This window comes from Pseudophryne corroboree, chromosome 10, assembly GCF_028390025.1.
Source record: "Pseudophryne corroboree isolate aPseCor3 chromosome 10, aPseCor3.hap2, whole genome shotgun sequence".
NCBI lineage: Eukaryota > Metazoa > Chordata > Amphibia > Anura > Myobatrachidae > Pseudophryne > Pseudophryne corroboree.
Window position 1 is genome coordinate 93,304,180 of NC_086453.1, and position 72,089 is coordinate 93,376,268.

Consider the following 72,089-nt stretch of genomic DNA (forward strand, 5'->3'; position numbering starts at 1 on the left):
TACTGCGCATGCATCTGCATTTTCTGCGGGGGGCCGCAGAAAATGCGGTATCCTCTGCCTGTCAATCAGGCAGAGGCGGTCGCGGGTCGGGAGGGGGCGGCAACGCTCCATTTTCAGGGAGGAAATGGAGTGTTGCGGGGGCAGGGCAACCCGAATGGTGGGCTGTTCGGTGCGAACAGGGGCATGTCGGGGGCGCGGTCGCGGCGGCTGCGTGACATCACAGGCAGCCGCCGTGACAAGTAAGATGGTGATGGGACTCCTGCGGCCGCAGCTAAACTGCGCCGGCAGGAGTCAACCTTAGTTTTTGCTGATAAGCAGAAATTGCGAGGCGATCACAATTTCTGCTTGTAGCAGGGGGGAGGCGTCGGTCAGCATGCTGGGCAGCCCCCAGCATGCGTGCAAAAGGATAGCAAATTCTGCTGATTAGCAGAATTTGCTATCCTTACAGAATTGGCCCCATAATCGGCTGTACTGAGTGTACTCTCAATAACTTCTACCCTACAAATGTACAACATTCCATCATTTCTATAAGTTCATCACAAATAACAAGCATAGGAACATTGTCACAGCAAAAATTATTTCATTTTATTTATTTTTTAACTTTTATATGATTAAACCAGCAGGTGTTTTTGCAGGAATATGTAAATGCTAGAAACATAAAGAGTTGGAATAATTGGGTTGTAATCCTGTCCTGTTGTCCCTACCCCAGTCTTCTGCAGTGAGCGGAAAGTGACAGAAGGGAAAGGGGAGATAAGGAGAGGCGTGTTTGGGGTCATGTGGAAAGAACCTGGTCTCCCAGGATTGTGTAGAGGAGACAAGGTTCTGGCTGCTCCTCATGTGAATAGCCCTGGTTGTAATATTCAAAAATGTATTCTGTGTGATGAGTACAACTTCCATGTAGTACTGCAGTTCTGCGGGGTCTCAGTTTCCATGCCACCAGTGGTACAATTGGTCATTCAGAACGTTGGTGTAGGTCTTCACACTATTTGTAATTGTTTCGTAATACTCCCTGTGAATAGAATTTCATAGCGTTACCTTAGTTGTATATAAGGTGATGGGGTTTATGTTTGGCTGTACTTACAAACAGCTGATCACAAAGCATATATTTTATAGTACATATAGGGGAAGATTTATCAAAGCTTGGATAAAGATAATGTAGAAAGAGTCATATCTCTTTCACACCGCTGCAAAAACCTAGGTTGTTGCTGGGTTAACCCGCATCATGGGTCAGTGTGAAATGGTTAACCCGAGTCCAGTGACGTGAGAATCTAACTTGGGTAGTTACTAGAGATGAGCGGGTTCGGTTTCTCTGAATCCGAACCCGCACGAACTTCATGTTTTTTTTCACGGGTCCGAGCGACTCGGATCTTCCCGCCTTGCTCGGTTAACCCGAGCGCGCCCGAACGTCATCATGACGCTGTCGGATTCTCGCGAGACTCGGATTCTATATAAGGAGCCGCGCGTCGCCGCCATTTTCACACGTGCATTGAGATTGATAGGGAGAGGACGTGGCTGGCGTCCTCTCCATTTAGATTAGAAGAGAGAGAGAGAGAGAGATTGACCTGATTTACTGGAGCTTAGGAGTACTGTAGAAGTGTAGAGAGTGCAGAGTTTACTAGTGACTGACCACAGTGACCACCAGACAGTGCAGTTTTATTTAATATATCCGTTCTCTGCCTGAAAAAAACGATACACACAGTGACTCAGTCACATACCATATCTGTGTGCACTGCTCAGCCCAGTGTGCTGCATCATCTATGTATATATATCTGACTGTGCTCAGCTCACACAGCTTATAATTGTGGGGGAGACTGGGGAGCACTGCAGTGCCAGTTATAGGTTATAGCAGGAGCCAGGAGTACATATTATATTAAAATTAAACAGTGCACACTTTTGCTGCAGGAGTGCCACTGCCAGTGTGACTGACCAGTGACCTGACCACACTGACCACCAGTATAGTTAGTAGTATACTATATTGTGTGATTGCCTGAAAAAGTTAAACACTCGTCGTGTGACTTCACTTGTGTGGTGTTTTTTTTTTTTATTCTATAAAAAACTCATTCTGCTGACAGACAGTGTCCAGCAGGTCCGTCATTATATAATATATATACCTGTCCGGCTGCAGTAGTGATATATATATATTTTTTATATCATTATTTATCATCCAGTCGCAGCAGGCACAGTACGGTAGTTCACGGCTGTAGCTACCTCTGTGTCGGCACTCGGCAGTCCGTCCATAATTGTATACCACCTACCCGAGGTTTTTTTTTCTTTCTTCTTTATACATACATACTACTACATCTCTTTATCAACCAGTCTATATTAGCAGCAGACACAGTACGGTAGTTCACGGCTGTAGCTACCTCTGTGTCGGCACTCGGCAGTCCGTCCATAATTGTATACCACCTACCCGTGGTTTTTTTTTCTTTCTTCTTTATACATACATACTACTACATCTCTTTATCAACCAGTCTATATTAGCAGCAGACACAGTACAGTACGGTAGTTCACGGCTGTAGCTACCTCTGTGTCGGCACTCGGCAGTCCGTCCATAATTGTATACCACCTACCCGTGTTTTTTTTTTCTTTCTTCTTTATACATACATACTACTACATCTCTTTATCAACCAGTCTATATTAGCAGCAGACACAGTACGGTAGTTCACGGCTGTAGCTACCTCTGTGTCGGCACTCGGCAGTCCGTCCATAATTGTATACCACCTACCCGTGGTTTTTTTTTCTTTCTTCTTTATACATACATACTACTACATCTCTTTATCAACCAGTCTATATTAGCAGCAGACACAGTACAGTACGGTAGTTCACGGCTGTAGCTACCTCTGTGTCGGCACTCGGCAGTCCGTCCATAATTGTATACCACCTACCCGTGGTTTTTTTTTCTTTCTTCTTTATACATACATACTACTACATCTCTTTATCAACCAGTCTATATTAGCAGCAGACACAGTACAGTACGGTAGTTCACGGCTGTAGCTACCTCTGTGTCGGCACTCGGCAGTCCGTCCATAATTGTATACCACCTACCCGTGGTTTTTTTTTCTTTCTTCTTTATACATACATACTACTACATCTCTTTATCAACCAGTCTATATTAGCAGCAGACACAGTACAGTACGGTAGTTCACGGCTGTAGCTACCTCTGTGTCGGCACTCGGCAGTCCGTCCATAATTGTATACCACCTACCCGTGGTTTTTTTTTCTTTCTTCTTTATACATACATACTACTACATCTCTTTATCAACCAGTCTATATTAGCAGCAGACACAGTACAATACGGTAGTTCACGGCTGTAGCTACCTCTGTGTCGGCACTCGGCAGTCCGTCCATAATTGTATACCACCTACCCGTGGTTTTTTTTCTTTCTTCTTTATACATACATACTACTACATCTCTTTATCAACCAGTCTATATTAGCAGCAGACACAGTACAGTACGGTAGTTCACGGCTGTAGCTACCTCTGTGTCGGCACTCGGCAGTCCGTCCATAATTGTATACCACCTACCCGTGGTTTTTTTTTCTTTCTTCTTTATACATACATACTACTACATCTCTTTATCAACCAGTCTATATTAGCAGCAGACACAGTACAGTACGGTAGTTCACGGCTGTAGCTACCTCTGTGTCGGCACTCGGCAGTCCGTCCATAATTGTATACCACCTACCCGTGGTTTTTTTTTTCTTTCTTCTTTATACATACATACTACTACATCTCTTTATCAACCAGTCTATATTAGCAGCAGACACAGTACAGTACGGTAGTTCACGGCTGTAGCTACCTCTGTGTCGGCACTCGGCAGTCCGTCCATAATTGTATACCACCTACCCGTGGTTTTTTTTTCTTTCTTCTTTATACATACATACTACTACATCTCTTTATCAACCAGTCTATATTAGCAGCAGACACAGTACAGTACGGTAGTTCACGGCTGTAGCTACCTCTGTGTCGGCACTCGGCAGTCCGTCCATAATTGTATACCACCTACCCGTGGTTTTTTTTTCTTTCTTCTTTATACATACATACTACTACATCTCTTTATCAACCAGTCTATATTAGCAGCAGACACAGTACAGTACGGTAGTTCACGGCTGTAGCTACCTCTGTGTCGGCACTCGGCAGTCCGTCCATAATTGTATACCACCTACCCGTGGTTTTTTTTTTCTTTCTTCTTTATACATACATACTACTACATCTCTTTATCAACCAGTCTATATTAGCAGCAGACACAGTACAGTACGGTAGTTCACGGCTGTAGCTACCTCTGTGTCGGCACTCGGCAGTCCGTCCATAATTGTATACTAGTATCCATCCATCTCCATTGTTTACTTGAGGTGCCTTTTAGTTGTGCCTATTAAAATATGGAGAACAAAAATGTTGAGGTTCCAAAATTAGGGAAAGATCAAGATCCACTTCCACCTCGTGCTGAAGCTGCTGCCACTAGTCATGGCCGAGACGATGAAATGCCAGCAACGTCGTCTGCCAAGGCCGATGCCCAATGTCATAGTACAGAGCATGTCAAATCCAAAACACCAAATATCAGTAAAAAAAGGACTCCAAAACCTAAAATAAAATTGTCGGAGGAGAAGCGTAAACTTGCCAATATGCCATTTACCACACGGAGTGGCAAGGAACGGCTGAGGCCCTGGCCTATGTTCATGGCTAGTGGTTCAGCTTCACATGAGGATGGAGGCACTCAGCCTCTCGCTAGAAAAATGAAAAGACTCAAGCTGGCAAAAGCAGTAGCACCGCAAAGAACTGTGCGTTCTTCGAAATCCCAAATCCACAAGGAGAGTCCAATTGTGTCGGTTGCGATGCCTGACCTTCCCAACACTGGACGTGAAGAGCATGCGCCTTCCACCATTTGCACGCCCCCTGCATGTGCTGGAAGGAGCACCCGCAGTCCAGTTCCTGATAGTCAGATTGAAGATGTCAGTGTTGAAGTACACCAGGATGAGGAGGATATGGGTGTTGCTGGCGCTGGGGAGGAAATTGACCAGGAGGATTCTGATGGTGAGGTGGTTTGTTTAAGTCAGGCACCCGGGGAGACACCTGTTGTCCGTGGGAGGAATATGGCCGTTGACATGCCTGGTGAAAATACCAAAAAAATCAGCTCTTCGGTGTGGAACTATTTCAATAGAAATGCGGACAACAGGTGTCAAGCCGTGTGTTCCCTTTGTCAAGCTGTAATAAGTAGGGGTAAGGACGTTAACCACCTCGGAACATCCTCCCTTATACGTCACCTGCAGCGCATTCATAATAAGTCAGTGACAAGTTCAAAAACTTTGGGTGACAGCGGAAGCAGTCCACTGACCAGTAAATCCCTTCCTCTTGTAACCAAGCTCACGCAAACCACCCCACCAACTCCCTCAGTGTCAATTTCCTCCTTCCCCAGGAATGCCAATAGTCCTGCAGGCCATGTCACTGGCAATTCTGACGAGTCCTCTCCTGCCTGGGATTCCTCCGATGCATCCTTGCGTGTAACGCCTACTGCTGCTGGCGCTGCTGTTGTTGCTGCTGGGAGTCGATGGTCATCCCAGAGGGGAAGTCGTAAGACCACTTTTACTACTTCCACCAAGCAATTGACTGTCCAACAGTCCTTTGCGAGGAAGATGAAATATCACAGCAGTCATCCTACTGCAAAGCGGATAACTGAGGCCTTGGCATCCTGGGTGGTGAGAACCGTGGTTCCGGTATCCATCATTACTGCAGAGCCAACTAGAGACTTGTTGGAGGTACTGTGTCCCCGGTACCAAATACCATCTAGGTTCCATTTCTCTAGGCAGGCGATACCGAAAATTTACACAGACCTCAGAAAAAGAGTCACCAGTGTCCTAAAAAATGCAGCTGTACCCAATGTCCACTTAACCACGGACATGTGGACAAGTGGAGCAGGGCAGGGTCAGGACTATATGACTGTGACAGCCCACTGGGTAGATGTATGGACTCCCGCCGCAAGAACAGCAGCGGCGGCACCAGTAGCAGCATCTCGCAAACGCCAACTCTTTCCTAGGCAGGCTACGCTTTGTATCACCGGTTTCCAGAATACGCACACAGCTGAAAACCTCTTACGGCAACTGAGGAAGATTATCGCGGAATGGCTTACCCCAATTGGACTCTCCTGTGGATTTGTGGCATCGGACAACGCCAGCAATATTGTGTGTGCATTAAATATGGGCAAATTCCAGCACGTCCCATGTTTTGCACATACCTTGAATTTGGTGGTGCAGAATTATTTAAAAAACGACAGGGGCGTGCAAGAGATGCTGTCGGTGGCCAGAAGAATTGCGGGACACTTTCGGCGTACAGGCACCACGTACAGAAGACTGGAGCACCACCAAAAACTACTGAACCTGCCCTGCCATCATCTGAAGCAAGAAGTGGTAACGAGGTGGAATTCAACCCTCTATATGCTTCAGAGGTTGGAGGAGCAGCAAAAGGCCATTCAAGCCTATACAATTGAGCACGATATAGGAGGTGGAATGCACCTGTCTCAAGCGCAGTGGAGAATGATTTCAACGTTGTGCAAGGTTCTGCTGCCCTTTGAACTTGCCACACGTGAAGTCAGTTCAGACACTGCCAGCCTGAGTCAGGTCATTCCCCTCATCAGGCTTTTGCAGAAGAAGCTGGAGACATTGAAGGAGGAGCTAACACAGAGCGATTCCGCTAGGCATGTGGGACTTGTGGATGGAGCCCTTAATTCGCTTAACAAGGATTCACGGGTGGTCAATCTGTTGAAATCAGAGCACTACATTTTGGCCACCGTGCTCGATCCTAGATTTAAAGCCTACCTTGGATCTCTCTTTCCGGCAGACACAAGTCTGCTGGGGTTGAAAGACCTGCTGGTGAGAAAATTGTCAAGTCAAGCGGAACGCGACCTGTCAACATCTCCTCCTTCACATTCTCCCGCAACTGGGGGTGCGAGGAAAAGGCTCAGAATTCCAAGCCCACCCGCTGGCGGTGATGCAGGGCAGTCTGGAGCGACTGCTGATGCTGACATCTGGTCCGGACGGAAGGACCTGACAACGATTACGGACATGTCGTCTACTGTCACTGCATATGATTCTCTCACCATTGAAAGAATGGTGGAGGATTATATGAGTGACCGCATCCAAGTAGGCACGTCACACAGTCCATACTTATACTGGCAGGAAAAAGAGGCAATTTGGAGGCCATTGCACAAACTGGCTTTATTCTACCTAAGTTGCCCTCCCACAAGTGTGTACTCCGAAAGAGTGTTTAGTGCCGCCGCTCACCTTGTCAGCAATCGGCGTACGAGGTTACATCCAGAAAATGTGGAGAAGATGATGTTCATTAAAATGAATTATAATCAATTCCTCCGCGGAGACATTGACCAGCAGCAATTGCCTCCACAAAGTACACAGGGAGCTGAGATGGTGGATTCCAGTGGGGACGAATTGATAATCTGTGAGGAGGGGGATGTACACGGTGATATATCGGAGGATGATGATGAGGTGGACATCTTGCCTCTGTAGAGCCAGTTTGTGCAAGGAGAGATTAATTGCTTCTTTTTTGGGGGGGGGTCCAAACCAACCCGTCATATCAGTCACAGTCGTGTGGCAGACCCTGTCACTGAAATGATGGGTTGGTTAAAGTGTGCATGTCCTGTTTTGTTTATACAACATAAGGGTGGGTGGGAGGGCCCAAGGACAATTCCATCTTGCACCTCTTTTTTCTTTTATTTTTCTTTGCGTCATGTGCTGTTTGGGGAGGGTTTTTTGGAAGGGACATCCTGCGTGACACTGCAGTGCCACTCCTAAATGGGCCCGGTGTTTGTGTCGGCCACTAGGGTCGCTTATCTTACTCACACAGTCAGCTACCTCATTGCGCCTCTTTTTTTCTTTGCGTCATGTGCTGTTTGGGGAGTGTTTTTTGGAAGGGCCATCCTGCGTGACACTGCAGTGCCACTCCTAGATGGGCCCGGTGTTTGTGTCGGCCACTAGGGTCGCTAATCTTACTCACACAGCTACCTCATTGCGCCTCTTATTTTCTTTGCGTCATGTGCTGTTTGGGGAGGGTTTTTTGGAAGGGACATCCTGCGTGACACTGCAGTGACACTCCTAATTGGGCCCGGTGTTTGTGTCGGCCACTAGGGTCGCTAATCTTACTCACACAGTCAGCTACCTCATTGCGCCTCTTTTTTTCTTTGCGTCATGTGCTGTTTGGGGAGTGTTTTTTGGAAGGGCCATCCTGCGTGACACTGCAGTGCCACTCCTAGATGGGCCCGGTGTTTGTGTCGGCCACTAGGGTCGCTAATCTTACTCACGCAGCTACCTCATTGCGCCTCTTATTTTCTTTGCGTCATGTGCTGTTTGGGGAGGGTTTTTTGGAAGGGACATCCTGCGTGACACTGCAGTGACACTCCTAAATGGGCCCGGTGTTTGTGTCGGCCACTAGGGTCGCTAATCTTACTCACACAGTCAGCTACCTCATTGCGCCTCTTTTTTTCTTTGCGTCATGTGCTGTTTGGGGAGTGTTTTTTGGAAGGGCCATCCTGCGTGACACTGCAGTGACACTCCTAGATGGGCCCGGTGTTTGTGTCGGCCACTAGGGTCGCTAATCTTACTCACACAGCTACCTCATTGCGCCTCTTATTTTCTTTGCGTCATGTGCTGTTTGGGGAGGGTTTTTTGGAAGGGACATCCTGCGTGACACTGCAGTGACACTCCTAAATGGGCCCGGTGTTTGTGTCGGCCACTAGGGTCGCTAATCTTACTCACACAGTCAGCTACCTCATTGCGCCTCTTTTTTTCTTTGCGTCATGTGCTGTTTGGGGAGTGTTTTTTGGAAGGGCCATCCTGCGTGACACTGCAGTGCCACTCCTAGATGGGCCCGGTGTTTGTGTCGGCCACTAGGGTCGCTAATCTTACTCACACAGCTACCTCATTGCGCCTCTTATTTTCTTTGCGTCATGTGCTGTTTGGGGAGTGTTTTTTGGAAGGGCCATCCTGCGTGACACTGCAGTGACACTCCTAGATGGGCCCGGTGTTTGTGTCGGCCACTAGGGTCGCTAATCTTACTCACACAGCTACCTCATTGCGCCTCTTATTTTCTTTGCGTCATGTGCTGTTTGGGGAGGGTTTTTTGGAAGGGACATCCTGCGTGACACTGCAGTGACACTCCTAAATGGGCCCGGTGTTTGTGTCGGCCACTAGGGTCGCTTATCTTACTCACACAGTCAGCTACCTCATTGCGCCTCTTATTTTCTTTGCGTCATGTGCTGTTTGGGGAGGGTTTTTTGGAAGGGACATCCTGCGTGACACTGCAGTGACACTCCTAAATGGGCCCGGTGTTTGTGTCGGCCACTAGGGTCGCTAATCTTACTCACACAGCTACCTCATTGCGCCTCTTATTTTCTTTGCGTCATGTGCTGTTTGGGGAGGGTTTTTTGGAAGGGACATCCTGCGTGACACTGCAGTGACACTCCTAGATGGGCCCGGTGTTTGTGTCGGCCACTAGGGTCGCTAATCTTACTCACACAGCTACCTCATTGCGCCTCTTATTTTCTTTGCGTCATGTGCTGTTTGGGGAGGGTTTTTTGGAAGGGACATCCTGCGTGACACTGCAGTGACACTCCTAAATGGGCCCGGTGTTTGTGTCGGCCACTAGGGTCGCTTATCTTACTCACACAGTCAGCTACCTCATTGCGCCTCTTTTTTTCTTTGCGTCATGTGCTGTTTGGGGAGGGTTTTTTGGAAGGGACATCCTGCGTGACACTGCAGTGCCACTCCTAGATGGGCCAGGTGTTTGTGTCGGCCACTAGGGTCGCTTAGCTTAGTCATCCAGCGACCTCGGTGCAAATTTTAGGACTAAAAATAATATTGTGAGGTGTGAGGTATTCAGAATAGACTGAAAATGAGTGGAAATTATGGTTTTTGAGGTTAATAATAATATGGGATCAAAATGACCCCCAAATTCTATGATTTAAGCTGTTTTTTAGGGTTTTTTGAAAAAAACACCCGAATCCAAAACACACCCGAATCCGACAAAAAAAATTCGGTGAGGTTTTGCCAAAACGCGGTCGAACCCAAAACACGGCCGCGGAACCGAACCCAAAACCAAAACACAAAACCCGAAAAATTTCAGGCGCTCATCTCTAGTAGTTACCCAGGTTGGTCCAGGAAGGACCCAAATTACAGGGCAGTGTGAACGGGTAACCCAGGTCCCATTCAAACCTGATGGAGACCCGGCTCACCGATGTTTGGAGATGATGGGGGTCATTCCGACCCAATTGCTCGCAGCAGTTTGTCGCAGCGCAGCGATTGGGTCAGAACTGCGCATGCGCCGGCGCCACAGTGCGCCGGCGCATGGCAGTCGTCAGTGCCCAGCGAACGCCTCTGAGACAGAGACGGTCACTGGGCGGGAGGGGGCTAAACGGCGCTAAGCCGCCGTTTAGAGGGAGCGGTCCGGCCAACGCAGGCGTGGCCTGGCCATTGGGGGAGCGGGCCGCGGCAGCTGCGTGAAGTCTCACGCAGCCGCTGCGGCCAGCAGGTGCGACGAACAACTTCCAGCCAGCAGCAGGAGCTGCGCTGGCCGGGAGTAACTCCACAGATACAAAGGGCAATGCTTTTGTATTTGTGCAAGGGGGGGGGGGGGCGGCACTGACATGCGGGGCGGACTAGCCCTGTGTTGGGCATCCCCCCGCATGTGTGAGTTTACGATCGTAGCTGTGCTAAATTTAGCACAGCTACAATCAACTCGGAATGACCCCAGATGTCATCTACAAACACAAGCAGAGGAGAAACCCTGACAATATCCCGGGTTGTCCTGTGGGGTGTAGTACGGCTGACCGGCGGTCTCCTGACCGCTGGTCAGCTTACCGACGCCGGGATCCCGGCGGGGAGGGGCGAGTGCAGCAAGCCCCTTGCGGGCTTTCTGCGCTCGCCACGCTGTGGGCTCGGTGGCGACCTGCGGTCGCCTGCCGTCGCCACGGGTTCTATTCCCACTCTATGGGTGTCGTGGACACCCACGAGTGGAAATAGTCCCTGTTGGTCGGCATGCCGACCATCAGGACAGTGACCCGTCGGGCTGGTGGAGGAGGTCATGTGACTGTCGGTCAGCTGACCGGCGGTCACATGAATACCACCCGTCCTGTGGTGTGAACGGGGTTCAAGCCACTGTGGCACGGCTTTAAACCCGTGTTCAGTGACCTGGACTGGACCCAGGGTTTTGGTCTGGAAGGGGAATTAATTAACAACCTATCAACTCCTAACTCTCATTTTTTCCAAGCACAGCTTGTAAAACAACGGTTAGGATCTGATTGGTTAGTACTTTATCTCTCCCTCTACTTTATCTCTTTCCAAGCTTTGATAAATTCTCTCTTACAGTATGTGAGAGAAAGAAAGACTGAAAGTGATGTATAATGTGGAATAATGTAACAGTTTATGGATGTGAAGTCATGTGCAGGGGTGCTGAGATGGGGGGCGGGTACTAATTACTGGCCCGGACTTGTTGGAGGGATCCAGCAGGGGCTGCACCAGCTGCTATGGGGGACAATGTAAAATACTATGACTAACAGAGTGGCACTGTGCATAGTATTTTACATTGTTTTGGGGTTTTTTAGAGTGGGAGTGACCACACCTCCCAGGTTTAGCCACACCCCTAGTACCTGGAGGCCATGTCCATGTGCAACTACTTTGTGCATGCTTATATGCTCTGCTTCAAATACTGTGTAATATGATACATGAGATAAACGATCAACTTGTGGCTGCCCACCAAGCATAATAACATGATGGATACCAATGTACTCAGTAAGGGCATGTTCTCTGAAATGCAGGCCTGCAGAGACACCCATATAACCTTGTTATACACCAGCTGTACTGTATACACTGATAATGATGATGGCTATTCTAAAACTACACAACATGCTGCCGGGAAGAAATATGCTATTTTTGAGTGCATTTTTTTCTTTTTAAGCAACCTATGCATATTTTTGGTACCAACTCTGCATTATCCCCAGACATACTAATCTACTCTCCTGGAAGGTGCTCGAGACTCCTGAAATTTCCGGTAGACCCCCGAAAGAGTTGGTTGATCTCCTGTATCCTGTCCACTTCCTAGTAAAGTGGGCAGTATGGAGAGATAATACCATGAATTGTGGGTTTGTATGGAGGGGGCAGAGGTTAAATGACATGAATCATGTCATTTTATGCCCGCCCCTTTCTCACGAATCCGTGATTCACAGCATTTTGTCACAATGGTCCAGTGGGTTCAGTATGTTTGACCAGCAGACGGGATGCCAGAGGTCACAATACCGATGCCAGCATCCCGTTTTTTGAAATCCAAATCCCGAGAGGGGAGAAGTATCTACGCTACTCGTTCTCCCCTACCCCCCTAAACCTAACCCCCCCTTCCCCGCAGCCTAACCCTAACCCTCCCCCCTTAGTGCCTAAACCTAACCTCCCCTCCCACAGGCCCTAACCATAACCCGCCCACTATACTTATGGTCGGGATGCCGGCGTTTGTCTCCTGACCATGTTGGGATTTTGGCGTCGGCATTCAGATGGGTGTCGGGATTCCGGCATCAGTATTCAGACTGCTGAGATCCCGACAGCTGACCTCTTAACTGCATCCCATCCTAATGATGTGTAAATGCAAGGATTTCACCCAAAACAGTATGTTACTGAATATGTATAGCAATATAAAGTACAGTATCTTGGTTATATTTAGCAGATCATTCTTAGTCGCTCATAGTGTTCCCTCTTACTTTGCTGCATCCTCCAGTTTCGGCACCCTTGCCTTCTGAACCAGTTCTTCCGTTTTTGAACTGAAACTTTCCCATGCTGATGTCAACAGATCCTGTGCCTGGGAGATGAATGTGGGAGACTCCCGCTTCTGTATCCTGTAACTCTCAATTCCTGGAGACATAAGAAACTCATGAGAGACCCTGAAATACTATACTGTATGTGGTTTAATGGGTTTTATTACAGTATTAAAGCATTCCTCCCAACTTTGTCCTGGCAGGAGGGGAGACAGCTGCACATGGCAAAGGCGCGTAGGTGAAATTAGGGAAGTGCTTTGATCAAAAGCCACGACCCCATTTTCATCACTGTGGGGGCATGCCCAGAGTTTATTCACCGCTGTTCCGCTAAGCTGAGCAGCAAGTGAAGAGGGAGCTTCCCAATCCCCTTCCCCACTGCAGGACTGGTGGGACAGCAGGAGAGTGTCCGAAAAATGGGACTGTCCCGCAGCGCCGTAACTACCTGTGTGCCAGGTGTGCCTGGCACACAGCGCAGTTACCCTGAGGGCGCACGGCCAGCGGCTTGTAATGAGTCCAATTGACTCATTACAAGCCGCCAGTTTTTTGCCGTGCGCCGCGCTGGAGGAGAGCAGCAGCGCCGGAGGCAGAGAAGGAGGAGGAGGGAGGGGGACTGGAGCCGCAGCAGTGCTATGTCATTGGTAGTAGCGCCGCTGCAGCACTCCCCTCTCCTTCCGCATTGGCTGCCCGGCGCTGCTGTGAATGCTGAGATGCGGTTCCCTCATCCCAGCACTCACAGCGGCGGGCAGCCAATGCGGAAGGAGAGGGGGCTGCTGCAGCAGCGCTACTACCAATGACATAGCGCTGCTGCGGCTCCAGTCCCCCTCCCTCCTACTCCTTCTCCCCTGCGGCTGCCCGGGATCTCTGCCAGCACGAGGAGCCTAACTGCCAGCGGGGAGAGATGGTGAGTCTCTCTCTCTCTCTCTCTCTCTCTCGCTTTCTTTCTCTCTCTCTCTTTCTCTTCTGCCACAATGTGTAAAAAGGGGGACGCTGTCTTCCGTAATGTGTAAAAAGGGGGACGCTGTCTGCCGTAATGTGTAAAAAGGGGGACGCTGTCTTCCGTAATGTGTCAAAAGGGGGACGCTGTCTGCCGTAATGTGTAAAAAGGGGGACGCTGTCTGCCGTAATGTGTAATAAGAGGACGCTGTCTTCCATAATGTGTAAAAAGGGGGACGCTGTCTTCCGTAATGTGTAAAAAGGGGGACGCTGTCTTCCGTAATGTGTAAAAAGGGGGACGCTGTCTGCCGTAATGTGTAAAAAGGGGGACGCTGTCTGCCGTAATGTGTAAAAAAGGGGACGCTGTCTGCCGTAATGTGTAATAAGAGGACGCTGTCTGCCGTAATGTGTAAAAAGGGGATGCTGTCTGCCATAATGTGTAAAAAAGGGGACGCTATCTGCCGTAATGTGTAAAAAAGGGTCCGCTGTCTGCCGTAATGTGTAAAAAGGGGGACACTGTCTTCCGTAATGTGTAAAAAGGAGGACGCTGTCTGCCGTAATGTGTAAAAAGGGGGATGCTGTCTTCCGTAATGTGTAAAAAGGGGGACGCTGTCTGCCGTAATGTGTAAAAAGGGGGACGCTGTCTGCCGTAATGTGTAATAAGGGGGACACTGTCTGCCATAATGTGTAATAAAGGGGACGCTGTCTGCCGTAATGTGTACTAAGAGGACGCTGTCTGCCGTAATGTGTAAAAAGGCGGACGCTGTCTGCCGTAATGTGTAAAAAGGGGGACGCTGTCTGCCGTAATGTGTAATAAGGGGGACGCTGTCTGCCGTAATGTGTAATAAGGGGGACGCTGTCTGCCGTAATGTGTAATAAGAGGATGCTGTCTGCCGTAATGTGAAAAAAGTGAACGCTGTCTGCCGTAATGTGTAAAAAGGTGGACTGTCTGCCGTAAAGTGTAAAAAGGGGGACTGTCTGCCGTAAAGTGTAAAAAGGGGGACTGTCTGCCGTAAAGTGTAAAAAGGGGGACTGTCTGCCGTAATGTGTAAAAAGGGGGACTGTCTGCCGTAAACTGTAAAAAGGGGACGCTGTCTGCCGTAATGTGTAAAAAGGGGGACACTGTCTGCTGTAATGTGTAAAAAGGGGCTCTACCTGGTGTAGTGACGCTACTGTGCAGCGTAATTTGAATAATAAAGACTACTGTGCACCGTAGTATGAATTGGTATTATTTTGTGGCCACCCCCCTTCCCCATGAAGCCACACCCCTATATATTTTTCATGCGCCTGCGGCGCGCACTGCCCCTTTTTTGCATAGGGGGGTGCGCCAATGTCATTTCTTGCACACAGAGCTAAAATGCCTAGTTACGGAACTGCTGTCCCGTCAAAATCGGGGCAGTTGGGAGGTAAGATTAAAGGCATAGTCCACCCTCAGACAAATCTGTCTTACTGTCTTATACAAGATCTCAGTTATCTTGTCTTGGGGGCGATTCATTTGTTTAGTGGGCACTCAATTGCATTTGCCCTGTCACTTTAGATGGGGCTGTATGCAATTCTGTTGGCACTTATTGTATTATTGCATTGATTACTCCCAGAAGTACTAAAATTAGCCATGCAAAATGGCTAAACCCAAGTAAAGTACAGCCCGCAACTTAAAGGACACTTTTTGCAGATTTCTGCTTGCAACCTTGGAAGGTTACGAGAAATATCGGTGCCCGTAGCTATCACGCCCAAATGGCAGAACAATTGAATTGCTGCTATTGGATACCCAAATAACAATTGACTCCCCCTCCCCCATATATCTCTAGCTTAAGTCTATGGTTTCCAAAAGGCATACTTGTCAACTCTGTACAGAGGGGAAAAGATGCACGTGCACTATCTCACACTAGCTCAACCTGTAATAACCAGAGGCATTTAGCATAATCCTGGCCAGGGCTATGAGCTTACCCACCGCACCAAGGTAGCCTCTCATTGGGTAAGTCCCTAACACTTACTGCAGGGGTTCAGGTCCAGGGGGCAGGACACGCCAAAGCCACCCAGCCAGACAACCCCACCGCAAGAGTGATACAAGTAAAGAGTTAAATACGTAGGAGCAGCTAATGCTGCATGTGTGAGTAATGTGAAGAGTGAAAAAGAATGGTGTGAAAGTGTTACACATATATAAAACAAACTATAAGTGCCACAGTGTATTAAAATAAATGTTAGATTGCGATGCCCCGAGGGTGTCCAGCCACGGCAGGTCCAGGAAGCCCCACGCCCCAGAGAATCCCCCAAATATTGACTGCCATAATAAAAAAATTTAGGAGTCTTACCACAGTGTGCTCATTCCACATATGCAAGCCGGAGTGCTGGGCCCTCTATTTAAAATCAGTGAGGGGTGGATGGGGCAGGGTGCTAAACTAGCTGAAGTGTCTCATGCCTTCAGATATATGTATACATAGAATCAGTTGCAAAGGAAGGGGGGGGGGGCTAGTTTGTACACCATAATTAGGTAATGAGGTGCTACTCTGCTTGAGACTTAATACAATGTACAGGGGGAAAAAGATGCAGGTGCACTATCTCAGGATTCACAGTACTGACCTGTGCTGATGAGCAGAAGTACGAGAGAAATGGCTAAAACCTTTGATGGATTCATGGCCTGATGATATCTCTGCCGGAACACCTAGACAAAGGGTTGACCATGTTATATTTGAAATGATGCTGAGATACAGAGTCAAAATTCTAGTATCAAATAACGTTTTCACATAAATGATGATGAGCATTATAACTTATTCACAGATGTTCTGAATATTCATGATATACGTGGCCTGATTCAGAGACAGACGATATGCTGATGTTTGCGCAAATGAATGATGCTTTTTCGCACTGCACATGCTTCGCTATTGTTTGCTGATGGCCAGTGCCGTAACTAGACGTTTTAGCGATGTATGCAATGAACAGCATTTAAAATAGGGCCAGTGCGTGCCGTAGGCGCGCAACAAAAATATAGGGGCATGGCTTCATGGGGAAGGAGCGTGACCACAAATGATACCAATTCATATTATGCTGTACAGTAGTCTCCTTTATTCAAATTACGCTGCACAGTGCCACTTACACATGTTACACCAGCTAGAGCCTTATTTTACACATTACTCCAGGTAGAGCCCCCTTTTACATATTACAGCAGGTAGAGTCCCCTTTTACACATTACAGCAGGTAGAGTCCCCCTTTACACATTACGCCAGGTAGAGATCCCTTTTACTCATTACGGCAGGTAGAGTCCCCTTTTACACACTGCGCCAGGTCGAGTCCCCTTTTACACACTGTGCCAGGTAGAGTCCCCTTTTACACACTGCATCAGGTAGAGTCCCAAAACTGTAACAGGACACATCTGTACAATGGGTTATACTGTACTGCTCCAGCACACACACACACACACACACACACACACACACACACCAGGTTACACTGCACTGTTCTAGTACACACCCACACTGGGTTACACTGCAATGCTCCAGCACACACAGACACGGTTACACTGCACTGCTACACACACATACACACACATACAAGGTTACACTGCACTGTTCTAGTAAACACACACACTGGGTTACAACAAGAACAAATAGTGAAGTGCTACCATCCAGAATAATTTTTACACATTTATTTTCACTATAAAAAACAATTAAAAAAGACAAAAAATAAATAAAATATACATATAACATACACACGGCCGGTGTTTAATCACAATTATATCAACAATTTAGAACACCACATATAATTATATAATGATCTTAGCTGCCAAATATACACTTTCAGTGATTAGTATTTCCACTGGTAATCAATCTGATATCAACAGATGGTAAATTTAGTATGCAGTCATTCCATAGATCATCCACTTAGAATATAATTAATTGTTCCTTTAAAAACACAGTCACGTATAATCAAGTGGAAGGTAGTTGTTTTAATATGTGATTGATGCATTCACCGTTATTATCCACTTTTTGTTTAGCTGTTTATCTCACTCAACTTGTTCCAATGATGGCTCAATCATCAAGATTCCACTTAGTTACTTGTTGCTATAGGCATAATCCAATCAATGCCCCTTTATCTCTGGACTTAACGTGGCATAGGTACATTTGAATAATGGCACAATCCACTGAACCCACTTATGCTGTGTGTGTCATTTATTGATGTAGACACAATCATATAATGTCCCTTTTTATAAAATAGGACTCCACAAGGCATGGGCTCTGCTAATGTCCATTAGCAATATTAAAATGAACTCCCCTTTTGGGAATAGGTTTCTTACCACCAGCGTTCTCTTGCTTGGGATCATGCAGTGAAGCCACAAATCAGTCAGGATCGATGGTCCACAGAGCCATTTTCTCTGCCCAAATGTGGATCAAATCCGTAAGTATGTCTGCACACTGGCTCAATGCGTTTCCCCGCCTTTATTATTAAGCGGCTTCCTCAGGAGTCCTGGGTTACACTGCATTTTCTAGTACACACACACACACACTGGGTTACACTGCTATGCTCCAACACACACACAGGGTTACACTGCACTGCTACACATACACACACACCCACACGATTACACTGCATTGCTCCAGCACACACACACACACAGGGTTACACTGCAGTGTTCTAGTACACACACACACACGGTTACACTGCACTGCTTCAGCACATGCACACACACACACACACACACACACACACACACACAGTTACACTGCAATGTTCTAGTACACACACACACACACACACGGTTACACTGCAATGCTCCAGTACACACACACAGGGTTACACTGCACTGCTACACACACACACACACACACACACACACAGTTACACTGCACTGCTCCAGCACACACACACGGTTACACTGCACTGCATAGGGTTACACACACTGCACAAGGGGGGTGGGGGCGATTAGTCCTTCCATTAGGCCATAATACTTCAGCTCACCTGCCGCTGGCATATCATGCAGGAAGCAGCAGCCCTTCTCAACGGCAGCAACCTCCTCTCTCATTCCACAGCATCTTGTGCTTTGGTGTGCTGGATTTGGTAAGAGGAGCGCAGCCCTCGGCTCACCGCAGCCGCAGCACAGCCCCATGCCCAGCCGGTGCTATGCTGTAAAAACTGTCAGCGGCGCAGTGGAGCGGGGACAGCGCCTCTCCTCACCGGCCATGATGACTGCAGCACTGTGCTGGTGGGATGCCATGGGCTACTGATCACTGTGGCCTGCAGTGATCGGGACAGGCAGGGGAAGGAGCCGCGGGTGCAAAGGGGAGCCAGGGAGGCACACAACCTACAGCGCTGTGCAAGTAGTAGGGATGGCCATCGACCATAGATGATTCAAAATCATCAATGGTTTGTGGCCGATGTGGAATACTTTTGCCATCTATGGGGGAGAACCAGATGGTTTCCCTCCATCAATGAAAAAGTATAACCAAATATATTTTTTAATGAGGTGTGGGGACACAGAGCACAGCTCCACCCATGACACGTGTGAAGCCCCACCCCCATATTCTGATTGGCCCATGGGCTAGTCAGTGCAAAAACAGGGATGACCATCGATAGTGGGAACCATCAATGGTCATCCACTGCATAGTTCCCTGCAATCGATGGTTACTTGTCATATTGCCATCGATGGCAACCACACCGATGGCTATCACTAGCAAGTAGCCGGGTGGTGCTGCGGACCTGCAGGTGTTGCCAGCGGTTCTGTGCCCACAGTGCACACACCTAGTTTCGGCCCTGCTAATGGCAGTTGCAGTGAGATCTTGGAGGCAGAGCAATTGTAAAGAGCAACGGAATTTGCTGCGCTATATAAGAAACTTAATAAAATAATAATAGTGTACGTTTATGGGAGGTAACAGGGTAAAGGGGGATGGCTAGTCAAATGTGGGTGTGACGCAAGCATTTTGTGGGAGTGTCACAGCCAGCGAGTGCATCTTTGAACGCAGTTGTACTTTGTTCTGATGGACATTCCGAAAAGCTATAGGCATTCACAGAGTTTTGATGGTGCGACCAATGTGCGTCCAATGGTGCATCTTTGGGCCTAATTCAGACCTGACCGCTCCTCTGCGAGTTTGCAAAGGTTTGCGATCGGATTGACGCAACCCAGCCAGAGTGACAATCTGCCCCGTGCAAGTCTGCATACACCATGCGAAAAGCTCTGCAAACGCCGGTCAGGTACAAATCCGTTTGCAACTCACTCACCATCTAATGTTTTTTTCAGTCTGTGCGTAGCCCAGGAATTACTACTACAGTGCAATAGAATCAGGCTGATTGGGCCGGAGCTGACGTCACACACCCTCCCTGAAAACGCTTAGGAACACCTGCGCTTTTCTTGACACTCACAGAAAACGGCCAGTTACCACCCCCAAACGTTTGCTTCCTGTCAATCAACAAGCGTAAGTCTAGTGATCAAAAAAGATGCAGTATTCTTTTGCAGTTTGGCCTCGCGCATGCGCACTACGATCCGTACGCATGCGCGGTCAATCGATAATCGTCCGCCTTGTGAATTCGCACAATAGCGATCAGGTCTGAATTAGGCCCTTTGTACGCAAGCATTGGAATAGCGATAGCTGCTAGCCGTTGTCTGTGTACAAATTCCGTGTCCACTGCATTAGCATATACTGTAGTCATAGGCCCTCATTCCGAGTTGTTCGCTCGCTAGCTGCTTTTAGCAGCACTGCACACGCTAGGCCGCCGCCCTCTGGGGGTGTATCTTAGCATAGCAGAATAGCGAACGAAAGAGTAGCAGAATTGCTACTAAATAATTCCCTGCAGTTTCTTAGTAGCTCCAGACCTACTCCTAGATTGCGATCATCTCAGTCCGTTTAGTTCCTGGTTTGACGTCACAAACACGCCCTGCGTTCGGCCAGCCACTCCCCCGTTTCTCCAGACACTCCCACGTTTTTGCCTGTCACGCCTGCTTTTTTTAGCACACTCCCGGAAAACGCTCAGTTATCACCCAGAAACGCCCCTTTCCTGTCAATCACTCACCGATCAGCAGTGCGACTGAAAAGCGCCGCAGGATCCACAGGAAATCTACTAAGTTTTTAGTTAAATAACTAAGCGCATGCGCATTTAGCAACAAATTGCAGCATAACAAAAATCGGCAACGAGCGAACAACTCGGAATGACCACCATAGTACAGCTGTGTATAAACTACTGCGGCAAATGAGATTACGTCCACCTCTGGATTAAGCAGGCAAAGTTAAAATCAACATAAAAATAAGGAGATGTATAAACATTTAAGAAACGAAATACTGTTGGGAGTAAATAATAAAGATATAGCTCACTGTACTGCAGGGTTCAGACCTGGCTTGCATACTGCACATATGTAAAATTGTCTTTTGCATAAAAGTGGGTACACACTAGGCACAGTGGAATTGCCGGTGATGGATGACTATATAGTTGAACGCATTGGTGTTTCTATAATGGGTGCAATGGATGCGGTGCGCATGGGCCCCTGGGTCCAGGGGGAGCACACCACACCCATTGCACCCATTTTAATACTTACCTTTCTGGAGTCCAGCGCCAGGAGCTGTGATCGCTCCAGAAATCGCAGCCAAAATGGCCGCTGCGCATGCGCGGTAGCCAAATTGGTCTCCGGATCATGGCGGCCGCCATGTTTCCAGAGATCTGCGCATGCGCAGTAGACTCCGGCATTGTGCAGAGGAGAGGGCCCACGCTGAGGTGCACATGGGCCCCCTCCTCTGTAGAAACGCCCCTGGTTGAATGATATAACGTTCAATGATCTAGTGCGTACACGCTGAACGTTATTGTTCAACGATAACATTCAGTGACATCACCGCCGGCCAGGGCTGCCATCAGAAATTGTGGGGCCCGGGACTGACAAAATAGACAGGGCCCGCACCACCACAAACAAAAGATTCTGCCACACCGCTCCACCCCTATGTGATGTCACATATCATGACATTACATATAGGTGGAGCATTGCGGACCGGCAGGAACGATTCACAGATCTGATGCGCAGGGAAGTCCTTCCTGCGCATCAGCCCACTGTTGTAGCACTGCCTGTGCAGCTCTCCAGGTATTGGCGGTAGGAGCCAGGGATGACCCCCCTACCCCCCCCTGAAGGCTGCCCTTCTGCCGGCATTTCCGAACATGCAGCTCAGCCCGACATTGACGGGTTGAGCTTAGTGGCAAACGCAGGATTTCTAGAGGGGGGTTTCCAAATGCAGTCCACAATTTTCCACACATTGGAGCAAGTGCTGGAGTCTGGGGGAACAGTAGAAGAACCTAGTAACAACCCTGGACATTAATGTAAATATTGTCTTTTTATATACTGGATACTGTATGGAATGCAGTATTAATATTTAGCACTACAAATGGTCTATGGTATAGGCTATATTAAACATATTTAAATAGCATAAATAAGTGGCGAGGAAAAGATTAAACATACCATTATAAATAAATAAATACAAAAACATAATAGAACCAGTACTGCACTTTCTAAGCACACATTCTTCCACCTCATGGTAAGGCTCCTGTCTCTTCTTCCTGGCAGCTACTCTCTGGTCCAGAGCACTGATTGAGGACTCAGAACCACACACACAGCAACTTGGTAGAAGAATCTGATACCACTGGGCATGTGCAGCAGCTCTGCTAAGTCGCTTAAACTGCATGATGTGGCGGCAGCTCTAGTAATCGTGCTATATACCATTGATATTGTTGTCATAACTTGAGCCACTTGCCAAGAGGAGGGGGGTTTCAGGGCAACCAGAACCCCCCCCTGCATTTGCCTATGGAGCTGCATGTCACCTCAATATTGGTGATTGCTGAACGGCGTGCGGGAGCGCCCATCGTTCATCAGTCACCAATATAGCCCCAATACACACTGGACAATATAAACCTACAAATAAACGATAACGACATTTATGGCTTAAAGTGGATTGTGCTAGCAGAAGATAGTTTAAACCAATGGGGGAAAATGCTTTATAAATAAGACCATTAGAGCTTTACAGGGTATTACAGTTATTTATTTTTCTGATGTTTTCCTTGCATCATTCTGTGGGGGCAGTTGAATTCAGAGCCCGATCCTGCTGTAGTTTCCTATAATTACACTTTGTGGAATGTTAAATAGAATTCCTATGGAATATTCACATGGTAAATCCCAATGTAAACATTCAGGGCTCAACTATTAGATAAAAAAGAGAGAGAGAGAAAAACCCACACACATCTACTGTATCTATCTATCTATCTATCTATCTATCTATCTATCTATCTATCTATCTATCTATAGGATTTGGTCAAAATCCCGCCAGTGGAAATACCGATGCCGGGATCCCGACACTATTCAGAATGCCGACACCAGCATCCCAAATAGGGTCACCGACCACCTGGATCCCGAACGAGCAAGTGCCGGGACTCTGGAGTGGTAAGGTTAGGTTTAGGCTGCGGGAGGGGGCAGGGGTTAGGGTTAGGCACCCCCCCCCCCCCAGGGGTTTAGGGTAAGACTGCGGGGGTGGGGGAAGTTAGGTTTAGGATGCAGGAAGGGGGACTTTGGTTCAGACGCCACCACGGAGGGTTATGGTTAGGTTGCCGGGAGGAGGGTTGGGGGGGGGGGAGGTAGGTGTAGGCTGCAGGAAGGGAGAGTTAGGTTTAGGGGGCCACGTGGGGAAGGTAAGTATACTTACCTTCCCCTTTTGGGATTCTGATCATCTGGATGCTGCAGTCATATTCTGACCGCCAGGATTCCCTGTCGAACCCGTATCTATCTATCTATCTATCTATCTATCTATCTATCTATCTATCTATCTATCTATCTATCTATCTATCTATCTATCTATCTATCTCTCTGTCTGTCTATCTATCTATCTATCTATCTATCTATCTATCTATCTATCTATCTATCTATCTATCTAAGTGTGCACAATAACCAGGCGGCACAACACAAGCTTATATTATATATAATTATATATACTGTATATATATATATATATATATATATATATATATATATCTTAAGGACAAACAGTTACATTTGGAGAACCTGGAACATACGTACGTGATATTGTAAGCTATACAAATTCACAATTTATTTAACAAAATGTAACAAGACGTTTTGTTCAATGTATCTAAAACTTGTTTGTTTACATTTTCAGCAGACTCGGCTGAATGATAGTGATCTCTTAAACCAACAAATCATGAATGTGTTTTATCATGCTCAGTACAAAGTTCTCGCCCAACTCAGCAGTTTATTTTATGGACATGTAATTGGCTTCGATAAATGGCTTTATCACAATTGTTATGTTTACTGTGAAACTCCAGCATAAGCACCTCATGTACAGAAGAACTGCAATTAGCGATCTTTGGGGGAGATGTATCAAAGCTTCTACAGACGACAAGTGGAGACGTTACAGTATGGGTAACTTCTCCACCTGTCCTCTTTAGATGGATTGATACATCTTAGATTGGTGAGTTCTGACATAGTGTATATTCAACACACCCTGCTGGTCTGGTGTTGTATTGTCAGGGCCGCAACTAGGGGGGGGGGGCGCTAAGGGGTCACGTGCCCCGGGCGCTGCGTTTGAGGGGGCGCCGAGAGCTGTGCCCGGCTCCCTTGAGCAGCTGCTCGCCCGCCCGTTGCAATCTTTGCCTGTAGTCAGGCCCAGGCCCGGCCCTACGCATGCACAGACTACACCACTGTGTAGAGTGCTGAACCAGTGAACGCGCTGCTGAAGTCACGCTCACCCGCCGCTGGCCGCTCACCACCACCCGCCGCTGGCTGCTCACCTGGCCGCTCACCACCACCCGCCACTGGCCGCTGACCACAAACCACCGCCGGCTGCTCACCTCAGTCCAAGAGTTCACTTCACACAGCTTCTAAGGGGGGGAGTGCAAAGTATGTACCCACTTCTACATCTGTAATGCCTGCATGTGTGTGCTGTGGGTTATTTGCACTAGAGACTGTACATGCTTATTGCACATACATATAGATAGTACAAACATACATAGCAACATGTGTGCACTTAGACACAAGCCTGAGACAACACATCTGCTACCTATACTAAAACAGACAGGCATGCAGAGCTCCTATGATGATCTTCATCTCAGTGCTTTAGTTGTCTATTCATACTGTAGCAATACATTTATAATCTATTTTTTGAATGGGGCAAGAAGACTAATTACAATATGTTTGTAAAATACAGTGAATAGAGCAGTTTATTAAATGATTAAAATGTGTGTCAGTGGATTTGTGAAGACTTTTCACACTTTTCACACAATATGACAGCATGAAGGGAGCAACATATAAATAATTTGTTTTTAATAAACAGGATTGCTATCAAATTAAATGTATTTCAAGAGTATATAGTTCAACACCTCTACATCATATCACAGAACACATAAAGGATGTTTTATCTGAAAACCCATTATCCAAAACCAGACCCGGCCCTACGCGTATGCGGACTAAGCCGCTGCGTAGAGCACCATACCAGTGAGGGCACTGCTGAACTCATGCACACCCGCCGCTGGCCGCTCACCACCACCTGCCGCGGCTCCTCTGTGGTGTAACGTGTATAAGCGGCTCTACTGTGCTGTCATAGTAACAGCTCCATCACATTCCCGCGCAACTGCATGTCCCCGCCCATCCCTCTGTGCGACCGCCCGCCAACAAACTTCCAACAAAGAAATGGCACTCAGAGACAGGCAAAAATTTTAATAGCTGTATTCAATACCACAAATCACTCAATCAAAAGTTTTTTTTGTCTGTCTCAGAGTGCCATTCCTTTGTTGGAACTGTGTGTGTACAGTAGTATGAATTGAGCACCTGAGCAAGTTGCCTTTTTTATGAAATATATACTGTGTGTGTATTACTGGCGGTCTGAGAGATGTCTGAGCATATTCTCTCTCTCCCCGATCTCTCTCCTCTCTCCCATTTCACTCACTCCTCTCCCTCTCCCCCTCTCTCCCCTGTGGGGTGTACTACTGTGCAGACCAAAGGAAGTACACACGTAGCAGTGTATGCTTAAATTCTAAGCAATCTGACTAGATTGCTTAGAAATTAAGCTCACATCGCTCCGTGTGTATAGCGATACCGATGCGCGGCCCAGCTCGTCTATATCGCTGACTGTAGATTGGCCGATGGGTGAAGTGAGCATCCCCACTCCTCGCTCAGCACACATCGCGCTGTGTGCTGAGAGTCCAGAGATGTGTGCTGTGCGCTCTGTGCTGGATCGCTCAGCACACATCTCTGGCACACATCTGTACGTGTGTACGCCTTTAATGAGAATAAGCTGCAGCGTAATGAGAATAAGCTTGCACCACTGTGTGACGTAGTTTACATTTTTTTTATTTATTATTTTTTATTTATTTTAACTTTTATGTTTTATTTGATTTATTATTATTAATACTTTTTTTTTGGGGGGGTAGGGCGGGGTGGGGGGCACTAAATTACTGCCGTGCCCCGGGTGCTGAAAATCCTAGTATCCTGGTATTGTGCTTGCAGTACCCCGAGTGTACTAAATAACAGTATAGTTGCCAAATACATTGCTGCCCCTCCTCAGCGGTGGGCGATGTAGGGGGCGTGGCTTGTCATAGCAGGTGGGGAGGGGTGTGACGTAGTGGAAGAGGCGGTGGGTGGGGTATGATTGTGTGTTTGCATCATCATAGCCACCTCCCTGCTGTACAATGCTGATATTACCAGCTTTGTATAGTGGGGCATGGCTATCGTTATGCAAATTCAGCTCAATTCGCATCTTCAGCCCCCCTGGACCATCCACTTTCACAGATGGCTGCAGGGAGTAGCAGGAAAGTGCAGTGGGATGTGTGCAGTAGAGGCCGGCTCCAGAAGACTTACCCACTTTCCCGGGGGGGGGGGGGGGGGGGCAGGACACCACCTGATTTTCACAGGAGTCTTGTGATAACCTACTGTAAATGTTGGAGCAAAATATATACATTGAATCAGGATGGTAAAAATAACAAGTGGAGAGTCTGATTAAAAACAGATTGTCACATAAGTAAAGAAACTAAGAAAAGAAGCGCTGTCCATGAAAGTATCAAGCAATCCAAAATGTATTACAATTGCAATAAGTACATTTCACTAGTCACAATAAACACAAATAAAAAAACATATAATCATAAAAAAAAATTAAATCACACTCTCTTTGAGCCAATGAATAGTCTGCAGACCCAGCGCTGAAAGTCAATCAATTTGTATCCACTTAGTAACCAGAGAAGAACAGTGGGGGTCATTCTGACCCGATCGCTCGCAGCAGTCTCTCGCAGAGCAGCGATCAGGTCGGAACTGCGGATGCACCGGTGCCGCAGTGCACCGGCACATGGCAGCCGTCGTTGCCTAGCGATCGCCTCTGAGACAGAGGTGGACGCTGGGCGGGAGGGGGCTGGACGGCGGCGTTAAGCCGCCATTTAGGGGGAGCAGTCCGGCGAATGCTGGTGTGGCCAGACCGTTGGGGGGGTGGTCCGCGGCGGCTGCGTGACATCACACGCAGCCGCTGCGGGCCGGGGAGCAATGAGTAGCTCCCGGCCAGCACGCTAAAGCTGCGCTGGTTGAGAGCTAGTCTTGAAGTGCAAAGGCATCGCCGCTGTGCGATGCCTTTGCACTTCTGTGGGGGGTGGGGGGCGGCACGGACTAGACCTGTGCTGGGCGTCCCCCCCGCATGTCAGTGAATGATCAACTCGGAATGACCCCCACTGTCCAAATGACTGAGTTCTCTTATTAGTTTGTAGCAATACTTAGTGGGACATTCTTTCAGAATACTGTAATACCACACAGCGGTGTATGATTAATTCAAAGTAAATGTACAGTTATTAGTTGGTAGTTTCTTATGCATTACTTATTAGCAAAAGGCATCCCGTTTTGTAGTAGTGTAGCAGTCAGTATAAAACATAATAAGCTCCGCAATGAAGTGACTGATTACTTACAGACCATCGATTTAGGGCAGTATTAAGACAACTTGGTGCAAGACAGGGGTATCCGTTTGGATGGTCGTCAGTCATTAGGTCGACCACTATTGGTTGACATTGACATGGTCGACATGGACACATTGTCGACACATGAAAATGGTCGACAAGTGCAAGGTCGACACATAAAAAGGTCAACGTGAGCTTTTCACATTTTTTTTTTACTTTTGTGGATCTTTTCCATACTTTACGATCCACATGGATTATGATTGGGAACGGTAAACCCGAAGCATGGTGAGCGAAGCGAGTCATGCAAAGGGGCGTGGTGCACTAATTGGGGTTCCCCGTCACTTTACGCAAAAAACGACACCAAAAAAAGTAAAAAAACTCATGTCGACCTTTTCATGTGTTGACCTCTCATGTGTCGACCATTATCATGTGTTGACCATGCCAATGTCGACCAATAGTGGTAGACCTAATGGCTGTCGACCATAACATGGTCGACCATTCATACCGGAACCCAAGATAGGGTCGTAAATGTGCAGCCTTAGTCCTGCTGTAGTCCACTGACAATCATCAGTCTAGTGTGTGGACACGCTTACCCCAGCCTCTATTCAGAATGGTCCGTGAAGTACGTCCTCCTGTTGCTGGCACCGGCTAGGCAAGCACATTCGGAGCAGTAACCGGAGCTAACGGAAGCTGAACTGATGGGAGCTTGTAGCAACTAACGCCATGGATCAGTCTGCAGGCATCAAAGTGTAATGGTACTTGATGCGTTTCTCAGCCACTGGAGTGGGGCTGTTTCTTCAGAAGTCTGTAATTAATCAGTCACTTCATTGCGGAGCTTATGTTTTATACTAATTGCTACACTACTACAAAATGGGATGCCTTTTGCTAATAATAATTAGAGATGAGCGCCTGAAATTTTTCGGGTTTTGTGTTTTGGTTTTGGGTTCGGTTCCGCGGCCGTGTTTTGGGTTCGAACGCGTTTTGGCAAAACCTCACCGAATTTTTTTTGTCGGATTCGGGTGTGTTTTGGATTCGGGTGTTTTTTTCCAAAAACACTAAAAAACAGCTTAAATCATAGAATTTGGGGGTCATTTTGATCCCAAAGTATTATTAACCTCAAAAACCATAATTTACACTCATTTTCAGTCTATTCTGAATACCTCACACCTCACAATATTATTTTTAGTCCTAAAATTTGCACCGAGGTCGCTGTGTGAGTAAGATAAGCGACCCTAGTGGCCGACACAAACACCGGGCCCATCTAGGAGTGGCACTGCAGTGTCACGCAGGATGTCCCTTCCAAAAAACCCTCCCCAAACAGCACATGACGCAAAGAAAAAAAGAGGCGCAATGAGGTAGCTGTGTGAGTAAGATTAGCGACCCTAGTGGCCGACACAAACACCGGGCCCATCTAGGAGTGGCACTGCAGTGTCACGCAGGATGGCCCTTCCAAAAAACCCTCCCCAAACAGCACATGACGCAAAGAAAAAAAGAGGCGCAATGAGGTAGCTGACTGTGTGAGTAAGATTAGCGACCCTAGTGGCCGACACAAACACCGGGCCCATCTAGGAGTGGCACTGCAGTGTCACGCAGGATGTCCCTTCCAAAAAACCCTCCCCAAACAGCACATGACGCAAAGAAAAAAAGAGGCGCAATGAGGTAGCTGACTGTGTGAGTAAGATTAGCGACCCTAGTGGCCGACACAAACACCGGGCCCATCTAGGAGTGGCACTGCAGTGTCACGCAGGATGTCCCTTCCAAAAAACCCTCCCCAAACAGCACATGACGCAAAGAAAAAAAGAGGCGCAATGAGGTAGCTGTGTGAGTAAGATTAGCGACCCTAGTGGCCGACACAAACACCGGGCCCATCTAGGAGTGGCACTGCAGTGTCACGCAGGATGGCCCTTCCAAAAAACCCTCCCCAAACAGCACATGACGCAAAGAAAAAAAGAGGCGCAATGAGGTAGCTGTGTGAGTAAGATTAGCGACCCTAGTGGCCGACACAAACACCGGGCACATCTAGGAGTGGCACTGCAGTGTCACGCAGGATGTCCCTTCCAAAAAACCCTCCCCAAACAGCACATGACGCAAAGAAAAAAAGAGGCGCAATGAGGTAGCTGACTGTGTGAGTAAGATTAGCGACCCTAGTGGCCGACACAAACACCGGGCCCATCTAGGAGTGGCACTGCAGTGTCACGCAGGATGTCCCTTCCAAAAAACCCTCCCCAAACAGCACATGACGCAAAGAAAAAAAGAGGCGCAATGAGGTAGCTGACTGTGTGAGTAAGATTAGCGACCCTAGTGGCCGACACAAACACCGGGCCCATCTAGGAGTGGCACTGCAGTGTCACGCAGGATGTCCCTTCCAAAAAACCCTCCCCAAACAGCACATGACGCAAAGAAAAAAAGAGGCGCAATGAGGTAGCTGACTGTGTGAGTAAGATTAACGACCCTAGTGGCCGACACAAACACCGGGCCCATCTAGGAGTGGCACTGCAGTGTCACGCAGGATGTCCCTTCCAAAAAACCCTCCCCAATCAGCACATGATGCAAAGAAAAAGAAAAGAAAAAAGAGGTGCAAGATGGAATTGTCCTTGGGCCCTCCCACCCACCCTTATGTTGTATAAACAAAACAGGACATGCACACTTTAACCAACCCATCATTTCAGTGACAGGGTCTGCCACACGACTGTGACTGATATGACGGGTTGGTTTGGACCCCCCCCAAAAAAGAAGCAATTAATCTCTCCTTGCACAAACTGGCTCTACAGAGGCAAGATGTCCACCTCATCTTCACCCTCCGATATATCACCGTGTACATCCCCCTCCTCACAGATTATCAATTCGTCCCCACTGGAATCCACCATCTCAGCTCCCTGTGTACTTTGTGGAGGCAATTGCTGCTGGTCAATGTCTCCGCGGAGGAATTGATTATAATTAATTTTAATGAACATCATCTTCTCCACATTTTCTGGATGTAACCTCGTACGCCGATTGCTGACAAGGTGAGCGGCGGCACTAAACACTCTTTCGGAGTACACACTTGTGGGAGGGCAACTTAGGTAGAATAAAGCCAGTTTGTGCAAGGGCCTCCAAATTGCCTCTTTTTCCTGCCAGTATAAGTACGGACTGTGTGACGTGCCTACTTGGATGCGGTCACTCATATAATCCTCCACCATTCTATCAATGTTGAGAGAATCATATGCAGTGACAGTAGACGACATGTCCGTAATCGTTGTCAGGTCCTTCAGTCCGGACCAGATGTCAGCATCAGCAGTCGCTCCAGACTGCCCTGCATCACCGCCAGCGGGTGGGCTCGGAATTCTGAGCCTTTTCCTCGCACCCCCAGTTGCGGGAGAATGTGAAGGAGGAGATGTTGACAGGTCGCGTTCCGCTTGACTTGACAATTTTGTCACCAGCAGGTCTTTCAACCCCAGCAGACCTGTGTCTGCCGGAAAGAGAGATCCAAGGTAGGCTTTAAATCTAGGATCGAGCACGGTGGCCAAAATGTAGTGCTCTGATTTCAACAGATTGACCACCCGTGAATCCTTGTTAAGCGAATTAAGGGCTGCATCCACAAGTCCCACATGCCTAGCGGAATCGCTCCGTGTTAGCTCCTCCTTCAATGCCTCCAGCTTCTTCTGCAAAAGCCTGATGAGGGGAATGACCTGACTCAGGCTGGCAGTGTCTGAACTGACTTCACGTGTGGCAAGTTCAAAGGGCATCAGAACCTTGCACAACGTTGAAATCATTCTCCACTGCACTTGAGACAGGTTCATTCCACCTACTATATCGTGCTCAATTGTATAGGCTTGAATGGCCTTTTGCTGCTCCTCCAACCTCTGAAGCATATAGAGGGTTGAATTCCACCTCGTTACCACTTCTTGCTTCAGATGATGGCAGGGCAGGTTCAGTAGTTTTTGGTGGTGCTCCAGTTTTCTGTACGTGGTGCCTGTACGCCGAAAGTGTCCCGCAATTCTTCTGGCCACCGACAGCATCTCTTGCACGCCCCTGTCGTTTTTTAAAAAATTCTGCACCACCAAATTCAAGGTATGTGCAAAACATGGGACGTGCTGGAATTGGCCCAGATTTAATGCACACACAATATTGCTGGCGTTGTCCGATGCCACAAATCCACAGGAGAGTCCAATTGGGGTAAGCCATTCCGCGATGATCTTCCTCAGTTGCCGTAAGAGGTTTTCAGCTGTGTGCGTATTCTGGAAAGCGGTGATACAAAGCGTAGCCTGCCTAGGAAAGAGTTGGCGTTTGCGAGATGCTGCTACTGGTGCCGCCGCTGCTGTTCTTGCGGCGGGAGTCCATACATCTACCCAGTGGGCTGTCACAGTCATATAGTCCTGACCCTGCCCTGCTCCACTTGTCCACATGTCCGTGGTTAAGTGGACATTGGGTACAGCTGCATTTTTTAGGACACTGGTGACTCTTTTTCTGAGGTCTGTGTACATTTTCGGTATCGCCTGCCTAGAGAAATGGAACCTAGATGGTATTTGGTACCGGGGACACAGTACCTCCAACAAGTCTCTAGTTGGCTCTGCAGTAATGATGGATACCGGAACCACGTTTCTCACCACCCAGGATGCCAAGGCCTCAGTTATCCGCTTTGCAGTAGGATGACTGCTGTGATATTTCATCTTCCTCGCAAAGGACTGTTGAACAGTCAATTGCTTACTGGAAGTAGTACAAGTGGGCTTACGACTTCCCCTCTGGGATGACCATCGACTCCCAGCGGCAACAACAGCAGCGCCAGCAGCAGTAGGCGTTACACGCAAGGATGCATCGGAGGAATCCCAGGCAGGAGAGGACTCGTCAGAATTGCCAGTGACATGGCCTGCAGGACTATTGGCATTCCTGGGGAAGGAGGAAATTGACACTGAGGGAGTTGGTGGGGTGGTTTGCGTGAGCTTGGTTACAAGAGGAAGGGATTTACTGGTCAGTGGACTGCTTCCGCTGTCACCCAAAGTTTTTGAACTTGTCACTGACTTATTATGAATGCGCTGCAGGTGACGTATAAGGGAGGATGTTCCGAGGTGGTTAACGTCCTTACCCCTACTTATTACAGCTTGACAAAGGGAACACACGGCTTGACACCTGTTGTCCGCATTTCTGGTGAAATACCTCCACACCGAAGAGCTGATTTTTTTGGTATTTTCACCTGGCATGTCAACGGCCATATTCCTCCCACGGACAACAGGTGTCTCCCCGGGTGCCTGACTTAAACAAACCACCTCACCATCAGAATCCTCCTGGTCAATTTCCTCCCCAGCGCCAGCAACACCCATATCCTCCTCATCCTGGTGTACTTCAACACTGACATCTTCAATCTGACTATCAGGAACTGGACTGCGGGTGCTCCTTCCAGCACTTGCAGGGGGCGTGCAAATGGTGGAAGGCGCATGCTCTTCACGTCCAGTGTTGGGAAGGTCAGGCATCGCAACCGACACAATTGGACTCTCCTTGTGGATTTGGGATTTCAAAGAACGCACAGTTCTTTGCGGTGCTTTTGCCAGCTTGAGTCTTTTCAGTTTTCTAGCGAGAGGCTGAGTGCTTCCATCCTCATGTGAAGCTGAACCACTAGCCATGAACATAGGCCAGGGCCTCAGCCGTTCCTTGCCACTCCGTGTGGTAAATGGCATATTGGCAAGTTTACGCTTCTCCTCCGACAATTTTATTTTAGGTTTTGGAGTCCTTTTTTTACTGATATTTGGTGTTTTGGTTTTGACATGCTCTGTACTATGCCATTGGGCATCGGCCTTGGCAGACGACGTTGCTGGCATTTCATCGTCTCGGCCATGACTAGTGGCAGCAGCTTCAGCACGAGGTGGAAGTGGATCTTGATCTTTCCCTAATTTTGGAACCTCAACATTTTTGTTCTCCATATTTTAATAGGCACAACTAAAAGGCACCTCAGGTAAACAATGGAGATGGATGGATTGGATACTAGTATACAATTATGGACGGGCTGCCGAGTGCCGACACAGAGGTAGCCACAGCCGTGAACTACCGCACTGTACTGTGTCTGCTGCTAATATATAGACTGGTTGATAAAGAGATAGTATACTCGTAACTAGTATGTATGTATAAAGAAAGAAAAAAAACCACGGTTAGGTGGTATATACAATTATGGACGGGCTGCCGAGTGCCGACACAGAGGTAGCCACAGCCGTGAACTACCGCACTGTACTGTGTCTGCTGCTAATATATAGACTGGTTGATAAAGAGATAGTATACTCGTAACTAGTATGTATGTATAAAGAAAGAAAAAAAAACCACGGTTAGGTGGTATATACAATTATGGACGGGCTGCCGAGTGCCGACACAGAGGTAGCCACAGCCGTGAACTACCGCACTGTACTGTGTCTGCTGCTAATATATAGACTGGTTGATAAAGAGATAGTATACTCGTAACTAGTATGTATGTATAAAGAAAGAAAAAAAAACCACGGTTAGGTCACTGGTATATACAATTATGGACGGGCTGCCGAGTGCCGACACAGAGGTAGCCACAGCCGTGAACTACCGCACTGTACTGTGTCTGCTGCTAATATAGACTGGTTGATAAAGAGATAGTATACTACTAATATTATATACTGGTGGTCAGGTCACTGGTCACTAGTCACACTGGCAGTGGCACTCCTGCAGCAAAAGTGTGCACTGTTTAATTTTAATATAATATTATGTACTCCTGGCTCCTGCTATAACCTATAACTGGCACTGCAGTAGTGCTCCCCAGTCTCCCCCACAATTATAAGCTGTGTGAGCTGAGCAGTCAGACAGATATATAATATATATAGATGATGCAGCACACTGGCCTGAGCCTGAGCAGTGCACACAGATATGGTATGTGACTGAGTCACTGTGTGCTGTGTATCGCTTTTTTCAGGCAGAGAACGGATTATAAATAAAAGTGGTGGTCACTGGTCACTATCAGCAAAACTCTGCACTGTACACTACTGAGTACTCCTAATGCTCCCCAAAATTAGTAAATCAAGTGTCTCTCTAATCTATTCTAATTCTAAACGGAGAGGACGCCAGCCACGTCCTCTCCCTATCAATCTCAATGCACGTGTGAAAATGGCGGCGACGCGCGGCTCCTTATATAGAATCCGAGTCTCGCGATAGAATCCGAGCCTCGCGAGAATCCGACAGCGTCATGATGACGTTCGGGCGCGCTCGGGTTAACCGAGCAAGGCGGGAAGATCCGAGTCGCTCGGACCCGTGAAAAAAAACATGAAGTTCTGGCGGGTTCGGATTCAGAGAAACCGAACCCGCTCATCTCTAATAATAATGCATAAGAAACCACCAACTAATAACTGTGCATTTACTTTGCATTAATCATTCACCGCTGTGTGGAATTACTGTATTCTGAAAGAATGTCCCACTAATTATTGCTCAGTCATTTGGTTACAAATCTGTTCTTCTCTGGTTACTAAGTGGATACAAATTAATTGACTTTCAGCACTAGGTCAGCAGACTGTTCATTGACTCAAAGAGAGTGTGATTTAAAAAATAAATAAATTATTATATGTTTTGTTTTTATTTGTGTTTCTTGTGACTAGTGAAAAGTATGTATTGTAATTGTAATGCTGTGACTAGTGGAATGTATGTACTGTAATTGTAATACTGTGACTAGTGAAAAGTATGTATTGTAATTGTAATGCTGTGACTAGTGGAATGTATGTACTGTAATTGTAATGCTGTGACTAGTGGAATGTATGTATTGTAATTGTAATACTGTGACTAGTGAAAAGTATGTATTGTAATTGTAATGCTGTGACTAGTGGAATGTATGTACTGTAATTGTAATGCTGTGACTAGTGGAATGTATGTATTGTAATTGTAATACTGTGACTAGTGGAATGTATGTACTGTAATTGTAATACTGTGACTAGTGGAATGTATGTACTGTAAAGTAATGTAATTGTAATGCTGTGACTAGTGGAATGTATGTATTGTAATTGTAATACTGTGACTAGTGGAATGTATGTATTGTAATTGTAATGCTGTGACTAGTGGAATGTATGTACTGTAATTGTAATACTGTGACTAGTGGAATGTATGTACTGTAATTGTAATACTGTGACTAGTGGAATGTATGTACTGTAATGTAATGTAATTGTAATGCTGTGACTAGTGGAATGTATGTATTGTAATTGTAATACTGTGACTAGTGGAATGTATGTACTGTAATTGTAAAGCTGTGACTAGTGAAATGTGTGTACTGTAATTGTAATACTGTGACTAGTGAAATGTATGTACTGTAATTGTAATACTGTGACTAGTGGAATGTATGTACTGTAATTGTAATACTGTGACTAGTGGAATGTATGTACTGTAATTGTAATACTGTGACTAGTGAAATGTATGTACTGTAATTGTAATACTGTGACTAGTGGAATGTATGTACTGTAATTGTAATACTGTGACTAGTGAAATGTATGTACTGTAATTGTAATACTGTGACTAGTGAAATGTATGTACTGTAATTGTAATACTGTGACTAGTGAAAAGTATGTACTGTAATTGTAATACTGTGACTAGTGAAAAGTATGTACTGTAATTGTAATACTGTGACTAGTGAAATGTATGTACTGTAATTGTAATACTGTGACTAGTGAAAAGTATGTACTGTAATTGTAATACTGTGACTAGTGAAATGTATGTACTGTAATTGTAATACTGTGACTAGTGGAATGTATGTATTGTAATTGTAATACTGTGACTAGTGGAATGTATGTACATGTACTGTAATTGTAATACTGTGACTAGTGAAATGTATGTACTGTAATTGTAATACTGTGACTAGTGAAATGTATGTACTGTAATTGTAATACTGTGACTAGTGAAATGTATGTACTGTAATTGTAATACTGTGACTAGTGAAATGTATGTACTGTAATTGTAATACTGTGACTAGTGAAATGTATGTACTGTAATTGTAATACTGTGACTAGTGGAATGTATGTACTGTAATTGTAATACTGTGACTAGTGAAATGTATGTACTGTAATTGTAATACTGTGACTAGTGGAATGTATGTACTGTAATTGTAATACTGTGACTAGTGAAATGTATGTACTGTAATTGTAATACTGTGACTAGTGAAAAGTATGTACTGTAATTGTAATACTGTGACTAGTGAAAAGTATGTACTGTAATTGTAATACTGTGACTAGTGAAATGTATGTACTGTAATTGTAATACTGTGACTAGTGAAAAGTATGTACTGTAATTGTAATACTGTGACTAGTGAAATGTATGTACTGTAATTGTAATACTGTGACTAGTGGAATGTATGTATTGTAATTGTAATACTGTGACTAGTGGAATGTATGTACATGTACTGTAATTGTAATACTGTGACTAGTGAAATGTATGTACTGTAATTGTAATACTGTGACTAGTGAAATGTATGTACTGTAATTGTAATACTGTGACTAGTGAAATGTATGTACTGTAATTGTAATACTGTGACTAGTGAAATGTATGTACTGTAATTGTAATACTGTGACTAGTGAAATGTATGTACTGTAATTGTAATACTGTGACTAGTGGAATGTATGTACTGTAATTGTAATACTGTGACTAGTGAAATGTATGTACTGTAATTGTAATACTGTGACTAGTGGAATGTATGTACTGTAATTGTAATACTGTGACTAGTGAAATGTATATACTGTAGTTGTAATACTGTGACTAGTGAAATGTATGTACTGTAATTGTAATACTGTGACTAGTGAAATGTATGTACTGTAATTGTAATACTGTGACTAGTGAAATGTATGTACTGTAATTGTAATACTGTGACTAGTGAAAAGTATGTACTGTAATTGTAATACTGTGACTAGTGAAATGTATGTACTGTAATTGTAATACTGTGACTAGTGGAATGTATGTACTGTAATTGTAATGTTGTGACTAGTGGAATGTATGTATTGTAATTGTAATACTGTGACTAGTGGAATGTATGTACTGTAATTGTAATACTGTGACTAGTGGAATGTATGTACTGTAATTGTAATGCTGTGACTAGTGAAATGTATATACTGTAATTGTAATACTGTGACTAGTGAAATGTATGTATTGTAATTGTAATACTGTGACTAGTGGAATGTATGTACTGTAATTGTAATACTGTGACTAGTGAAATGTATGTACTGTAATTGTAATACTGTGACTAGTGAAATGTATGTACTGTAATTGTAATACTGTGACTAGTGAAATGTATGTACTGTAATTGTAATACTGTGACTAGTGAAAAGTATGTACTGTAATTGTAATACTGTGACTAGTGAATGTATGTACTGTAATTGTAATACTGTGACTAGTGAAAAGTATGTACTGTAATTGTAATACTGTGACTAGTGGAATGTATGTATTGTAATTGTAATACTGTGACTAGTGGAATGTATGTACTGTAATTGTAATGTTGTGACTAGTGGAATGTATGTATTGTAATTGTAATACTGTGACTAGTGGAATGTATGTACTGTAATTGTAATACTGTGACTAGTGGAATGTATGTACTGTAATTGTAATGCTGTGACTAGTGAAATGTATATACTGTAATTGTAATATTGTGACTAGTGAAATGTATGTACTGTAATTGTAATACTGTGACTAGTGAAATCGGGTGGTATTCATGTGACCGGCGGTCTGCTGACCGACAGTCACATGACCTCCTCCACCATCCCGCTGGCTCAGTATCCCAATGGTCGGCATGCCGACCAACAGGGACTATTTCCACTCGTGGGGGTCCACGACACCCATAGAGTGGGAATAGAACCCGTGGTGACCGCAGGTCGCCACCGAGCCCGCAGCGCGGCGAGCGCAGCGAGCCCGCAAGGGGCTTGCTGCACTCGCCCCTCCCCGCCGGGATCCCGGCGTCGGTATGTTGCCGGGATCCCAGCGTCGGTGAGCTGACCGGCGGTCAGGAGACCGCCGGTCAGCCATACTATACACGTGAAATGTACGTATTGTAATTGTAAAACTGTGACTAGTGGAATGTATGTACTGTAATGTAATGTAATTGTAATACTGTGACTAGAGGAATGTATGTACTGTAATTGTAATACTGTGATATACTGTGACTAGTGGAATGTATGTACTGTAATGTAATGTAATTGTAATACTGTGACTAGAGGAATGTATGTACTGTAATTGTAATACTGTGATATACTGTGACTAGTGGAATGTATGTACTGTAATGTAATGTAATTGTAATACTGTGACTAGTGGAATGTATGTATTGTAATTGTAATACATTTTGGATTGCTTGATACTTTCATGGACAGCGCTTCTTTTCTAGGTTTCTTTACATACTGTATATATTTTTTTTGATGTTCAGCTCCTCAGAATTTGAAGCGGCAGTCTGTGAGAAGTGTCTGCAATTGTTTGTTTGGGGTAAATTTACTTAAGGTTCTAAAAATGAAAAGTTGTGGTGTTGCTAATAGCAACAAATCAGATTCTGGATATTGGCCCTCATTCCGAGTTGATCGTTCGCAAGGCGAATTTAGCAGAGTTGCTCACGCTAAGCCTACGCCTACTGGGAGTGTATCTTAGCTTCTTAAAATTGCGACCGATGTATTCGCAATATTGCGATTACAAACTACTTAGCAGTTTCAGAGTAGCTTCAGACTTACTCGGCATCTGCGTTCAGTTCAGTGCTTGTCGTTCCTGGTTTGACGTCATAAACACACCCTGCGTTCGCCCAGACACTCCCCCGTTTCTCCGGCCACTCCTGCGTTTTTTCCGGAAACGGTAGCGTTTTTATCCACACGCCCCGAAAACGCCGCGTTTCCGCCCAGTAACACCCATTTCCTGTCAATCACACTACGTTCGCCAGAGCGAAGAAAAAGCCGTGAGTAAAAATACTATCTTCATTGTAAAATTACTTGGCGCAGTCGCAGTGCGAATATTGCGCATGCGTACTAAGCGGAATTTCACTGCGATGCGAAGAAAATTACCGAGCGAACGACTCGGAATGAGGGCCATTATTTTCTAGAAAGCAATATAGAAATGACAGCTAGAATCTCATTGGTTGCTATGGGCAACACCACCACTTTTCATTTTTTTCAAAGCTTTACAGGGAGATATACTAAGCCTTGGAGAGAGATAAAGTGGATGGAGATAAAGTACCAGGCAATCAGCTCCTAACTGCCACGTTACAGGCTGTGATTGAAAAATGACAGTTAGAGCTGGTTGGCTGGTACTTTATCTCCATCCACTTTATCTCTCCTCAAAGCCCTAGCGTATTATAATGGGTGCAGCGTGAGCGATGCACACGGGCCCCCAGGGTCCAGAGGGGCCCACACCGCATACCCTGCACCCATTATTTGTAATACTTACCCTCCGGAGTCCCGCGGCTAACCAGCAGCACTGCAGAAATCACTGGGAAAATGGCGCTGTGCCATTTTCCCAGTGTTTCGCATATACACAATAGGAAAATCACTGGGAAAATGGCCGCTGCACCATTTACCCGGAGATCTGCGCATGCGCTCTAGACTCTGGGACAGTGCTAGGATCCCCTGGGACCCTAGTGCCCAGAGTCACCACGATGTCGCCGGGTAGAGAGGAGGAGGCTCTGATGGAGCCTGCACATGGGCCTCCTCTCTAGATACGCCCCTGCTTAAAAGCTTAGTAAATATACCCCTTAGTATAATCTGCCCCTCAGACTTACATCCAGGGTCACTGTACAGGGCAAAGCGTAAGCCTATTATCCTTAATGATATCTGTCCCTGACTTTCAGTATAGAGAAGGAAAACACGTAGAGAGTCTGGATAAAGCACAGCATAAACGGGTGAGCAGTATATGTAGTGGCCGGGATGTACTAAACGGAAAATGCGGTAAACCCCCATTTACCAAATGCACTAACCCCCGGCTGCCGGGATAGCGCTGCCGAGGGGAACGCCAGCTTTTGTTGGTGATACTCCATAGAAGCCTATTGGCTTCTCTCTGCAGCGCTGGTGTATGGGATCCAATAGGATCCCTCCCAGCATGCCCCGCGGCCACCCCCGTCATTCTGCACATGCACAGAATGACACAGGAGGCCAAAACCCAGAAGTCAGGGAGCCGCCGGAGATCACCAAGGACAGCTCTTATCGGAAGAGCTGTCCTTTGCAATGCTAATCACATATGTAAGTGCGTATGTGATTAGCATCGCAACGATTGACGATGGGCAGCGATGTCACTCAGTACATCCCACCCAGTATGTATTATATAGCTGCATTATCATAATATTATCTGATATAGGATAGGAAAGATCAGCTTCATGTGTATTGGCATCTGCAAGACCTCATTGCTGTACATCACTTGTGTTTTCTGCAAAAAGAATGTCTGAGATGGTTAAATGCCTGATACAGGTTCTAGGAACTTCAGGCATCCAAATCTACAGCACTAGTGGAGTAACTGGGGCCTAATTCTGAGTTGGGAGCAAAGCTTTAAAATAAAAAGTCAGTAATTGTGCACCTGGAACAAACCATGTTGCAATACAGGGGTGCAAATACATTTATTTGTGTTTGCATGCAAAGCAAAGCCTGTCTGCTTCTGCATGCATCCCAAGCACCGGGATCCCAATACCATACAGTAAATACATGTATATTGTTTCTATGCAGGGTGAATACTGTCTGCTTCTGCATGCAGTCCACAAATGTTAGGCAGCTTTATTTTTACACTCCAATTTATATCTGAGTTTGGGCATGCCCGTCTCACATCTAAATCTGTGCACATTACATCTGCCCCACCTGCAGTGCAGCATGGTGTTACCAAGGTGCATAGTTACAGATGTGTCCATATATGATGTTGCGGCAATGCGTATGCACTATTCAGCGCTGTGCTGCATACGCATGCTCCAATGGTTTTACCATTCACTGTGAATAAATCACGAGTGCGAATGTACGCACGCACCCGTGAAAGTCACAAGACGCATCCATCATGGCAACAGCACATCTGTATTTGTTTTTTCTTATCTCTGCTCCCAATTTATCCCCATTTTGACCAATATTAATAACAATAATTTGTTGTGTACCCTAGCTCTTATGGCTTTTTTCCCTTTTATTTAAATTAATGTTAATTCCCTTTAAACAGAAAATAATCATTAAGCAATACCCCTTTTACACCAAAATCCCGAATCCGACCCTGGTTTTGGAACACGATTTCAATCAGGGTTGGACCCCCAGGATTTACCCCGTATACCAGTGGCTTCCAAACTTTTTTGAATCACGGCACCCTAGAATATCAGAATTATTTTCACGGCACCCCTAGGCCAAAAATTTCTTATTGAGAAATTTAGAAAGAAATATTACATTAAGTAGATCGCGTTTATATGTCATCCTTAGGGTCAGTTGTGTGGTGAGGGACAGGATTTGCTTCTGTTTGGCCACATATTTTATGACTGGCAGCCACCAGCACTGGTTTTGCCTATTATATTGACCATGAATAATTTGAATTGGTCCTGGACCACCAACCCAGGGCACCCCTGCAAGTGTCCCGAGGCACCCCAGGGAGCCACGGCACACAGTTTGGGAACCTCTGCCGTATACACTGCAGTGCCAACCCGGGTCGACACTGTTCACACTGCACACTGGTGCAGTGTCTTTACGGCTGGCGCTTGGAGATGACATTATCTCCAAGTGCCGGGAAATCCATAGATTGGGACCGCTGGGCACTCTGGAAGATGCTGCTGGGCTGCCCCCAGCCTCCATCTGTGCGGTGAATGGACACCTCACTCATGAAAGCAGCATCCATTCACCTTCACCCCAGCACTGCTGTCGTCTGCATAGCAGCACAGACAGCGGTGGAGACTGCATGTGCCCTGTTCCCCAACCTTCTGACCGCCCGCAGGATGCTGCAGTTGGGAGGTATGAGCTCTCCCATTGCTGTAAACGGGTCAGATGACCCGGGTTACTTGTTTACACTGCCGCTGAAAACAGGTTCCACCCGTGTTGAACCCTGGTCGAAATTCAGGCAGGATTGCCAGGTAAATCTACCAGGGTTATTTTATTATTATTATGTTTTTTTAGCTATTTACACTGATGGCTTACCCGGGTCGTCCTGACAATAACCCAGGTTTTCGGCTTGGTGTAAAAGAGGTATCAATAAAGCAGCAGTCTCAGTTAAATAATATGCTAAATATACATACATACATACAGAAATATACATACATCATTGATCAACCATTTACTCAGTGATAACAGTCCTAAAATACATGGCCGTTTCCTGAGGTCTTCTCGGTGGAAGACCATCAGGCAATGAAGACTGTCAGGAACCAAACACAAATCTCTACCAACATTACCAACTGGAAAATCAGGACATATTATGCCACACAAACCACAGACCGATAAATCGTATTGATTAGCCAAACTACCACCATTTCAGGGAGTACCACACTTATCTGGCACAACAACCTTGCCTGTTAATAATATGTGTACAATGCAAAAATTGGGACTGTATGCAAATAAGGGACAGCTTGTGAGTGTATCTTCAGAAGGGGTTCAGTCAGGACTCAGGAGCAGACAGTAGTGGCATCATTTTAGAAAGTCGGGGGATGAAATTCAAGACATTAAATGAATGTAGCCTGTTGTAAAACACTCAAAATGAAACAGATGTTTCATTCAGAACAGGTGATCCTCACACTGTGCGTCCCAGGCTCTATTCTACACTCAGACAGCAGTGCATACGTTGGTCATTACATACCTCAATAATAATCTGTTATCCGAAGGTTGCGAAGACCAGACTATATGTGAAAAAACAGAATGAATGGAACTTTACTGCCATGTTACAGAATCACTTACACAGAGAGGAGAGTGCTAAGAAAGTATGAACCATAAAACAGGGGGTCTTGTGTTTACAGATGTTTGCATCATTCAGATTAAGGGGAAGATGTAAATTGGAGATGTAGCCCATCGCAACAAATAAGCTTCTGTCATTTTATAGATTGTGCTAGATAAATGACAAAATCTGATTAGGTGCTATGGGCCACTACTACACCTTATCTCTTTGGAAGGTTTAATACATTCCCCCCTAATTGTTTCTGACTCTGCAGGGCACTACAGATTAAAGTGGAAGGGGGTATAGGTTCAACTAGAATGAAAGTAACTAGATGCACAAATGTATGTTAACATCAATCTGCACTCTTCCTGTAATATCTTTCATACAGCATCGTCCACAGTATCCAGTTCCCCCGGCCTCCCCACCGCCTTTTGTCCCATTCTTACCTCCTCTCCAGAATCACCAGTCTCATAGATCACATGGTTTTATACTCGTCCTGATGTGTTGTCAGGTCTGAGGTTCTAAGTCCAAGTAAACAGTGATCTCAGTGTTCAGAGGTCAGAAACATGTGTCCTATAGCCTCATGTATGCCTATCTGCACTCTATACTATATGATGTGCCTTGTATATAGTGCAATACCTGCATGCCATTGTCAGCATCTGGCATGTTACTGTAATATCCTAAATGGGACTTTTATCTGGAGCATGGGATACTTACTAGCATCAGGACCATGGAGAAGAATTATGGGCCTCCAGGAAATTGTTGAACCTGAGCCCAGAAGAGTTTGAAAAATGTTGTATCTGAATATCTTAGTAATAAAATTAAGATTACAACTACATTTTTTTTAAATTATGGTTGGAGTCGATAAAGCAAACGAATGTGACAAGACAATTTATAACTGTGGTTATTTTCGAACAAGTGGGTGTTATGTATGGAAGATCAGAAGATCAGCTGGAGACTGTTGATGATATGTGTAAGTTTTACTGCAGCAAAGTTGGTATCCGGTCTTTGGGTTGACCCAGTGTAGTTCGATAGTCACTAGGTCGACCACTGAAGGTCAACAATAAGTAGGTCGACACTGACTGAAGGTCGACACATGATTAGGTAGACAGGTATGGAATGTCGACATGGTCATTGGGTCGACATGGGCAAGGTCGACACACAAAAGGTCAACACAGTTTTTTGAGGGTTTTTGGGCATTTCAGGACCTTTTCATCAGGGCCGTAACTATGTGTGTGCAAAGTGGGCCTGGCACACAGCGCAGTTGCCCTGAGGGCGCACAGCCAGCGGCATGTAATGAGTCAAATTGACTCATTACATGCCGCCTATGCTGTTTGCGCCACCACGCTGTGGAGGGAGAAGAGAGCAGCACTGGGCAGCGGAGAAGGAGGAGGGAGGGGGACTGGAGCCGCTGCAGCGCTATTTCATTGGTAGTAAGCGCCGCTGCAGCTGTCCCCTCTCCTTCCGTATTGGCTGCCCGGCGCTGCTGTGGATGCTGGGATGTGGTTCCTCCATCCCAGCATCCACAGCAGCGCCGGGCAGCCAATACGGAAGGGGAGGGGACAGCTGCAGCGGCGCTTACTACCAATGAAATAGCAATGCTGCGGCTCCAGTCCCCCTCCCTCTTCCTCCTTGTCCGATGCCTGCACCAAGGGAGCTGCCAGCATGAGGAGCGGGGAGATGGTAAGTATCTCTCTCTCTCTCTCTCTCTCTCTCTCTCTCTCTCAAGGGGACACCGTCTGCCATAATGTGTAAAAAGGGGGACTGGCTGCCGCAATGTGTAAAAAGGGGTACACCGTCTGCCGTAATATGTAAAAAGGGGGCCTGGCTGCCGCAATGTGTAAAAAGGGGGACTGGCTGCCGTAATGTGTAAAAAAGGGGACTGGCTGCCGTAATGTGTAAAAAGGGGGACGCTGGCTGCTGCAATGTGTATAAAGGGGGACACCGTCTGCCGTAATGTGTAAAAACGGGAACGCTGTCTGCTGTAATGTGTAAAAAGGGGATGCTGTCTGCCGTAATGTTAAAAAAGGGGACGCTGTCTGCTGTAATGTGTAAAAAAGGGGGACGCTGTCTGCCGTAATGTGTAAAAAAGGGACGCTGTCTGCCGTAATGTGTAAAAAAGGGGACGCTGTCTGCTGTAATGTGTAAAAAAGGGGACGCTGTCTACCGTAATGTGTAAAAAAGGGGACGCTGTCTGCCTTAATGTGTAAAAAAGGGGACGCTGTCTGCCGTAATGTGTAAAAAGGGGACGCTGTCTGCCGTAATGTGTAAAAAGGGGGACTGTCTGCCGTAATGTGTAAAAAGGGGACACTGTCTGCCGTAATGTGTAAAAAGGGGGACGCTGTCTGCTGTAATGTATAAAAGGGGCTCTACCTGGTGTAGTGGAGCTACTGTGCAGCGTAATTTGAATAATGGAGACTACTGTGCACCGTAGTATGAATTGCTATTATTTTGTGGCCACGCCCCTTCCCCATGAAGCCATGCCCCTATATATTTTTTGCGCGCCTACGACGCGCACGGCCCCTATCTTACATTGGGGGGTGCCAATGCCGTTTTTTGCACACAGCGCTAAAATGCCTAGTTACGGCACTGCTTTTCATACCTCCTCTATCCAAGTGGGCATAGATTTGGTTATAAACCTTGTGGCGAGCGTAACGAGTCACCGTGCCCGAAGCGTTGCAAGCAAAGCGTTTCAACTGTCGGTGGTCCCAGATGGAAATTCGGGTCAAGAAACCCCCCCCCAAAAAAAAAAAAACTGTGTCAACCTTTTGTGTGTCGACCTTGCCAATGTCAACCTAATGACCACATTGACCTTCTATACCTGTCAACCTTGTCATGTGTCAACCTTCAGTAAGTGCCGACCTACCTACTGTCAACCTTCAGTGGTTGACATAGTGACTGTTGACCTAGACAGGGTCGACCCAATGTTTCACTCCCAGCAAAGTTATAGGAAGTATATTAAGTAGCAGAACTGCGGTGGGGTAGTTCAGGGATTTACGGCTTTAGAAATGACACTATTGCGCAGCAAGCCAGCAGCCACATGGCCTGCATGTCACATGACTGCCACCATGACAGCAGGGTTGTGGCACACAGGCCTATGGAAACACCACAATTAAATATCAGCAGGATATTTTAATAGTTCCAGACCACAAAAGATTACGGTTACAGTAATAGTTGTTGGACACCCACATGGTCCCCCTGACACAAAGTGTACCCCAACATGTGTCCCATCCCTACGGGCAGCCCTGATAGCATTAAGAGATTACTGGAAACAGCGGAGAGATAGTGCTTAGTAAAAAGGGTTGCATTCAGTAACTGAGCAATGATTAGTCAATTGTGAGCTACTCAGAACTAGTCAGATGCTTCAACCGCTGGCACTTATTTATTGAGGGAGCCCCAATCCAGTTGTCAGGCTCAGGGGAAGCAGTTAGCTTCCCGACAGATGGATACCAAAGTAGGAGGCAATGCCGGCGTCACATTGCCGACTGCCGGCATCCCCATTGTCCGGCCAGCGGAACCCGCTGGAGCCTTGCCATGGGGGAGGGGGGGGAGAGATAGGTTTAGGCAGAAGAAGGGGGGTTAGAATTGGGCTGCAGGGCCAGGAAGGTTAGGGACCAGGAAGGGAGGGTTAAGCACTTAGAGCGGGAGGTTAGGGTTTGGCATCAAGCAGGGAGGGTTAGGTTTAGGTAGCAGGGAAGGGAGGGTTAGGGTTAGGCACAAAGTGGGGAGGGTTAGGGTTAGGCACTCACAAGGGAGGGTTAAGTTTAGGTAGCAGTGAAGGGAGGGTTAGGCACAAAGTAGAGAGGATTAGGGTTAGGCACTCACAAGGGAGGGTTAGGTTAGGGGGCAGAGGAGGGTTAGCGGGCTTACTGGGGGGCTGTTGGGATTCTGATGGACAGGATGCCGCTGTCGGTATTCTAGCTGCATGCATCCTGTCCATCGGCAAATTATACTGATCCCAGACTCATACAGTCACAGGGAGATAAATGTAGTTGTCGTTGCAGTTTAACAAAAAATATTGCTGCCCAATTGATACATTTTTAACTGCCCAGACATTACTAGCCAAAAGTAGTAAGGGCATACTAACCTCAACCAAGGCCTGTCCCAAGACAGTATGGACAGGGCCCCCAAGGCTGTCCTGTGCAGCTTCTGCAGAGGGTAATGGTATTTATAATGGGGTGTGGCTACATCTCTACATGCTTGGTCACTCCCACCTTAGTACAAGGGCCTGATAGATCTGTTGGTGGCATTGACTGTGCTGCCCCTTTAACATTTCTTCTGTCCAATTGCTTTCCAAATAAACAATCCATATTTTCTAAAAGGGTATTATAGAAAAGTCTTTGAGGCTCATTTATTTTCAGTGGCAGTGGTGCCCCAAAACCTATCATTCCTTATTATTACTTATCATGGTGATAATGAATTATTTTCCATGTGTTAACTTTCGTCATCACTTGACTGCCTGTTCTGACACATAGATATTGATATGCATGCGCAGTATAATTTTGCTATAACCAAATTATGAGGTGAATGGTTCCCCTGATCCTCCTTCCGCAATAATACCTTCATTGGGTTATATCAGCTAAAGTCATGAAAGATGGGGTTAGCTAACGGGCCACCTGTAGACCCCATTAATAATAATGGGGACTTAGGTCTGCAGCATTAGTTAGCCTATGCATGAGATATCTCTGAAATCTCCAGTGGTTAGGCTGTGTTAAATTGCCCTGACCTTTAAGCCATGCAGAAACGTACCCTTGATAAATAGACCCTTTAATGTAAGTGGCCCATAGATGAGGACAGATCTGCAATTAAAGCTTGCATAAGACTTCTAAAGCAGACACAGGATGTCGCAATTTGTAGACATAGAGGAGGGCAGAGTAACCAAAGTGGGTGTTTCTGGTCAGTTCTGGGGGGAGTTAGGCCAATTGGTATGCATTGCAGCACGAATGGCGCAGCTAGTGTACCCGCAAATGAATGCAGCATGCATTTGCAAGCACATGCCCACTAGTCGCAGCACGGTGTACAATGTAGCTTGCCGCGATGTGTATGCATGTGCAAATGTTGGGCGGTATGCTGCTATATATTATTTGTTGACTCCATCTAAAATGATGGAAGAAAGGGGCATCTTATGCTGGACATTTTGCATCTGACATGATACAGTATGTATCAATTTCCATGTAATTATGTGTATTGAAGCCAAAGAGGCAATTATAACTTTGATATCAAAGGTCTTTGAGAAATCTGGAAAACGGAAATTCGAACATTAAAGTATTTGATCACAGTAAGAGCTCATCAAGACTTCCTTCTGCCTGCATTATGGGGTACACATCCTGCCCAGACTCCTCATCCTCTATGTCAACAGAATTCCCCCCCCTGCTTTTTTTCCTTTTCCTTTCCTTCTCTTTCCCTCTTGTTTTTCCTTTCTTCTTCTTGTTCCTTCGGATTCCATTCTTCATATATTCACTTGTTTGCAACTCCACCACATTCCAGTTCGTGTGAAATTTCAAATTGGTAAATTATTATTATTATTATTATCCTTTATTTATATGGCGCCACAAGGGATCCGCAGCGCCCATTACACAGTACATAATCAAATGAGCAAACAAGAAAACGGCACTTACAGTTCAAGACAATATAGGACAGGTATAGAAAACCTAGGGTTAGGTGCCATCAAAGGGAGTATGGACTATAAGATAGTGTAAGGAAGAAAAGGAAAGGCACATGAGCAAAGAAGTCCCTTCTCTTGCGAGCTTACACTCTAAAAGGTGAGGGCTAACAGACCAGAGTGACACATAAGGGGTAGACAGTGAGCATAGACAAGAGGGTTAGGAGGAGAGTTGGCTGGGTTTGGTGAAGAAGTGGGTCTTGAGAACCCGTTTGAAGTTTTGTAGAGAGGTGGAGAGTCGGATGGGGAGAGGTAGAGCATTCCAGAGATAGGGAGCAGCACGTGCAAAATCTAGTAGGTAGGAGTGGGAGGAGGTAATCAGTTGACAGGAGAGACGGGGTGCATTAAGAGGACGGGTAGGAATGTAAAGAGAGATAAGGTCAGAGATGTAAGAGGGAGAAGAGTGGGTGAGGGCTTTGTAGGTGAGTGTGAGAAGCTTGAATTGGATTCTGAATGGGAAGGGTAGCCAGTGAAGGTCCTGGAAGAGAGGGGATGTGGATACAGAAAGTTTGGTGAGGAAGATGAGACAGGCAGCAGCATTGAGGATAGATTGGAGTGAAGGCATTTTTGAGGGAGGCAAGATAGGAGAAGATTGCAGTAGTCCAATCTGGAGATGACCAGTGAGTGGATGGGGGTCTTAGTAGCATCCTGGGTGAGAAAGGGTCTGATCCCGGAGATGTAACAAGGTCCATGTTTGTCTGCTTTTGTCTGCTTTCAGCAAATGTCCTGGTGCAACTGGCTGGGTGTATGGTGTTGGATAAGTAGACACTCATAAAATGTATTTTATTTTTAAATTTTTTATGTACTTCTATTTTTGCTCACAGCTTTGACAAAAGCCTTGAACAAACAGTTATAGTTTCGGCAAGCAGGTAATGTGGGCCTAAAATTGAAAACTTGTGCATACAACATTTAAATACAAGCCAGAAAAATTCCAATAAAAAAAAAAGACTTATCTGCCCTCTATATGTAAACGTTCTGAAAAAATTATTATAGCTGGGAGTAAGGGAGAGTTGGGTAAGATGAGACAGTGCTGTATCTAGCTAACTGTAGACTTTTGTAGTCATGTGACCATAAATTCAGGAAGCACCTGTCATTTCTATCTGGCTGTGATGGAAAAAAGCACCAGGTAAAGTGGAATGGGAGGCAGTCAAGATTCCGCCAGACGGAATCCCGGCGGTCGAAATACCGACGCCGGAATCCCGACCGGCACAATCCCGACATAGTCTCCCTCCGTGTGTGTCCACAACACCCATAGAGGGAGAATATAATAGTGTGCCGAGCGTAGCGACGCACCGTGCCCGCAGCATGGCGAGCGAAGCGAGCCCGCAAGGGTCTGCGTTCCGCTCGCCACCCCTGTCGGGATTGTGTGGTCGGGATTTCGACCGCTGGGATCCCATCCAACGGGATTTAGTACTGATCCCAGTGGAATTTATTTACAGTATACTTTTTTGCTTGCCAAAATAAATTTTTGTGTCAGGTATAATTACTGTTATGGTTGCTGAACAGAGGGTGATACACACAGCACAAGTGATTTAGGGGGACATTTACTAAGCAGTGATAAGAGCAGAGAAGTGAGCCAGTGGAGAAGATGCCCATGGCGACTAATCAGCACTGAAGTAACATCTATAATTAGCATGTTGTAAAATGATACAGAGCTGCTGATTGGTTGATGGGGCCACTTCTCCACTAGCTCACTTCTCCGCTCTTATCACTGCTTAGTAAATGTACTCCTTAGTCTGTTTCACCAGTTGGAACTTTTTATGACAGATATTTATGGTTGTTTATCCCAGGATAACCAAACCGGCTTATTTGAGTGCATCTGTGGATCCAACCTATTCTGAGATTACTAATCATTATTGATAGTATGCTAAACTATAGTTATAAAAAAAAAAAAAAGAGAAATAAACACAATAGTCGACATTAGCAACAGACTAAATTAGTTCTGTCAAAGTCGGAAAAATATCATGCTACACGTTGCCATATATCCACCCCATGCGCGTGCCTGCTGCACGTGCACATTTTCTCCCGTGCGTGCGGATACTCGCAGCCGCGTGATGGCGCCTCGGCCATGCGCTCGAGCGCGTGGTATGTGCATTTACGGTAGAGTTTGTGTGCGTCTAGCGGGCGACTCAATCGTTGAATAATGAAACCAAATAGTGTGTTTTATAGATGGTGTTCCCCTTAATGGTGACTGTGGGTCTGTTTAATGTAAATGGTCGCTGGACAGAGGAATTCCTCTTTGTATGGTACGAAGGGTCAGACAGGGTTTGAGCAGCTGTGTCTGGTACCTAACTAAAGAACATTTTATTAGAAACAATCCGGTGCTGGTTAGGTAAAGATTAATCGCTCCTGCGTATAGTTATGGCCATTAGTATTTTCTGGACATTTACTATATTTGCGATTCATTACCCATGCGGCGGGAATCTTCAGATTCCCTCCCACCTGAGCAGTTTGATATAGTCACAGCCCACCTGTTCAAACTAACCTATGACCTTTTGTTATGATGCGAGGAGACATTCCTGTGTCCAATGAACAATGAGATTGTAGGTCCCTTTGTAGTATACTGTACTCAGTGTATATAAGATCAGCCAGCATGGGCAGCTCTCTCACTCTCCACAAACGGTTTTCATCTTGACTAACTTGGAGCTGGTACCAGAAGCTGCGCAGCGATCATTCCCAGTGTGTGTAAGTAATTCTCTGTAATCAACTTGTTCCCTGCTTGTATTGGCCATACTCTCTCTCTCTCCGTTATTGTAAAAGATTGTGACGCAATTGTATATTTCTGTCTAGATATTCTGTTAGAATTATATGTTAGCATGTAGTGTATGACTTGTAAACTGTTTCCCCTTTTCGATATAACTAAAAGCTTGTTAGTAAAGGTGTTGGAACCTTAGCAAGGTATCGTGTGTTTATTATATTGCAGAAGGTAATAGGAGCGTCTCAAACGCTCAAGCAGCTTTAGCATTAACAAGGTTAAGCAGCGTTACATCGCTACAGTATTTCAAGTACAAGGTTTACAGTATAAGAGTATCCTTTCTGTGTGTTACATTCAAGGTTTACTGATTGTCATCCCGTGAGTGTCTGCGCCGCTCGTGTTCTCCTCGTGGACTCGAGCGTCCGCTACGCTGGTAGCGTAGCATTACGGTAGTCGGCCGCCTATAGCGTGCTCGACACCACGCATTAAGCTGTGAGCGAGCGTGTCGCATGTGCCGAGCGTATGCTACGCTAAGTGCGTACCCTTACGGTACCCCATACGCCAATTGCGTACTGTGTCTCTTACCCATCTATTGTGAATGTTATAAGATAAATATTTAGCTTTATCAATTGGCGGCTCGTCCGTCCTCCACATATCCGCACTAGCGAACACAGACTTTATCTGTCAGCAAGGGCGGGAAGGCAGTATCCCTTCGTATCGGGATACAGTAGTGCTGGCTCGATAAGCGTCTGTTTCGCTACGTTGAAGGAGTGCTGGTGGAATCCGGAACCGGAGGTAAGAACAATATGCTATTGTCTTTTAAAACTGTTTATTTCTGTTTTGCGTACGCACACACGCACGCACACACCTGTATTTCTTTTCATCTGTGTATTTTCACATATCACTTTCCTGTTTGCCATTTCACAATTGATAACGTGCTGAGAAAGATGTGTTGCTATTGGTAGTTAAAAGTAATATTAATACGTTAAGGAGTAATTTGTAATACACGCGCACGGCTTGCGTAAGATACAAGGAAGTTCGGTGTGGTGTTCGGTAGATGATTACAGTTAAAGATCATCTACATTGATATAAACGTGTCAATTGTATTTCTGTGGATATACCTGGCTTGCGTACACGTGTCTCTAACAAAGGGCGGGACTAGCGTACGCGACGCAAGGGCCGACGCACGGAGCGTATATTACGCAACGGAGCGTCTGGGTACGCCCACATAATACAAATCACACGATAGTATTGTTTTAGTTAGGCGATAAGGAGGCAACGCGATAATAGCGCAAATCGATCTCAGTGTCCAAAATTTTAAGCCAATAGATCCTTCTCTAGTTGTAACTCCTCGGGATTAGCCTGCGATACTGAATGAAAGGGATTTCTGCGCAGAAACGAAAGTAAAGAGTATATGAGGTGAAAGAGTGTGTATACATATATATAAGTTTCTAATTTTTGGGGTTGAACCACAGGAAATCATCGAGTTCTCGTGAGGAACACCCGTGAAAGTGACGGCGCGTGGTGGCTTGGGAGGCATCCCTTGTTAAACATATTAAAATAAGAGCATTAGAGTATAGCAGATTAGTAGGTCCACTGTAGACACAGACCAGGAGGTCACGGACCAGGAGGTCCAGAAACAGACCAGGAGGTCTAGGTACAGCAGACTAGGAAGTCCGCTATAGATAAAGAGTAAAGGAGCACAACACCAGGAAAGGTTGGTGCGGTACCCATATAGGCCATTAAGCTCAGGCTGAAGGAATTCGCAGCCACAATTTTCGATTCCACTGGTCACTCGGCACATAAGATTAGTTGCTTATGTGCAGAACGATTGTACCGCACGTAATTGTGTGCATTAGTTAGTAACTTGACCCAGTACCATTTGCGTACGCTAGAGGGGTCATAAACGCTATTTGTACATTCTAACGTGATTTGTGTAATTTTTTTATTTTAAGGGAGGTTCGCTGGTCACTCGGGAATTCTCTAACAACCGATACTTGCTGGGGACTGGTAGGTCCAACACACCCCAGTAAATAAAGGTTCATAGGGGCCCTAGGTTGGGTACAGCAGCTCTGAGTCAGTGATTGCAGTACTGGCCAACGTGGGCGAGGAGTGAGTGGAGGTACTCGGTAAACTTCCGCCGCCGGCCTACCCCGGACATCTTGGTTTTTGTAAGGGTTCGCTGAAGACCCTGATTTGAAGGTCAGAGGTAGTGAAAGCAACACCTGCAAAGATGGGGGCCAGTTGTTCAGGTAGGGGGCGATCAACCTCGGTTCGGGTTGACTTAGTAAACCGACCAATCGGGTCGGCAAGGTATGTAATGTGTGAGAAATACGGTTCACACACAGAAGTTTTGTGCGATGAATGGGAAAGAATGACTGTGCACGATGGGGAAAAGTTCCCATGGGTAGGCAGTTTTAGTCCCGAGGTGTTACAGAATCTAAGGAGAAGGATATGTCTCATTAAATCTGCAAAGAGACGGATCAAACATTATGATTATTTACAGTTATGGCAACGGGAAGGTGAAATACAAGGAGGATTAGCTTACACAGCTGACTCTCACTGTGGTAAGAAAAATATGGCAACGGGAGAGAAGGTGGTTACAGAGAATGGCACACTGGTGTATGATAAAAATGCACTTAGCAACTGTATTATAGATGATAAGGATAAGTGTAACAAATGTAACAATTATAAAAGTAAAACTGTTAAATGTACAACTGTTAACCCGTGCAAGTTGCACTCCATGTTAAACTTCCCTCAGGATTACCAGCAAGAAAGTGAGCCCAGCACGATGTCGGCACCTTTTCCAGCAGCCATCACACAAGACATCCAGGTGGACGCGACCAATTCGGTAAAGGCAATAATCAAACCCCCTAACGGAGGGTCAGGTGAGGTCGTGTCCACAGGTACGTACGGTGTTATATATCACGCACAAACCAATGTACCTCATATTGTAGAACCAACACAAGATGATGTAATTGAGTTTAATCCTGTCAGGGTGATCACAGTCCCCAATGGGAAGACTGACGCTCAGGGAACCATTCCCGTCAGGGACAGTGCAATGCGCCGTCCCTGGTCCCGGATGGAATTGAGGTCAATTATGTCTGAATTTCCTGATCCTAGGAAAGATATAGTTGCATGTCAAAGGTTCATTAAAGAACTAGGAAACTCCACAGAACCCACCAACAAAGATTGGCGGACAGTGCTGAGGGCATGTTTGCCCTCCAGTGTTGACCCTGCGAAATTTATTACTGATTGTAAATTAGACACAGAGGTACCTCGTACGGAGGAACACAATCAGGAATGTATTAAGCAGATCAACCGGCAGTTAGGAGTATGTTTCCCAGCCATTGTTAAGTGGGACAAAATCCTCTCCATAAGACAAGGAGAAGGGGAAAGTACTTCTGATTACTTCAATCGAGCACTGCAAGTAATGGCTAGAGACACTGGGATCACGGACATCAAAACAAATGCACCGCATAGAGAGATAGCGGTTAAGGTATTAATGAATGGTTTAAAGGAAGTGTTGAGAACAAGGGTACAGACCACCAACCCAAACTGGAGAAATATCTCGGTGGCTGCATTAAGAAAGTCCGCTGTTGGGCATGAGCAAAACATTAGCAAGCACAGGGAAGCACAGAGAGGTAAGAGGCCTCAGATCCCTGTGGGTAAGTCAAAGGTGATAAGGTGTTATAATTGCCAGAAGGAAGGTCATTATGCACAAGATTGTAGGTTTAAAGAACCACAGAAGGTATATAAACCCCCTAGACAAAGACATGAGCAGAGTCATGACACACAAAATTGTAATCAGGGATCACATAGGAAGGAGTTTGGGCCGCACCTGTAATATGCAGTCGGGAAAGGTGATCATTAGGACTGATAGTAAGCCTGAGGTTACAGTTAATGATATTGGGAGGTCAGTTCCTTGTAAACACAGGAACGGCCGGGTAAACGTTGTAATTTATTTGTAAATGTTTCTTTTTTCCCCATCTCTGACGTTCATTGGCAGAACTCAAACATCACATAGCTATTTGGTCCTTGCAGAAGTCTACCTAACCCGTGTGACCTACCGACATCGGTGTGTCCTGGCCAGGCACAAAAGGGTGGGGTGTGGAAATACTGGTGTGGAGGGGACTTCGCAAGGACACCAGTGGATGTGTTGGTGTGACAGCCTGATGGTGTACGGAAGATCTGACAATGTTTTTTGTTTGTTGTTTAATGCAAAATGTGATGAATTGTTCTCTCTCGTTTTTTTTTTTTCCCTCTTCTTTCTCATGTTCTCATGCTTTAAAGATGGTATGTCACACATCAGTTGGACAAATGGTAATGCAAGATTTTTGCTCCTTACAGAAAGATCGCAGATTTGGAAGGAATATGGTATCACCAGAATGTTCGTTTGGAAAACTGAGAGACAGCACCTTTGAGATGACAGCAGAGCAAGAAGAACAACAAGACTAGAGGACAAAAGCATCATAACATTTTTTTCTTTCCCCTCAAAGTATTTTTTTGTGCCCCCATTACAAATTTCTCTTTCTCCTCCTGTAAGATGGACTCGCCCCAAGAGACTGCAGTCCGTGTTTTCCTGTTGACCATGATGTTGACCAGAGCAGTCTGTTTCGGTGAGAGTACCAGTGAGGTCGAGAAAGGATCCAGAATGGGTTTCTGATGACTGAGACGAAGGCGTAAATTTCCAATAGCAACACAATCACCAAGCAAAGGCGAGTACCAGAAAACGATCTAGCAGCCATGTTATTTGTAGACATTGTGAAGGATTGTTAGCTAAAGAGAACTGCATATTGTGACAATATAGTTGAGGATGGGTGCATCAAGAAATGTCAATCCAGTTTTAATATCCACATGGACCGGCATCCATTGAGTGACTATCACTCCTTAGTGGGTAAAGTGTTAAACCAGACAGACTGTTGGGTATGCTCTCAAGTACCTCAAGGCCATAGCAAATCAGGACTAGTACCATTCCCTTTAACTGTAGGAGAGGTACTTGAGCTAAGTGGTGGGAGGCCGGTGGACAAGAGGTTTAATATCTCTAGTCCTCCTAGATTAAAGCTCCACCAATACCATGTGGATAGGTCCTTAGTGTGCTTTAACATTTCCAATCCCCGAAAGCCGGGAAATTGGGAAGTGTCATGGAGTAATCAAACCATGACCTTTTCATACAGACCCGACAGAATGCCCATAGACACAGAACTTATACGCCAGATAGCCGACCATAGGAAATTTTTCCGTTATAGGTACACCTTAGGAAGTAAGGCCATGCGAGTTGGAGAAGTATCACCAGGATACTGTGCACATATCGTACAAACTGATACGTGTACTAAACAGATGGGAGAATTAGGGTTAGGAGAGTTCACATGGAAAATTTGTAACATGATAATGTCATACTCCGTCCCATATGTTCTCCCCGATGATGCATATTTCATCTGCGGGAGGAAGGCGTATAAGTGGCTTGCCCCAAACTCAGAGGGATTGTGCTATATTGGAAAAGTACTGCCTGAAGTAATGACTGTAACCCATAACAAAATGAAAGATATTCACCGCAGTGCCCAAGCTCCTTATACTCACACTCATTACGAGCACGTCGTTAAACGGCACCTGATAGAGAGGACAGAGCATTCAGCCTCTGACCTGATCCATGAATTCACCGGGATTCAATTCCTACTCGCGTTAGATATCACTCGTACCGCCAGAGGAGTGATAAATTACAAATATATATCTGCGCTTGCAAATTTATTAGACAATATCACCGAAATGTATGACGACACCTTCAGGTACACTGGGAAAGAGTTACAAGCCTACAAAACGGAACTGGTTCAGCATAGGATGATTCTCAATTACCTCACAGCTGTGACAGGCGGGTATTGTGTTACCCTAGCAACTCAATATGGAATAAAGTGCTGCACGTACATTACAAACAGCACGGAGGACCCAGCCGAGGTCATAGACCAAAAGATGGATGACATTTTACAATTAAAGTGGGAGTTTCGAAGGAAACACAATCTCACACTCGCTGCTGTGGGTAATGAGCTGACCAGTTGGGTGTCATGGTTGAACCCACAAAATTGGTTCTCGGGCTTAGGAGAATGGGCCCAAGGTATTATTATGGATGTAGGGAAATTTCTTTTGTGTTTTCTGGGAGTCGTCATATTGGTTGGCCTGATATTTAGATGCGTTCGGGTTTTAGCGAAGCGTAAAAGTAATACCAGGGTGATGAGTCTAAGGAGCGAAGACACTGTACTAACAACAACTAATTTGATGTATGACCCAACGATAGAGACAATGTTGTGATGAAAATGTGATTCCACGGTCCGTTTCTTTCACCCGTTTCTCCTTTGTTTTCCTACAAGGTACAAAGACATCCGCTTGGAAGAAGAATTTGACAACCTCTTTTATACAGACCATTAATGAACTATGCTACAAGCCCCATTTTCCCTAGTGACTTTAAATTTTACGATAGCCCAAATATTTTAGTGACTAACTTTCTGGACAATGGAAAAACTTTTGCCGTCATTTATAGCAAAAGCATCAGGAGACTACAGTCAACATGTACATCGAGACAAGACACAAGACAAGACCTCAATCAGCAAATGTATATTAAACTCACATAGTTTATGACTGCATTTACCATAATTGCTTCTTACCTTCATTTCTACAACCTTCAGGTAATGACACACATAGTCAATAGGGAATATAGGCACAGATATCAGCACTCACATATTCCCCCATTCATGTATCATCAACTAAAATGTGCTCCCCCATTTTTGTTACAACCAAAAGCCGAAAAGAGCTCAGTAAAGTTTGACGGCCCATCCACAGACCCTTGATACGGGATAAGAAGGAATTCAAATGTATACTTCGCAATACCTCGAAGCTTGATTTAAAACACGTACGGCACGATGATACATGACCCCTCAAACATGGATTCATACACACATGCTTCTACTATCTCACTAGGTCATACCTTTTTCCCACCTGATCCTCTCCTCCCTTTACCCAATCATAAGATGGTATTTACATTATGACATATATTTTTCTTTTTTGAACTGTTTTAGGAAGTGGCAGTTATTGATGACTGCCAAAGGGTGGACTGTCAAAGTCGGAAAAATATCATGCTACACGTTGCCATATATCCACCCCATGCGCGTGCCTGCTGCACGTGCACATTTTCTCCCGTGCGTGCGGATACTCGCAGCCGCGTGATGGCGCCTCGGCCATGCGCTCGAGCGTGTGGTATGTGCATTTACGGTAGAGTTTGTGTGCATCTAGCGGGCAACTCAATCGTTGAATAATGAAACCAAATAGTGTGTTTTATAGATGGTGTTCCCCTTAATGGTGACTGTGGGTCTGTTTAATGTAAATGGTCGCTGGACAGAGGAATTCCTCTTTGTATGGTACGAAGGGTCAGACAGGGTTTGAGCAGCTGTGTCTGGTACCTAACTAAAGAACATTTTATTAGAAACAATCCGGTGCTGGTTAGGTAAAGATTAATCGCTCCTGCGTATAGTTATGGCCATTAGTATTTTCTGGACATTTACTATATTTGCGATTCATTACCCATGCGGCGGGAATCTTCAGATTCCCTCCCACCTGAGCAGTTTGATATAGTCACAGCCCACCTGTTCAAACTAACCTATGACCTTTTGTTATGATGCGAGGAGACATTCCTGTGTCCAATGAACAATGAGATTGTAGGTCCCTTTGTAGTATACTGTACTCAGTGTATATAAGATCAGCCAGCCTGGGCAGCTCTCTCACTCTCCACAAACGGTTTCATCTTGACTAACTTGGAGCTGGTACCAGAAGCTGCACAGCGATCATTCCCAGTGTGTGTAAGTAATTCTCTGTAATCAACTTGTTCCCTGTTTGTATTGGCCATACTCTCTCTCTCTCCGTTATTGTAAAAGATTGTGACGCAATTGTATATTTCTGTCTAGATATTCTGTTAGAATTATATGTTAGCATGTAGTGTATGACTTGTAAACTGTTTCCCCTTTTCGATATAACTAAAAGCTTGTTAGTAAAGGTGTTGGAACCTTAGCAAGGTATCGTGTGTTTATTATATTGCAGAAGGTAATAGGAGCGTCTCAAATGCTCAAGCAGCTTTAGCATTAACAAGGTTAAGCAGCGTTACATCGCTACAGTATTTCAAGTACAAGGTTTACAGTATAAGAGTATCCTTTCTGTGTGTTACATTCAAGGTTTACTGATTGTCATCCCGTGAGCGTCTGCGCCGCTCGTGTTCTCCTCGTGGACTCGAGCGTCCGCTACGCTGGTAGCGTAGCATTACGGTAGTCGGCCGCCTATAGCGTGCTCGACACCACGCATTAAGCTGTGAGCGAGCGTGTCGCATGTGCGTCTCGATCACGGCCGAGCGTATGCTACGCTAAGTGCGTACCCTTACGGTACCCCATACGCCAATTGCGTACTGTGTCTCTTACCCATCTATTGTGAATGTTATAAGATAAATATTTAGCTTTATCAGTTCTAAAAATAATACGGCGTAGGAGATCATAAATACAGTAGGTTGAACTCGATGGACAAATTGCCTTTTTTCAACCTCAAAAACTATGTTACTAAACAGAACTTTTGAACCATACCCCTGATGAGGTCCCGAAGGGACGAAACACGTAGGGTTGTTCTTCAAACTATTGTATAATCATCACCTGTATCTTCAAAAGCGGATTTCACCTAAAGAACCCACACTCTTAAGGGTGAGGTGTTAGCCTAACAACGCACCTTTTGATGTAAAACAGATTATAATGTTATTATGTATGTGAAATGACATGCATGTTCTGTATCATGTTTTAAAAATCAGGATTTTAATACCTACCTGTAAATCCTTTTCTCCTAGTCCGTAGAGGATGCAGAGGTCCATTTCATGACCATGGGGTATAGACGGTTCCGCAGGAGCCATGGGCACTTTAAGACTTTTCAAAGGGTGTGAACTGGCTCCTCCCTCTATGCCCCTCCTCCAGACCTCAGTTATAGGAACTGTGCCCATGGAGACGGACATTTTGAGGAAAGGATTTACTTTTATACTAACGGTGAGATTCATACCAGCTCACACCTCAACCATGCCGCACAACATGGCATTCAACATAACACACGCCAACAGGCATGAACCATTTACAGCAATATGCTGAAAACAAATGTAACACAACTTGTGTAACTAAAATGAACAAAACTGCAGGTAAAGTATGCACTGGGTTGTGCGCCCAGCATCCTCTATGGACTAGGAGAAAAGTATTTACCGGTAGGTATTAAAATCCTGTTTTCTCATACGTCCTAGAGGATGCTGGGGTCCATTTCATGACCACTGGGTTTATACCAAAGCTCCAGTGCGGGCGGGAGAGTGCGGATGACCCTGCAGCACCGATTGACCAAACTTGAGGTCCTCATTGGCCAAAGTGTCAAACTTATAAAATTTAGCAAAAGTGTTTGACCCTGACCAAGCAGCTGCTCGGCAAAGTTGTAGTGCCGAGACCCCCCCGGGCAGCCGCCCAGGACGAGCCCACCTTCCTGGTAGAATGGGCCTTCACCGACTTCGGTCACGGCAATCCAGCCGTAGAATGAGCGTGCTGAATCGTACCTCTGATCCAGCGCGCAATGGTCTGCTTGAAAGCAGGACACCCAATCTTGTTGGGAGCATACAGGATAAACAGAGCTTCTGTTTTCCGTATCCGAGCTGTTCTAGCGACATTAATCTTCAAAGCCCTAACCACATCTAGAGACTTTGACTCAGTGAACGTGTCAGTAGCCACTGGCACCACAATAGGTTGGTTTATGTGGAAAGATGAAACCACCTTTGGAAGAAAATGTTGGCGAGTTCTCAACTCTGCCCTATCTTCATGGAAGATCAGGTAAGGGCTCTTGTAAGACAAGGCCCCCAACTCAGACACCCGCCTTGCGGATGCCAAGGCCAAAAAGCATCACCACTTTCCAAGTGAGAAACTTCAACTCTATCTCCTGTAGAGGTTCAAACCAATCCGATTGAAGGAACTGCAACACCACATGAAGGTCCCACGGTGCCACTGAAGGCACAAATGGAGGCTGGATGTGCAGAACCCCTTTCACGAAGGTCTGAACTTCTGGAAGAGAAGCCAATTGTTTTTGAAAGAAAACTGATAAGGCCGAAATATGGACCTTGATTGACCCCAATCTGAGGCCCGCCTCCACATCATGCCTGCAGAAAATGGAGAAAACGTCCCAACTCAAACTCTTCCGTAGGAGCCTTCTTAGATTCATACCAAGATACATATTTTCTCCAAATACAGTGGTAATGTTTAGACGTTACTCCTTTCCTGGCCTGAATAAGAGTGGGAATGACTTCCTTGGGAATACCCTTTCTGGCCAGGATCCGGCACTCAACAGCCATGCCGTCAAACGTAACCGTGGTAAGTCTTGATACACACACGGCCCCTGCTGTAGTAGGTCCTCTCGAGGAGGAAGAGGCCGAGGATCTTCTATGAGCAACTTCTGAAGATCTGGGTACCAAACCCTCCTTGGCCAGTCTGGGGAAATGAGGATTGCTCGAACCCTTGTTCTTCTTATGATTTTGAGAACTTTTGGAATCAGTAGAAGTGGAGGGAACACATATACCGACAGAAACACCCACTGGGTCACCAGTGCATCCACTGCTATTGCTGAGGGTCTCTCGACCTAGAACAATATCTCTGAATCTTCTTGTTTAGACGAGGTGCCATCATGTCTACTTGAGGAACTCCCCAAAGACTTGTCACCTCTGCAAAGAATTCTTGGTGGAGGCCCCACTCTCCTGGATGGAGATCGTGTCTGCTGAGGAAGTCTGCTTCCCAGTTGTCCACTCCCGGAATGAAAATTGCTGACAGAGCTCTTACATGTCTTTCTGCCCAGAAGAGAATCCTTGTCACCTCTGCCATTGCCGCTCTGCTTTTTGTTCCGCCTTGCCTGTTTATGTACGCGACTGCTGTTACATCGCTTGACTGGATCTGCATGGGATGATCTTGAAGAAGATGTACCGCTTGTAGAAGGCCATGTAAATGCCTTTCAATTCCAGAATGTTTATGTGAAGGCAGGCTTCCTGACTTGACCATTTTCCTTGGAAGCTTTCCCCCTGTGTGACAGCTCCCCAGCCTCGGAGACTTGCATCCGTGGTTACCAGGACCTAGTCCTGAATACCGAACCTGCGTACCTCTAGTAGGTGAGAACTGTGTAGCTACCACAGGAGTGAAATCCTGGCTTTGGAGGACAGGATTATCTTCCGGTGCATGTGTAGGTGGGATCCGGACCACTTGTCCAACAGGTCCCATTGAAATACTCTGGCATGAAATCAGCCAAACTGTATGGCCTCGAAGGCCGCTACCATTTTCCCCAACAACCGAATGCATTGATGGATCGACACGCTTGTTGGTTTCAATATTTGTTTGACCATTTTCTGGATTTCAGAGCCTTTTCCACCGGAAGAAATACTCTCTGTACTTCTGTGTCCAGAATCATCCCTAAAAAGGACAATCTTGTCGTCGGTTCCAACTGCGCCTTTGGAAAATTCATGATCCAACCGTGTTGGAGGAGTATTGACAGGGAGTGTGCGATGTTCTGCCCCAATTGTTCCCTGGATCTTGCTTTAATCAGGACGAACGACAACGTCTGGAACTGGTAATGGCAAGGGTAATGGCAATTACTGGTACTGCGAATCTCAGATAAGCTTTGTGAGGAGGATAAATGGGAACATGTAAGTAAGCATCCTTTATGTCTACTGACACCATGAAGTCCCCCTCCTCCAGACTGGAAATGACTACCCTCAGGGATTCCATCTTGAACTTGAACCTTTTCAGGAAGAGATTCAGATTTTTCAGATTTAAAATCGGTCTGACCGAGCCGTCCGGCTTCGGAACCACGAAGAGGCTTAAATAAAAAAAACCCTTCTCCTTGCTGTGACGAGGGTACCAGGACAATGACCTGATCCTGACATAATTTTTGAATTGCCGTTGTTACTGCCTCTCTTCCTGGAAGAGAAGCTGGCAAGGTCACTTTGAAAAATCGGCATGGGGGGACGTCTTGAAACTCTAGTTTGTACCCATGGGACACTATTTGTAATACTCATGGGTCCAGGCCAGATTGAATCCAGATTTGGCTGAAAAGTTTCAGACGTGCTCCCACCCGAGCGGACTCCCGCAAGGGAGCCCTAGCGTCATGCTGCAGATTTGGCAGAAGCAGGGGTGGACTGCTGCTCCTGCGATCCGGGAGACGCTGCAGACTTTTTCCCTCTTCCTCTTCCTCTCCCTCTACCTGCAAAGAAGGGGGAACCTTTGGCCTTTTTGTATTTGTTGGGCCGAAAGGACTGCATGTGAGAGTGATGTGTCTTTTTCGCCGGTGTAGGAGCATAAAGCAAGAATGTCGACTTACCTGTGGTAGCCGCCAAGACTAACGCATCCAGCCCATCACCAAACAAGGCCTCACCTTTATACGGGAGAGCCTCCATATTTCTTTTGGAATCTGCATCAGCATTCCACTGGCGAATCCACAACGCCCTCCGAGCCGATACTGCCATGGTAGCGGTTCTTGATCCCAAGAAACCAATATATTTAATGGTTTCTAGTACGTACGCAGCAGCGTCTTTGATATGACCTAACTTTAGGAGTATCTCGTCTCCATCTATTGTGTCAATGTCTAATGACAAGTTTTCTGACCACTTTTCAATAGCACTACTCACCCACGCACAGACTATGGTAGGCCTGAGTAGTGTCCCATTGGCCACATCAATAGATCACCTCACTCACGTGCGGTCTGTCGGCTCCTTAAGTGAAGCCATTCCAGGCGCAGGGAGAAATACCTTTTCTCTTTTATAACAGGGCCCTGTCTAAAATGCGGGGTGACTCCCACCTTTTTGAAAAAAGGTAAGCTGAATGAATTCAATTTTGGGAATCTGAAATTTCTTATCAGGTTAATTCAGACTCCCCCCAAGAGACTGTTCTCCTGAGGTGGAGGGAAAATTACATTACTTCTTTACTAAAGTAAACCCTCTCCTTGTGGTAAAAGAGGGGGCTTCGTAACTTCTAACACCTCCTTTATAGCTAAAACATGTTTTAAATGCTTTTTGCTAACTTAGGACCTAGTCCCCTGGAATCACTAGTGTCGACACAGGAATCAGAGTCCCTGTCGGTATCATTTTGTATGTGACCCAGAGGGGTCCCTGTGGATGAAAGGCAGAACTGTTAAAAATCACATCTTCAACAGATTATATTCAGTTTTCTGTATGAGATTCAGTCCAACCTCTTACTGATATGATTCACACTATCATGTAACCTTTCACCTAGTCAGGCTCTTGGTGTCATATTACACCTCTGTGTCTCTAACATGTCTCCCACAGAGGAAAAATTCCCTGCCACAGACATGTCACACACGTGCACAACCACACCACAGACACTCCGGGACTTATAGGGGACAGACCCACAGTAAAATCTGTCAGAGGGACACAGATAGGATTTGCCAGTTCACAACCCAGCACCAGTAACACAATGTCTGTGAACACAAAATGCCCATGACATGCAGCGCTTTTATAATGCTAATCACACAATTATATAGCACCAAATTTACTGTGCCCCCTCTTTTTTTGCACCCTGATACTTGTTCAGTAGTGGAGGATGACCAGCGTTGTCTCTGCAGCCTGAGGAGAGAGAGAATATGGCGCTAAGCAGTGTGCTGGCTGACTGAGGAGGAAGCTCCACTCTCCAACGGTGTGTTTCTCCTCAGCTTTTATGAGGTAATTTTTTATACTGGCGGGGGTCGGACTGTGCCTCAGCAACTTATGCCCCTTATTTATGCCAGTTTTCATAGGTTTCATGCTGCCCAGGGCGCTCCCCCCCGCGCCCTGCATCCTGCAGTGCCTGTGTATGTGTGGGAAACATGGCACGCTGCGCTCCCGCCAGCCGCGCGGTACCTTTAGCCGTCATTTTCTTCTAACACTCACCTGTCTTCTGACTTCTGGCTCTGTGAGGGGGGTGACGGCGTGCTGCGGGAGTGAGCATCTAGGCACGGCTAGCGTTCAGTTCCCTTCAGGAGCTAAGGTTGTCCTGTCAGCCAGAAGCAGAGCCATGAAACTCTTTAGGAAGTTGGTTCCTACTTCTGCCCCCTCAGTCCCACGAAGCAGGGAGACTGTTGCCAATAGATCTTCCTGAAAATAAAAAACCTAACAAAAGTATTTTCAGAGAAACTTAGTAGAGCTCCTCTGGAGTGCATCCAGTCTGCCTGAGCACATTTCTAAAACTGAGGTCTGGAGGAGGGGCATAGAGGGAGGAGCCAGTTCACACGCTTTGAAAAGTCTTAATGTGCCCATGGCTCCTGCGGAACCGTCTATACCCCATGGTCATGAAATGGACCTCAGCATCCTCTAGGACGTATGGAAAAAAAAAACAACGTATTTTAATACCTCTGTATTTATACCAGGAATTAATTATCCAGGTATCCAATGTGATGCTAGTTTTCTAATTATTTTATTATAACACTGAGTGACTATTTGCAAAAGGTGTATCAATAACTACATTTACCGATAAAATATTATATTAGCGCATCTAAGGTATCCATCTTAATCCATAATGACTGTTTTGTCAAAACAATTTAACCTGTTCTAAAAGTATGTACTATACATGTTGGGGATGTGTAATTGTTTAAAACCATGGGGGTCATTCCGAGTTGTTCGCTCGTTATTTTTTTCTCGCAACGGAGCGATTAGCCGCTAATGCGCAATGTCCACAGTGTGACTGCGCCAAGTAAATTTGCTATGCAGTTAGGTATTTTACTCACGGCATTACGAGGTTTTTTCTTCGTTCTGGTGATCGTAATGTGATTGACAGGAAGTGGGTGTTTCTGGGCGGAAACAGGCCGTTTTATGGGTGTGTGCGAAAAAACGCTACCGTTTCTGGGAAAAACGCGGGAGTGGCTGGAGAAACGGGGGAGTGTCTGGGCGAACGCTGGGTGTGTTTGTGACGTCAAACCAGGAACGACAAGCACTGAACTGATCGCAGATGCCGAGTAAGTCTGGAGCTACTCAGAAACTGCTAAGAAGTGTCTATTCACAATTTTGCTAATCTTTCGTTCGCAATTTTAATAAGCTAAGATTCACTCCCAGTAGGCGGCGGCTTAGCGTGTGCAAAGCTGCTAAAAGCAGCTTGCGAGCAAACAACTCGGAATGAGGGCCCATGTGAATCACTTAGCTAAAGATTATCCTGAATTACTAGGCTAGACAGGTTTGCATTCAAGGAAAATTATGTGGCATTTCTCACAAAAAGTAATTTGCTGGAGAAGCTACCTCAACCTCAAAAGGCTGGAGGAATAGCAAGGAGGGAGCTACACTTTATATTTCCCTGGGATACGGACTATTGGTCGACAGTCATTAGGTCGACACAAGGTAGATATAAACAAAAGGTCAACAAATGAAAGGTTGACAGGTTCATATGGTTGACATGACAATGGTCACGAAGCCACGCAGGGTGGCAAGCGAATGCGTTTCAACAATTGTTGGTCCCAGATGCTAAAACTATCCACACTAACCTCAAAACGCAAAAAAAGTGTCAACCATTTTTGCGTCCATCATTTTCATGTTGACCTTTTGACCCTGTCGATCTTTTCCAAAGTCGGCCTTTCATATGTAGTCCTTTTGTCCCCATCAACCTAGTGCCTGTCGACCATATGGGGATGACCCAATCAGGGCCGAAACTAGGATTTTCGGCACCAGTTGCAAGGCTGCAATTTGGCACCCCCCCCTCAACACACACGTACACACAGACACACAATCACACTAAATTACCATATATTTAGAATAAAATGGATACTAATAGACCATATTGCCCCCCCCCCCTGTGTGCCCCAAATGCCCTAAGCATCTGACATATGGCACACAGCAGCGTGTTCCCCACATGTCCAGTTTGTCCCAGATGTGCTTAACTTCTGTCACATGGCCTCCCCAACAGCATCTTCCCCATACATTGCACAACATTGCTGCACTGCATCATTACACTACATCACTACACTACATTCCCCTGTACGCTGCACTACATCACTAAACATCCGCCTATACGCCACACTGCGCTACATCACTACACTACATACCCCTATACACTGCACTACATTACTACACTATAACCCCCTATATGCTGCACTACATTACTACACTATAACCCCTATACGCTGCACTACATTACTACACTATAACCCCCTATACGCTGCACTACATTACTACACTATAACCCCCTATACGCTGTACTACATTACTACACTACATGTTCCTCTGCACTGCACTACATACCCTATATACTACACTACATAACTACACTACAGCGCCCATTCCCCACAATAACATCAGAACATCTTACCTTGAGTAAGATGTGTCTTTCATTCTTAGCACCTCTGTGCTACTATGGAGCTCCAGTTAGATTTAAACTAGGGCAGCATGGAGTGGGCTCGGTGGATGAAGGGGGGCAGGCCACCTGGTTCACAACAACAGCAGCAGCAGCAGCACACGGGTGGCTGGTCCTGGAGCAGGGACCAGCCACTATATACAAAGGGTCACTTGCAGAGGAGGTAGGGCGCAGCAGAGATTGCATGCACACACTGACTCTGCTTGCCGCCTCCTCTCCTCTGGCCGGGCCGCCTGCTAGTGACGTCAGCATGCTGCTGAGAGCTGGGACATCGCCGCGTGCTAGGACCGGTGAGTGACATCCGCGGCTGTGAGAGGCAGACTCGGGAGGCGCGGCTTCACTACTGCTCCAAGGAGAAGCCAGCGTCTGTGTCACAGCTCCACTACGGGTCCGCCTCTCACAGCCGCGAGCTCCAAGTTTTATATACTGCTGCTGCTTCTGCCGGGTCTGCCACCTGTTCTCTTGGTCTCTCTGCGCCCCCCAGAATTCTGCTCCCAGGTCACGTGCCCCCCTAGCCCCCCCCTAGTTACGGCCCTGACCCAATGACTGTAGAGTGTAGACTTAATGCATGTAGATCTTCTATCCCACACTTATATTTCACTGCAACCTTGATGGGTGGAACGTTGTATACTCAAACAGATGAAGCATAAAAATTGATTCATTGTTGAATGATAAACTTTATTTGGTTGGTTTTATATTGTTTAATGTTATCTTTAAGAAAAAGAAAGAATACTATTTGGAAAAGGAAAAGGTATTAGTATTAATATATAAGCTATATATTGCCCTCTATGTCTCCCACTTCACCAGTGTATGTTCAACATGACTGCCATCTATTTGTACTACACATGGCCCCTATACAAATACTCCCTAACAGCATTCAGTGATGAGGATCTGCCTGTACCCAACATGTCTCTCTCCCTAACTATATGTCCCCTCTTTACCCACCTATATCTCACATGCCCTTCCTCACCAGTACACTGTGCTCACATACCTCTCTATGGGGTAGGTGTACTAACAATTCTCTGCTCCCTGCGGACTGCGGTAATGCTGCTCCTGCTTCGCCAGCATAGCACTGTGATGCAGGAGGCAGATACCGCGACTGTTACTAATATTCCCCTAGATGAAGCGGGTGAACGGTAATTTACCCTGTCATCGAAGAGACTCCCAGCTCATACTGCTTCCCTGATGGGATTACATCGCATGTGCAAACTCAGGTGTCCAATCAAATGCTGGACTGCAGCATTTGGTTAGTTTCTATTTTTCCTGCACGTGATGGGAGTTCTGGTAGTCAGCTCTTCCTTTGCCTTCTGCTCCATTTCATGCTTTTCAACTTTTCTGCGAAAGTCTCTTTTCTCTGCTTCCTGGTCCCTACTGGACTGTAATCCTAGTGTGCATCCGCGGGTGTGACACACGCAGGGCTGCCAAGAGAAATCCTGGGCCCTGGTACAACAACTTCCTGGGCCCCCCTTGGACGGGGTGTGGCCACAGCATGCAGGGGGCATAGCCACACCTCTTTGGGGGGGGGTGTCTAGCACATGAGAAGCACCCACTCACAGGAGTATGACATGCCTCCCAGCCAGGGCAGTAGAGAGCCTGGCTGGACCCAGGTACTTTTCAGGGGCAAGGCCTAATCACGGGAGGCATGGACCTGAGCTCCCACTTTGCCCCACCAGCAGACCTGGGCCCAGGTAATTTGTACCCTCTCGGTGCCAGGTAATTTGTACCCTCTCGGTGCCACTGGACATACCAACCCCCCCCCCTCCCCATAATGTGCAGCCGCTGGTGCAACACCCAAACCCCCCCTCTCCATAGTGTGCAGCCCTATTACCTGGACGTTGGATGAGACTGTATGAGCACGGGCACTGAACTAGTATCCGATCAGGTTCAGAGGAGAGGTTTTTTAAACAAAAAAATAACTTTATTCAGAAAAGACAAAAAAGACAAAAGATGGACACCCAACCACAGCTCAGAACGGCAGAGAGGGCAGATAACGGCAGCCCTCTGAGACGAAGCCAGCGCTGGAGAAAAGCAATGAGTCACCTCACAGTTTAGTAATAGCTGAGGGTAATATCTCCGCCATAGTAAACTATGGAGGAGCGTTATTCAGACCATAACTTTGCGCAGGTCGATAAAAAGCTGTGAAAATGCTTTAGTACATATTGAGAAGTGATATGTACAAGGCTTTTACTGCATTTATCGTTATTAAGGCTTAGGTCCGTTTAGTACATCTGCCCCTAAGGGGTAAATTTATGAAGGAGTGATAAGATTGGAGAAGTGAGCCAGTGGAGTAGTTGCCCATGGCAACCAATCAGCATTGAAGTAACATAATTTGCATACTATTAAATTATACAGAGCATGGTTGCCATGGGCAACTTCTCCACTTGCTTACTTCTCCACTCTTATCACTGCTTTATACATTTACACCAACTTACTAGTGCTGCTCACAATCTCTCCCAACCAGTCTGTGTCCTACTTTTCCCCAGGACCAGCCTGTGACCCTCATGAATCCCTTCCCACTAAACTGTGTCCCACATGCCCTACCCATCATCAGTCCGGATCTTACATGCCCCTCCTTATGTGACCCACACATGTGGATATTGGATCTCTAGAGGGGGGTTTACAAATTTTGGATTTTAGAGTAAGTGTGGCCAGCCCATTAAGAGGGAATACAAATGTATGCTCATACACTATGGTGGTCATTCCGAGTTGTTCGCTTGTTGCCGATTTTCGCTATGCTGCGATTTGTTGCTAAATGCGCATGCGCATGGTATGCAGCGCGCATGCGCTTAGTTATTTAACTAAAAACTTAGCAGTTTTGCTGTTGATCCTGCGGCGCTTTTCAGTCGCTCTGCTGATCGGTGAATGATTGACAGGAAAGGGGCGTTTCTGGGTGGTAACTGAGCGTTTTCCGGGAGTGTGCTAAAAAAACGCAGGTCAGGGAAAAACGCGGGAGTGTCTGGAGAAACGGGGGAGTGGCTGGCCGAACGCAGGGCGTGTTTGTGACGTCAAACCAGGAACTAAACGGACCGAGCTGATCGCAATCTAGGAGTAGGTCTGGAGCTACTCAGAAACTGCAGGGAATTATTTAGTAGCAATTCTGCTAATCTTTTGTTCGCTAATCTGCTAAACTAAGATACACTCCCAGAGGGCGGCGGCCTAGCGTTTGCAATGCTGCTAAAAGCAGCTAGCGAGCGAACAACTCGTAATGAGGGCCTATGGGCTGTATCATATTAGCCCCGATGCCATTTTGCCTGATCAAAATGGCAGGATATCACGATTAATGACCGATAATCATTATTGCGATATCCAATTAGAGACCAATTTGATCGGGCGAAATTGGACCTGCAAGCACACGAAAACACATGGGATCGGGGATAAGTCTCCAATTCCACGTGTTATCGTGGCTCCTGCGGCCCCTTATCGCGGATTATGCTTTGGATGCCTGAGTTACTCGCAGCATAATTCCCGATAAGTGACGGCATCCGGGGAAAAGGGTGCCGGCATTGGGGCTAATAGAATATCCCCAATAAAGTACCGCTGTTAATAGGATACCGCCCTATGGCTTCAGTCGCACTAAACAGTCCTTCTAAATGGGGTGGTCTTCAGTATGCCGACTGTCGGGATCCCGGCGCACAGTATACCGGTGCCGGAATCCCGACAGCCGGCATACCGACACTTTTTCTCCCTCGTGGGGGTCCACGACCCCCCTGGAGGGAGAATAAAATAGCGTGGCGCGCAAGGTGCTCATTTGCGCTCGCCACGCTGTCGGTATGCCGGCGGTCGGGCTCCCGGCGCCGGTATGCTGGTCGCCGGGAGCCCGGCCGCCGGCATACCATACTACACCCTTCTAAATGCGCCAGGCCCTGGGTCAAAATGTGCATCTTATTTGCATAAATAAAACAACTGGAAGTGA

The 72,089-nt window shown here is 46.1% G+C and overlaps 1 protein-coding gene across 1 annotated transcript; it reads right to left on the reverse strand.

Moving 5' to 3' along the window:
• Window positions 1-560: 560 nt before the first annotated feature.
• On the reverse strand, window positions 561-43,878 carry APOC2 (apolipoprotein C2). The gene is made up of 5 exons (XM_063941624.1): window positions 43,857-43,878; window positions 43,336-43,375; window positions 16,312-16,393; window positions 12,745-12,895; window positions 561-1,009 (listed from the first exon to the last, which is right to left on the reverse strand). Exons 3-5 carry the CDS (start codon window positions 16,364-16,366, stop codon window positions 922-924), a joined length of 294 nt encoding a protein of 97 aa, XP_063797694.1. The 5' UTR covers window positions 16,367-16,393; window positions 43,336-43,375; window positions 43,857-43,878; the 3' UTR covers window positions 561-921.
• Window positions 43,879-72,089: the final 28,211 nt, after the last annotated feature.

What these genes read in the sequence shown, in the direction of transcription:
- APOC2 (XM_063941624.1), bottom strand. Translation starts at nt 16,366, where the DNA reads ATGAATCCATCAAAGGTTTTAGCCATTTCTCTCGTACTTCTGCTCATC. An exon ending in ACTTCTGCTCATCAGCACAG is followed by an intron (nt 12,896 to 16,311) that starts GTCAGTACTGTG and finishes TTATGTCTCCAG; the next exon opens with GAATTGAGAGTTACAGGATA. An exon ending in AAACTGGAGGATGCAGCAAA is followed by an intron (nt 1,010 to 12,744) that starts GTAAGAGGGAAC and finishes TTCTATTCACAG; the next exon opens with GGAGTATTACGAAACAATTA.